This window comes from Lolium perenne, chromosome 2, assembly GCF_019359855.2.
Source record: "Lolium perenne isolate Kyuss_39 chromosome 2, Kyuss_2.0, whole genome shotgun sequence".
Classification (NCBI taxonomy): domain Eukaryota; kingdom Viridiplantae; phylum Streptophyta; class Magnoliopsida; order Poales; family Poaceae; genus Lolium; species Lolium perenne.
Window position 1 is genome coordinate 168,479,926 of NC_067245.2, and position 72,089 is coordinate 168,552,014.

The 72,089-nt window shown below is 47.2% G+C and overlaps 1 protein-coding gene across 1 annotated transcript; it reads left to right on the forward strand.

Annotated features, from left to right (window-relative positions):
• The first annotated feature begins 41,127 nt into the window (after window positions 1-41,127).
• Window positions 41,128-45,926, forward strand: LOC139835657 (uncharacterized). The gene is made up of 2 exons (XM_071825515.1): window positions 41,128-41,244; window positions 45,054-45,926. The coding sequence occupies exons 1-2, from the start codon at window positions 41,128-41,130 to the stop codon at window positions 45,924-45,926; spliced, it is 990 nt and encodes a 329-aa protein (XP_071681616.1).
• Window positions 45,927-72,089: the final 26,163 nt, after the last annotated feature.

Here is a 72,089-nt window from a genome sequence, read left to right on the forward strand (position 1 = left end):
CGGACGCATATAACTACACCACCTACATTATAGGCGGTGGTGTGGGAGCTGTTGCGGCGGACAAGGAATGTGCGTTTCCACAGGCCCCAGTTGGGAGGGGTCCCGAGAAAGCATTCACAGAGGGTGATGAAAATAGAGATGTGAAGGATGTAGTTGGGGGTGAGATGATGGAGTTGCAGACCATAAACAAAGAGTAATCCACGAAGAAATTCGTGGATCGGAGTAGCTAAGCTGCGGATGAGGTGGTCAACAAAGGTTACCCGGTATCCAATGCGCGGCGTGGGGTAGCTCTCCTCGCCGGGGAAGATAAGCGTCTTCTCCTGCTTCATGAACCCGAGCTTCTTGAGCAGGTTCACGTCTTGATTATAGATCCTATATCTCTCCCACTCGGAGACCTGCAGGTCTTCCGTCACCATGGGGGAGGTGTGCTTGGTAAGCCTTGACTGCGGAGGCATTCAGTGGGATTGACTGTGGTAGGGAAGTAAGCACGGGCGCAGGAGCATATTTGGCAATGGGGATTTTGGAGAGAGATAGAAGCTGAGGTGTGGCGTAGTGAAGGGGAGAACGGAGGAAGAAGAAGGTCCTTTATAGCCAACTTGCGAATCGACGCACCGTTGGATGATATGCGAATGGGTTTGATTCATTACACGTGGCTCAAGGAGTAAAAATGTATTTTCACTGTGAAGGAACTGGACAGGCGCTACAGCGCACGTGCCAGAAAAAGCGGAGGACGTGTGTCCCCCACTTGCACAACGTGTCAAAGTGCTGCAGACTTTGGGTCCACGGGTCAGCGACAGGACAGAACTCGCGTTTTCCCGATACAGTGGTCGTGGCTATCGTCAGCACTAATGTCACTTTACAACGGAAAAATCTCGGTTGTGGGTTATGAAGATTGGCGACAGCAAGGGAATAGTGGTAATCTCAAGAGCTTTTGAACAAACACAAATTTTATTCAAATACTCGGGGGCTACTTCATGAATAGTTTTATCAAGAATATCGACAAAGGAAATTTCAGACAACATACAAAAAAGATGAGAGCCTATGATCAAATACAAGCATTTGAGCATATGCTCGGGGGCTACTCTTATCAGAAGCATTGTTTATACTTCTGATAAGAGATAAACATGGACGATAAAATATAAAGTTCTTCAGTAATGCAAGTTGTTGTGGGTATACTTTATGGGTATATCAACGGCATGGCCTAGATCCGGCAAGCCCGGGTGGCCCATAGTTGGTGATGAGGCATGTGGCTCATCGGGCGGCCCAGTTGCTGTAGATCCTGAAGGATGAAGTCCAGCCCAGGAGCAAGAAGCCGGATCCTCAACCGACCTACGAAGGAGGCCGGAATCCGTGACGGCCCATGAAGTATCCGGATCCAGCACGTTCTTAGAGGAAGGTGGATCCTTGACGTACACGGCAAGACATTGTACCGTAGTTAGGCAACTTGTATTCCGGCTAGGACTCTCCATGTAAACCCTAGATCCGTGCGCCTTTATAAGCCGGATCCCGGGAGCCCTAGAGGCACAACCACAACTCATTGTAACAACGCGAAAGCGCCCAGATAATTCCAGACAAGCAGCAGTAGGCCCTACCATCGTGCAGGTGTTCCGAAGCTGGGTAAATCGCGTACCACCGTCCCGAGGACTCTCCGCCCTATGGCCCCTACTTCTTCTCCCCCTCGTGAGGATCCCTCCTCCGAGGTACCATCGAATAGGCAATGACAGTTGGCGCCCACCGTGGGGCCTGCGGCGTCTGGAGGCCGGAACCGGGAGGGTTCTACCTTCAGAGGCATCGGCGACACCATCGCCGTGGGGCGCGTAAAGTACGCCGGAAACTTCCCGATCGTCCCTGAGGATGAGTGCTGGATTCCGGCTAGGACAAACCCCGTCAAGCTCTCCATCATCCCGATTGGCGGGATACACATCTTCATCGGCGAGACCGTCGATTCCGACAGGAACGCACTGGTAAGTAACGCTGACGCGACCGCCACTGAGTAGGACGCAGTCGCGAAGATCCGATCTGAGTCGCAGGAATCTCCTAAGGAAGATTCCGCCTTGGATCTGGAAAAATCAAAGCCCACCCAATCCGCCCCTAAGCAGGAAATAAAGGTGGAAGACCAATGTAGATCCGCCTGGGTCTCCCAGGTGTTAGAGAAGCAAAGGTGTCACTTCGTGCACTTCATAGCCCATACCGCCGGAGCCGCCCCTCAGATAGCCGGAGCTGACCCCGTGTAGGTTGAGGAACCGGAAAATAACGTTGCTCCGGATCAGCAAGAAGCTGTCGGAGAAATTAACGATCCGGGTGAAGAATCGATCCTGGGCAACCTCAGCCCAATTTCCGGGGATACCCCCTCCATGGATACTGACGAGTTCGATCGCAAGGTGAAGGAATTCGGATACGGTGAACAGCCTGAAGTAGATTCCGCCCAGCCAAAGCAGGTTCTCGCAACCTTAGCAGCACTGGATCAGCAGGAATCGGCAGACGAGCACACCACCTCCGACCCACTGCCATCCTACGCAGGTACTCCGCTATCGCGGGAACGACCGCGTCAGGAAATCCTGTCCCCAGAAGAGCTGGTTGCGCAGGCAGGCATCGAGGAAGCTGCAGACCGGGAGGCTCTAGAAGCCAAGAGGCAAGAGATGTTGGCAACAGCCCAGAAAATCGCTCGAACCGCAGCAGCAATTCTGGATGAAAGGAACGAAGCCGCGCAATTCGTGGAAGGTTTCCAACAGCGAGAGCTTGAAGTTGACCAACAACTCGCAAAAGTCAAGGAGCTCCAACAGCACTGGAAAGACAAGGTCACCGAGCTTCAGCGGGAGGTCGATCAAATCAGGCGGGAGGCTATACCCCCTCGCAAGATCACTTTCGCGACCCCCACTGAGCAACAGCCACTTGCAACCCCAAAGGACAACATGAAAAAGGCTGCGGAGATCTTGAAAAAGAAGGATGAGGAGATTGACATCGACTATGTTCGTACGCTCGTTGCCTCAGCAATGAAACAGCAGAGTAAGGTAGATACTTCGCGCAGGTTGGAATCCAATCCGGATCACTGTGTCTCTACCGCGCAGAAGGACGCCCACGTGAATCGCCATCCCGATGATGAATCGCGCACCGGATCCTCGGAGCGCAGAAGAAAAACCAGGGAGCACCCAAATCCGATCCCCGTACCATCAAAGACGCCTCCGTCAGATCCGAAGAAGGGAAAGGATGCAATGTACCCTGGTAGGAACAAGTACCGGAACCCGTCACCTCCGCCTAACGGGTACCCGCGTCCCCCGCCTCCTCGCCACCGCAGTCCAGTCGGAAACACCAGACCCCATGGGGCCGGTGGAATCAACATCCGCGACATGCCGCCACCGAGAACAAGGGAGCATACGCCGGAACCACGTCGGAACCAGAACAACGATCATGAACCCGAGCCCCGAAGGAGCCGAAACAACGATCGTGAGCCTGAGCCCAGGAGGGGCCAGAACACGGAACGTGAGCCTGAGCCCCGCCGAAGCCGGAACGACGGAGGAGACTATCACCAAGGTGAAGGTAGCCACCGGAGCCGGAGTGAGCCGCGGGAAGACCACCGGGAATCCGAGGGCGGAAGCAAAAAATCTCACAGGCCCCCTCGCAGATCCCCTTCACCACCACCAAGTGGCGGAGGCGGAGGCGGAGGCGGTGGCCGGAGATCTCGTTCCCGCTCAAAACCCCCGGGTGGCGGCCCACGCGATGCCCGAGAACGCCTCAACGAGTACAAAACTGATTACATTGGCCCAAAGTGCTTCGGCGGGATGATTCGAGAGGAACCAAAGCCAAGGATGAACCTCAAGCTACCCGGAAACCTGAAGAATTATGATGGCACGGAAAGGCCGGATACCTGGATTGAGGATTACTATAATGCAGTAACCTTTGCTGGAGGAACCCCTAATATTGCCTGCCGCATGCTTCTGCTGTACCTTGTAGGTCCAGCCCGGATCTGGCTCAGTGACCTCGAGAAGAACTCCATCTTTTGCGGGTTTGACCTGAAGAACGCCTTCGAGAAACACTTCAGGGGCACCTACAAGAGACCTGCCACGACAAGCGACCTACAGGCATGTATCCAGAAGAAGGGTGAAACATCAAGAAGCTTCCTCACCCGTTGGTTGCAAACCAGGAACGAGTGCGAAAACGTCGACAACCGCACAGCAATGCACGCCTTTATTGGTGGCTTGCAGCAAGGAGGACTGCTGCGGCACAAGCTAACTTGCTTGGTCAATGCAAACAAACTGACATTGGATGACATGATCACCATCGCCAGCGATCATACTGCCGCCAATGATGACGCAGGCGGAGATCTAGCAGCTACAGCAATTCCCCTGCATCAGCAAAAGAAGAACCGTGATAACGGTAGCAGCAGGGGCACCAAGCGGAAAAATCCCCCTGATGACCAAAGGAGTGGCAGATCCGACTTGATCGCCATGGCCTTCCAGCGCGGAGGCCAAGGAGGCGGAAGAGGCCGCGGAGGCGGAGCTGGAAGGGGCCAGCAGCGTGGCGATGAGGTCACCGCTGCCGGAACCCGCGCCCCCCAAACTTATGAAGTGTACAGAGACATGCCTTGCCTGGCCCATCTGGATCCGGCTACAGGGAAGTCCACTCACACCAACCGCAACTGCAAGTGGGTCAATGATCTCAAATCTGACCCGGAAGCAGGATACAAGCGAGCCCGGAAGCACCGCCCACGCGGCAAAGGAGGCAAGGGCAAGAACAAGGACAAGGAGGAAGACAGTTCCGAGGTGATGGACGAGGATGATGCTTCGCCGGATCCCAAAGCCGGATCCACAGCTAGACCCAACCCCTTCGATAAAAAGAGTGCGGGCGCGTACCATACCTTCCTCGGAACTCCAACAGTCCGTGCAAGCAAATCAGCTCTCCGAATCCTGAACGCCACAGTTCCCGCTGTGCCGCAGTATGTCAGGTGGTCGGAAACTCCATGTGCGTTTGATAGAAAGGATCATCCTACTGTCATTCCGAAATAGTGCTATGCCTTGGTTGTAAGTCCCCGCATCGACGGGTATGATTTCTCCAAGTGCCTCATGGACAGCGGAGCCAGCCTGAACATCATGTACCTGGAAACTTTGGAGCGGATGAACCTTACCAAGGAACAGCTAAAGCACAGCACCACCGAATTCCACGGTGTGGTTCCGGGTAAAAAGGCAAATTCCTTGGGCAGCATCAGACTTCCCGTGGCCTTCGGTGATGCAAATAACTTTCGCCAAGAGATGATCACGTTTGAGGTCGTGCCCTTCAAGAGCTCCTACCACGTCATCTTCGGCAGGCCCACCTACCACAAGTTTCACGCAAGAGCATGCTAGATCTACAACAAGCTCAAGATTCCGGGTCCAAAAGGTATGATTACCGTATCCGGAGACTACAAGAAGGCTCATGAATGTGAGTTAGGCGAAGCCGCTGATATCTACGGGTGCTTCTATTCTTGTAGACAGTGTTGGGCCTCCAAGAGCAGAGGTTTGTAGAACAGCAACAAGTTTTCCCTTAAGTGGATCACCCAAGGTTTATCGAACTCAGGGAGGAAGAGGTCAAAGATATCCTTCTCATGCAACCCTGCAACCACAAAGCAAGAAGTCTCTTGTGTCCCCAACACACCTAATAGGTGCACTAGTTCGGCGAAGAGATAGTGAAATACAAGTGGTATGAATGAATATGAGCAGTAGTAACGGTGCCAGAAAAGTGCTTGCTGGCGTGCAGTTGATGGTAGTAATATTGCAGGAAGTAAACAAGCAGTAAAACAGTAAACAAGCAGCGATAGCAGTATTTAGGAACAAGGCCTAGGGATCATACTTTCACTAGTGGACACTCTCAACGTTGATCACATAACAGAATAAATAGATAGATGCTAGACTCTACACCCTCTTGTTGGATGATGAACACCACTAACTGTGTAGGATTACACGAACCCTCAATGCCGGAGTTAACAAGCTCCACAATATTCAATGTTCATATTTAAATAACCGTAGAGTGCATAACAGATCAACATAACCAAACCAAGTACTAACATAGCATGCACACTGTCACCTTCACACTACGAAAGGAGGAATAGATCACATCAATACTATCATAGCAATAGTTAACTTCATAATCTACAAGAGATCACAATCATAGCCTACGCCAAGTACTACACGATGCACACACTGTCACCATTACACCGTGCAGGAGGAATAAACTACTTTAATAACATCACTAGAGTAGCACGCAGATATATTGTGATACAAAACACATTGCAATCATAAAGAGATATAAATAAGCACTTCACTATGCCATTCATAACAGCGAATAAGTATTCTGTGAAATATAGCCTAAGAGACCCACACGGTGCACACACTGCCACCTTTACACACGTGGGACAAGGAGTCTCCGGAGATCACATAAGTAAAATCCACTTGACTAGCATAATGACATCTAGATTACAAGCATCATCATATGAATCTCAATCATGTAAGGCAGCTCATGAGATTATTGTATTGAAGCACATAGGAGAGGGATGAACCACATAGCTACCGGTATAGCCCCGAGCCTCGATGGAGAACTACTCCCTCCTCATGGGAGATAGCTGCGGTGATGAAGATGGCGGTGGTGTTGATGGAGAAGCCTTCCGGGGGCACTTCCCCGTCCCGGCGGCGTACCGGAACAGAGACTCCTGTCCCCCAGATCTTGGCTTCGCGATGGCGGCGGCTCTAGAAGGTTTTCTCTGGTTTCGTCGAACGTGGTAGGGTTTTCGCGACGGAGACTTTAAGTAGGCGGAAGGGCAAGGTCGGTGGAGTCCTAGTGGGGCCACACACTAGGCCGGCGCGGCCAGGGCTTGGGCCGCGCCGCCCTACTGTGTCCCCACCTCGTGGCCCCACTTTGTTTCCCCTTCGGACTTCTGGAAGCTTCGTGGAAAAATAGGACCCTGGGCGTTGATTTCGTCCGATTCCGAGAATATTTCCTTACTAGGATTTCTGAAACCAAAAACAGCAGAAAACAGCAACTGGCCCTTCGGCATCTCGTCAATAGGTTAGTTCCGGAAAACGCATAATAATGACATAAAGTATGCATAAAACATGTAGATATCATCAATAATGTGGCATGGAACATAAGAAATTATCGATACGTCGGAGACGTATCAGCATCCCCAAGCTTAGTTCCTGCTCGTCCTGAGCAGGTAAACGATAACAAAGATAATTTCTGGAGTGACATGCCATCATAACCTTGATCATACTATTGTAAGCATATGTAATGAATGCAGCAATCAAAAAATGGTAATGACATGAGTAAACAAATGAATCATAAAGCAAAGACTTTTCATGAATAGTACTTCAAGACAAGCATCAATAAGTCTTGCATAAGAGTTAACTCATAAAGCAATAAATCAAAGTAAAGGTATTGAAGCAACACAAAGGAAGATTAAGTTTCAGCGGTTGCTTTCAACTTATAACATGTATATCTCATGGATAGTGTCAATGTAAAGTAATATAACAAGTGCAATATGCAAGTATGTAGGAATCAATGCACAGTTCACACAAGTGTTTGCTTCTTGAGGTGGAGAGAAATAGGTGAACTGACTCAACATAAAAGTAAAAGAAAGGCCCTTCGCAGAGGGAAGCATTGATTGCTATATTTGTGCTAGAGCTTTGGTTTTGAAAACATAAAGAGAGCATAAAAGTAAAATTTTGAGAGGTGTTTGTTGTTGTCAACGAATGGTAGTGGGCACACTAACCCCCTTGCCAGACAAACCTTCAAAGAGTGGCTCCCATGAAGGACGTTATCTCTACCAGCAAGGTAGATCATCCCTCTTCTCTTTTGTTTACACATGTATTTTAGTTTTATTTATGGATGACACTCCTCCCAACCTTTTGCTTACACAAGCCATGGTTAACCGAATCCTCGGGTGCCTTCCAACATTCACGTACCATGAAGGAGTGTCTATTTGCAAAATTAAGTTGCTTACTGATGAATCAGAGCAAAACATGTGAAGAGAATTATTAATGAAGGTTGATTAATTGGGGGCTGGGAACCCCGCGCCAGCTCTTTTTGCAAAATTATTGGATAAGCGGATGAAGCCACTAGTCCATTGGTGAAAGTTGCCCAACAAGAATGAAAGATAAACACCACATACTTCCTCATGAGCTATAAAACATTGACACAAATCAGAGGTGATAAATTTTGAATTATTTAAAGGTAGCACTCAAGCAATTTACTTTGGAATGGCAGAGAAATACCATGTAGTAGGTAGGTATGGTGGACACAAATGGCATAGTGGTTGGCCCAAGGATTTTGGATGCATGAGAAGTATTCCCTCTCGATACAAGGCGTAGGCTAGCAAGGTTATTTGAAACAAACACAAGGATGAACCGATGCAGCAAAACTCACATAAAAGACATATTGTAAACATTATAAAACTCTACACCGTCTTCCTTGTTGTTCAAACTCTTTACTAGAAATTATCTAGACCTTAGAGAGACCAATTATGCAAACCAAATTTTAGCAAGCTCTATGTATTTCTTCATTAATAGGTGCAAAGTATATGATGCAAGAGCTTAAACATGAGCACAACAATTGCCAAGTATCACATTATCCAAGACATTTTACCAATTACTACATGTAGCATTTTTCGTTTCCAACCATATAACAATGAACGAAGCAGTTTCAACCTTCGCCATGAACATTAAAAGCTAAGAACACATGTGTTCATACGAACCAGCGGAGCGTGTCTCTCTCCCACACAAGGATGAACTTATTCAAACATAAACAAAAACAAAAACAAACAGGCGCTCCAAGTAAAGTACATAAGATGTGACCGAATAAAAATATAGTTTCAAGGGAGGAACCTGATAAGTTGTCGATGAAGAAGGGGATGCCTTGGGCATCCCCAAGCTTAGATGCTTGAGTCTTCTTGAAATATGCAGGGATGAACCACGGGTGCATCCCCAAGCTTAGACTCTTCACTCTTCTTGATCATAGTATATCATCCTCCTCTCTTGACCCTTGAAAACTTCCTCCACACCAAACTCGAAACAAACTCATTAGAGGGTTAGTGCATAATAAAAATTCACATGTTCAGAGGTGACACAATCATTCTTAACACTTCTGGACATTGCCCAAAGCTACTGGAAGGTAATGGAACAAAGAAATCCACCCAACACAGCAAAAGAGGCAATGCGAAATAAAAGGCAGAATCTGTCAAAACAGAACAGTCCGTAAAGACGAATTTTAAAGTGGCACCAGACTTGCTCAGATGAAAATGCCCAAATTGAATGAAAGTTGCGTACATATCTGAGGATCACGCACGTAAATTGGCAGATTTTTCTGAGTTACCTACAGATAATTCTGCCCAGATTCGTGACAGACAGAAATCTGTTTCTGCGCAGTAATCCAAATCTAGTATCAACCTTGCTATCAAAGACTTTACTTGGCACAACAATGCAATAAAATAAGATAAGGAGAGGTTGCTACAGTAGTAACAACTTCCAAGACTCAAATATAAAACAAAGCTACTTTAGCAAAATAAACACATGGGTTATCTCCCAAGAAGTTCTTTCTTTATAGCCATTAAGATGGGCTCAGCAATTTTAATGATGCACACATAAGGATGAGAGTTGAAGAAAAAAGAGAGCATCAAGAAGCAAATTCAAAACACATTTAAGTCTAACATGCTTCCTATGCATAGGAATCTTGTACATAAACAAGTTCATGAAGAGCAAATTAACAAGCATAGGAAGATAAAACCAGTGTAACTTCAAAAATTTCAGCATATAGAGAGGTGTTTTAGTAACATGAAAATTTCTACAACCATATTTTCCTCTCTCATAATAACTTTCAGAGGCATCATGAACAAACTCAACAATATAAGTATCACATAAAGCATTCTTATTCACATGCATAAAAGTATCATTACTCTCCACATAAGCATAATCAATTTTGTTAGTTGTAGTGGGAGCAAATTCAACAAAGTAGCTATCATTATTATTCTCATCATCAAATATAGGAGGCATATTGTAATCATAATCAAATTTATCCTCTATAACAGGCGGCACCAAAAGACAAATATCATTATAATCATCATAAATAGGAGGCAAAATATCATCAAAGTAAATTTTCTCCTCAATGCTTGGGGGACTAAAAATATCATGCTCATCAAAGCCAGCTTCCCCAAGCTTAGAATTTTCCATATCATTAGCAACAATGGTGTTCAAAGCGTTCATACTAATATGTTCCATAGGTTTTTTAATTTTCGCATCAAACCATCCATGTCTTAAATCAGGAAATAGAATAAGAAGCTCATTGTTGTCCATTATGCCTAACTAGTGTAAACAAGAAACAAAAAGATGCAATTGCAGGATCTAAAGGAAATAGCTTCGAGCACACACACAACGGCAACAGAAAAGTACTTAGTTACCTGGGACCGAAGTATGAATGCCTTTTACCTTTCCTCCCCGGCAACGGCGCCAGAAAATAGCTTGATGTCTACGGGTGCTTCTATTCTTGTAGACAGTGTTGGGCCTCCAAGAGCAGAGGTTTGTAGAACAGCAGCAAGTTTTCCCTTAAGTGGATCACCCAAGGTTTATCGAACTCAGGGAGGAAGAGGTCAAAGATATCCCTCTCATGCAACCCTGCAACCACAAAGCAAGAAGTCTCTTGTGTCCCCAACACACCTAATAGGTGCACTAGTTCGGCGAAGAGATAGTGAAATACAAGTGGTATGAATGAATATGAGCAGTAGTAACGGTGCCAGAAAAGTGCTTGCTGGCGTGCAGTTGATGGTAGTAATATTGCAGGAAGTAAACAAGCAGTAAAACAGTAAACAAGCAGCGATAGCAGTATTTAGGAACAAGGCCTAGGGATCATACTTTCACTAGTGGACACTCTCAACGTTGATCACATAACAGAATAAATAGATAGATGCTAGACTCTACACCCTCTTGTTGGATGATGAACACCACTAACTGTGTAGGATTACACGAACCCTCAATGCCGGAGTTAACAAGCTCCACAATATTCAATGTTCATATTTAAATAACCTTAGAGTGCATAACAGATCAACATAACCAAACCAAGTACTAACATAGCATGCACATTGTCACCTTCACACTACGAAAGGAGGAATAGATCACATCAATACTATCATAGCAATAGTTAACTTCATAATCTACAAGAGATCACAATCATAGCCTACGCCAAGTACTACACGATGCACACACTGTCACCATTACACCGTGCAGGAGGAATAAACTACTTTAATAACATCACTAGAGTAGCACACAGATATATTGTGATACAAAACACATTGCAATCATAAAGAGATATAAATAAGCACTTCACTATGCCATTCATAACAGCGAATAAGTATTCTGTGAAATATAGCCTAAGAGACCCACACGGTGCACACACTGTCACCTTTACACACGTGGGACAAGGAGTCTCCGGAGATCACATAAGTAAAATCCACTTGACTAGCATAATGACATCCAGATTACAAGCATCATCATATGAATCTCAATCATGTAAGGCAGCTCATGAGATTATTGTATTGAAGCACATAGGAGAGAGATGAACCACATAGCTACCGGTACAGCCCCGAGCCTCGATGGAGAACTACTCCCTCCTCATGGGAGACAGCAGCGGTGATGAAGATGGTGGTGGTGTTGATGGAGAAGCCTTCCGGGGGCACTTCCCCGTCCCGGCGGCGTGCCGGAACAGAGACTCTTGTCCCCCAGATCTTGGCTTCGCGATGGCGGCGGCTCTGGAAGGTTTTCTCTGGTTTCGTCGAACGTGGTAGGGTTTTCGCGACGGAGACTTTAAGTAGGCGGAAGGGCAAGGTCGGTGGAGTCCTGGTGGGGCCACACACTAGGCCGGCGCGGCCAGGGCTTGGGCCGCGCCGCCCTACTGTGTCCCCACCTCGTGGCCCCACTTCGTTTCCCCTTCGGACTTCTGGAAGCTTCGTGGAAAAATAGGACCCTGGGCGTTGATTTCGTCCGATTCCGAGAATATTTCCTTACTAGGATTTCTGAAACCAAAAACAACAGAAAATAGCAACTGGCCCTTCGGCATCTCATCAATAGGTTAGTTCCGGAAAATGCATAATAATGACATAAAGTATGCATAAAACATGTAGATATCATCAATAATGTGGCATGGAACATAAGAAATTATCGATACGTCGGAGATGTATCAGCCGCCTTCGCAGAGTCTGTGATATCTGGAGAGGAGCTGCAAGGCTACAGAGCCGCGGTGGATCCGACTGAGATGCAGACCACTAAGAAGTAGATCTCCGAACAGAAGACCTCGTTCAAGGCCGCGATAGAAACCAAGAAGCACTACCTCATCGTAGGAGATGGCTCCAAGCAGGTTTCAGTCGGAGCCAACATGGACCCCAAATAGGAAGACGCGCTCGTCGAGTTCCTCCGCGCTAACATGGATATCTTCGCATGGCAACCTTCTGACATGTCCGGAGTACCTAGGGAACTCGCCGAGCACTACCTCAACATAAATCCGGGGGATAAACCGGTGAAGCAAGCTATGCGACGCTTTGGAGATAAGAAGCGCCGTGCCATAGGAATGGAACTAGCTAAGTTACTAAAGGCAGGTTTTGTAGTAGAAGTTATCCATACTGATTGGGTCGCAAATCCCGTCCTTGTACCCAAAAAGAACACTGAAATACTAAGAATGTGCATCAATTACTCCGGCTTGAACAAGCATTGTCCGAAGGATCCGTTCCCCTTGCCGCGCATTGACCAAGTCATTGATTCGACGGCAGGGGCGGAACTTCTGTGTTTTCTTGACGCATATTCCGGGTATCATAAGATCCGGATGAAGAAGTCCGACCAAAAGGCGACCTCGTTCATCACCCCCTTTGGCACTTACTGCTATGTCACCATGCCCTTTGGTTTGAAAAATGCAGGTGCCACCTACCAGCGTACGATGCAGCGGTGCCTGAAGGACCAAATTGGCCGGAACGTGCACGCTCACGTCAACGACATCGCGGTCATGACCCGGAAAGGATCCGACTTGATCAGCGACCTCACAGAAACCTTTGAGAATCTCCGTCGGTACAAGATGATGTTGAATCCGCTGAAGTGCGTCTTTGGCGTGCAAGCCGGAAAAGTCCTTGGCTTCATCGTCTCTCACAGAGGCATTGAGGTTAACCCGAAAAAAATCAAGGCAATCCTGTGTATCAAAAGACCAACTTGTCTCAAAGATGTGCAACGACTAACTGTTTGTATCGCAGCAATCAGTAGGTTTGTTAGCCGTCTTGGCGAGAAAGCGCTACCTCTATACAAGCTGCGGAAGAAAACAGACAAATTCGTCTAGGACGACGCAGCAGATACAGCACTTCAGGGATTGAAGGAAATACTCACCTCTCCACCTATCCTAGCAGCTCCAGAAGAGTCAGAGCCCATGCTCCTATACCTGGCAGCTACCAACAGGGTCATTAGTCTCGTCATCGTGGTAGAGCGAAAGGAAGAAGGTCACGAATACGGAGTCCAAAGGCCTGTCTATTATATTAGCGAGGTACTGACGGAATCCAAGCAAAGATATCCTCACTTTCAGAAGCTAGCCTATGGCGTGTTCCTAGGTAGCAGGAAGCTGAGACACTACTTCCAAGAGCACCCAGTAACAGTTGTGAGCAAAGCCCCACTGTCGACGATTCTCAACAACGCTGACGCAACAGGACACACAACAAAATAAGGCATCGAATTATCCGCCTTCGACATCGCTTACAAAGCCAGGACTGCGGTTAAATCCCAAGTCTTGGCAGATTTCGTCGCAGATTGGACAGAGGCTCCGGATGCAAATCTGGAGCCGGAACCAGAAACATGGGTCATGCACTTCGATGGATCCAAGCAGCATCAAGGCTCAGGAGCCAGAGTCACCCTGAAGTCCCCTACCGGAGAAGAACTGCAGTACGTTTTGCAGATTCACTTCGAAGCTACAAACAACATGGCGGAATACGAGGCTCTACTACACGGTCTGCGCATCGCTAAGGAAATTGGGATCAAGCACATAATTTGCTGCGGAGATTCCGACCTGGTGGCACAACAAGTAGCCGGAACCTGGAACGCCAGAAACTCCGTCATGGCGGCCTACAGAGATGAAGTTGACGAGATCGCCAAGTGCTTCCTCGGATACGAAGTCAAGTACGTCAGGCGAGACGATAACGCAGTGGCAGATATGCTATCCAAGCTCGGATCCGGCAGAAAACCAATTCCGCCTGGTATTTTCCTGGAGCATCTACGGATACTCTCAGTCAAGGGCGCTAACCCGGAAAATCTAGAGGTGGCAGTATCTCCGGCAAAGGAAGTGATGGTCATCATTCCGGCCTGGACGCATCCTTTCCTGGACTACCTCATTGATCAGAAGTTGCCAGAGGACGAGGTCCTCGCGCGGCAGATCATCAGACGAGCAAGATCCTATACAATAGTTGACAGACAGCTCTACAAACGAAGTGCAACTGGAGTATTTCTGAAATGCGTCTCCAATCAAGATGGCATTGAAATCCTCAGAGAGATTGATACGTCTCCGACGTATCGATAATTTCTTATGTTCCATGCCACATTATTGATGTTATCTACATGTTTTATGCACACTTTATGTCATATTCGTGCATTTTCTGGAACTAACCTATTAACAAGATGCCGAAGTGCCGATTCTTTGTTTCTGCTGTTTTTGGTTTCAGAAATCCTAGTAACGAAATATTCTCGGAATTGGACGAAATCAACGCCCAGGGTCCTATTTTGCCACGAAGCTTCCAGAAGTCCGAAGAGGAGACGAAGAGGGGCCACGAGGGGGCCACACCCTAGGGCGGCGCGGCCCCCCCCCTTGGCCGCGCGGCCCTGTGGTGTGGGGCCCCCGTGCCGCCTCTTGACCTGCCCTTCCGCCTACAAATAGCCTCCGTCGCGAAACCCCCTGTACCGAGAGCCACGATACGGAAAACCTTCCAGAGACGCCGCCGCTGCCGATCCCATCTCGGGGGATCCAGGAGATCGCCTCTGGCACCCTGCCGGAGAGGGGATTCATCTCCCGGAGGACTCTACGCCACCATGGTCGCCTCCGGTGTGATGTGTGAGTAGTCTACCCCTGGACTATGGGTCCATAGCAGTAGCTAGATGGTTGTCTTCTCCCCATTGTGCTATCATTGTCGGATCTTGTGAGCTGCCTAACATGATCAAGATCATCTATCTGTAATTCTATATGTTGCGTTTGTTGGGATCCGATGAATAGAGAATACTTGTTATGTTGATTATCAAAGTTATATCTATGTGTTGTTTATGATCTTGCATGCTCTCCGTTACTAGTAGATGCTCTGGCCAAGTAGATGCTTGTAACTCCAAGAGGGAGTATTTATGCTCGATAGTGGGTTCATGCCTGCATTGACACAGGACGATGTGAGAAAGTTCTAAGGTTGTGTTGTGTTGTTGCCACTAGGGATAAAACATTGATGCTGTGTCTAAGGATGTAGTTGTTGATTACATTACGCACCATACTTAATGCAATTGTCTGTTGCTTTGCAACTTAATACTGGAGGGGGTTCGGATGATAACCTGAAGGTGGACTTTTTAGGCATAGATGCAGTTGGATGGCGGTCTATGTACTTTGTCGTAATGCCCAATTAAATCTCACTATACTCATCATGATATGTATGTGCATGGTCATGCCCTCTTTATTTGTCAATTGCCCAACTGTAATTTGTTCACCCAACATGCTGTTTATCTTATGGGAGAGACACCTCTAGTGAACTGTGGACCCCGGTCCAATTCTCTTTACTGAAATACAATCTACTGCAATATTGTTCTACTGTTTTCTGCAAACAATCATCTTCCACACAATACGGTTAATCCTTTGTTACAGCAAGCCGGTGAGATTGACAACCTCACTGTTTCGTTGGGGCAAAGTACTTTGGTTGTGTTGTGCAGGTTACACGTTGGCGCCGGAATCCCTGGTGTTGCGCCGCACTACATCCCGCCGCCATCAACCTTCAACGTGCTTCTTGGCTCCTACTGGTTCGATAACCTTGGTTTCATACTGAGGGAAACTTACCGCTGTACGCATCACACCTTCCTCTTGGGGTTCCCAACGGACGCGTGTTGAACGCGTATCAAGCAGCTTTTTCTGGCGCCGTTGCCGGGGAGATCAAGACACGCTGCAAGGGGAGTCTCCACTTCTCAATCTCTTTACTTTGTTTTTGTCTTGCTTAGTTTTATTTACTACTTTGTTTGCTGCACTAAATCAAAATACAAAAAAATTAGTTGCTAGTTTTACTTTATTTGCTATCTTGTTTGCTATATCAAAAACACAAAAAAATTAGTTACTTGCATTTACTTTACTTGATTCATCATGTTTCCTTTTAATTTTACCACAAAAGACATACCGGTAGGACGTGGGTCTATAGTTGGGAGAAATAATATAGAAGAATTCTTCAATCATGTTAGTACCATTGAAAATTTTGAAGATAGACACTTGGTAGACCTTGCGCCTACTTATGAAATTGCTGCCGTGCATTTAGTTCGCCTGTTGGAAACTAAATTTGTTAATCTTAATCCTATAATCCAACACATGTTTCTCACACTTGGTGATATGGAAGAAGGGGAAAAGAAAGATTTTGTTTTAGAAACCCTTCTTAGAGAATTTGGTGGTCTAGCAAGAGAAGCTAGAAAGGTCTTTGCTAAATTTAATATGCTTGGTTCGCATACTAATTTTGTTAGTCTCCTTGAAAAGATGGACATGGATAGAATAATATACACTAATAATATTGATGATGGTGGGGAGATCAAAGCACCAATACCATGTAAGCTCCTAGCTATAAATGATGCACTAGAAAATAACTATGTTTGGCTTGTTCCTGAAAATCTGTTTGATGAGAGTAGCACGCCTAAGACTAATGAAAAGGGAGATGCTAAAACTTATGTATCTAATATACTATGCCTAGTTGAGAAAACTCCGCACCCCGCTGAGAATGCACCACCCTTCGATAATACTTGATATACACTTTCTGCGCCTAGCTGAAAGGCGTTAAAGAAAAGCGCTTATGGGAGACAACCCATGTTTTTACCTACAGTACTTTGTTTTTATTTTGTGTCTTGGAAGTTGTTTACTACTGTAGCAACCTCTCCTTATCTTAGTTTAGTGTCTTGTTGTGCCAAGTAAAGTCTTTGATAGAAAAGTAAGTACTAGATTTGGATTACTGCGCAGTTCCAGATTTCTTTGCTGTCACGAATCTGGGTCCACCTCCCTGTAGGTAGCTCAGAAAATTAAGCCAATTTACGTGCATGATCCTCAGATATGTACGCAACTTTCATTCAATTTGGGCATTTTCATTTGAGCAAGTCTGATGCCATTTTAAAATTCGTCAATACGAACTGTTCTGTTTTGACAGATTCTGCCTTTTATTTCGCATTGCCTCTTTTGCTATGTTGGATGAATTTCTTTGATCCATTAATGTCCAGTAGCTTTATGCAATGACCAGAAGTGTTAAGAATGATTGTGTCACCTCTGAATATGTTAATTTTTATTGTGCACTAACCCTCTAATGAGTTGTTTCGAGTTTGGTGTGGAGGAAGTTTTCAAGGATCAAGAGAGGAGTATGATGCAACATGATCAAGGAGAGTGAAAGCTCTAAGCTTGGGGATGCCCCGGTGGTTCACCCCTGCATATTCTAAGAAGGCTCAAGCGTCTAAGCTTGGGGATGCCTTGGGCATCCCCTTCTTCATCGACAACATTATCAGGTTCCTCCCCTGAAACTATATTTTTATTCCATCACATCTTATGTGCTTTGGAGCGTCGGTTTGTTTTTGTTTTTGTTTTGTTTGAATAAAATGGATCCTAGCATTCACTTTATGGGAGAGAGACACGCTCCGCTGTAGCATATGGACAAGTATGTCCTTGGTTTCTACTCATAGTATTCATGGCGAAGTTTCTCCTTCGTTAAATTGTTATATGGTTGGAATTGGAAAATGATACATGTAGTAATTGCTATTAATGTCTTGGGTAATGTGATACTTGGCAATTGTTGTGCTCATGATTAAGCTCTTGCATCATATGCTTTGCACCCATTAATGAAGAAATACATAGAGCATGCTAAAATTTGGTTTGCATATTTGGTTTCTCTAAGGTCTAGATAATTTCTAGTATTGAGTTTGAACAACAAGGAAGACGGTGTAGAGTCTTATAATGTTTACAATATGTCTTTTATGTGAGTTTTGCTGCACCGGTTCATCCTTGTGTTTGTTTCAAATAAGCCTTTCTAGCCTAAACCTTGTATCGAGAGGGAATACTTCTCATGCATCCAAATACTTGAGCCAACCACTATGCCATTTGTGTCCACCATACCTACCTACTACATGGTATTTTCCGCCATTCCAAAGTAAATTGCTTGAGTGCTACCTTTAAAATTCCATCATTCACCTTTGCAATATATAGCTCATGGGACAAATAGCTTAAAAACTATTGTGGTATTGAATATGTAATTATGCACTTTATCTCTTATTAAGTTGCTTGTTGTGCGATAACCATGTTCACTGGGGACGCCATCAACTACTCTTTGTTGAATTTCATGTGAGTTGCTATGCATGTCCGTCTTGTCTGAAGTAAGAGAGATCTACCACCTTATGGTTAAGCATGCATATTGTTAGAGAAGAACATTGGGCCGCTAACTAAAGCCATGATCGATGGTGGAAGTTTCAGTTTTGGACATATATCCTCAATCTCAAATGAGAAAATTATTAATTGTTGTTACATGCTTATGCATAAAAGAGGAGTCTATTATCTGTTGTCTATGTTGTCCCGGTATGGATGTCTAAGTTGAAGAATAATCAATAGCGAGAAATCCAATGCGAGCTTTCTCCTTAGACCTTTGTACAGGCGGCATAGAGGTACCCCTTTGTGACACTTGGTAAAAACATGTGCATTGTGATGATCCGGTAGTCCAAGCTAATTAGGACAAGGTGCGGGCACTATTAGTATACTATGCATGAGGCTTGCAACTTATAAGATATAATTTACATGATACATATGCTTTATTACTACCGTTGACAAAATTGTTTCATGTTTTCAAAATCAAAGCTCTAGCACAAATATAGCAATCGATGCTTTTCCTCTATGGAGGACCATTCTTTTACTTTCATGTTGAGTCAGTTCACCTATTTCTCTCCACCTCAAGAAGCAAACACTTGTGTGAACTGTGCATTGATTCCTACATATTTGCTTATTGCACTTATTATATTACTCTATGTTGACAATATCCATGAGATATACATGTTATGAGTTGAAAGCAACCGCTGAAACTTAATCTTCTTTTGTGTTGCTTCAATGCTTTTACTATGAATTATTGCTTTATGAGTTAACTCTTATGCAAGACTTATTGATGCTTGTCTTGAAGTGCTATTCATGAAAAGTCTTTGCTTTATGATTCACTTGTTTACTCATGTCATATACATTGTTTTGATCGCTGCATTCACTACATATGCTTTACAAATAGTATGATCAAGATTATGATGGCATGTCACTCCAGAAATTATCTGTGTTATCGTTTTACCTGCTCGGGACGAGCAGAACTAAGCTTGGGGATGCTGATACGTCTCCAACGTATCGATAATTTCTTATGTTCCATGCCACATTATTGATGTTATCTACATGTTTTATGCACACTTTATGTCATATTCGTGCATTTTCTGGAACTAACCTATTAACAAGATGCCGAAGTGCCGATTCTTTGTTTTCTGCTGTTTTTGGTTTCAGAAATCCTAGTAACGAAATATTCTCGGAATTGGACGAAATCAACGCCCAGGGTCCTATTTTGCCACGAAGCTTCCAGAAGTCCGAAGAGGAGACGAAGAGGGGCCACGAGGGGGCCACACCCTAGGGCGGCGCGGCCCCCCCTTGGCCCTGTGGTGTGGGGCCCCCGTGCCGCCTCTTGACCTGCCCTTCCGCCTACAAATAGCCTCCGTCGCGAAACCCCCTGTACCGAGAGCCACGATACGGAAAACCTTCCAGAGACGCCGCCGCCGCCGATCCCATCTCGGGGATCCAGAGATCGCCTCCGGCACCCTGCCGGAGAGGGGATTCATCTCCGGAGGACTCTACGCCGCCATGGTCGCCTCCGGTGTGATGTGTGAGTAGTCTACCCCTGGACTATGGGTCCATAGCAGTAGCTAGATGGTTGTCTTCTCCCCATTGTGCTATCATTGTCGGATCTTGTGAGCTGCCTAACATGATCAAGATCATCTATCTGTAATTCTATATGTTGCGTTTGTTGGGATCCGATGAATAGAGAATACTTGTTATGTTGATTATCAAAGTTATATCTATGTGTTGTTTATGATCTTGCATGCTCTCCGTTACTAGTAGATGCTCTGGCCAAGTAGATGCTTGTAACTCCAAGAGGGAGTATTTATGCTCGATAGTGGGTTCATGCCTGCATTGACACCGGGACAAGTGATGAGAAAGTTCTAAGGTTGTGTTGTGCTGTTGCCACTAGGGATAAAACATTGATGCTATGTCTAAGGATGTAGTTGTTGATTACATTACGCACCATACTTAATGCAATTGTCTGTTGCTTTGCAACTTAATACTGGAGGGGGTTCGGATGATAACCTGAAGGTGGACTTTTTAGGCATAGATGCAGTTGGATGGCGGTCTATGTACTTTGTCGTAATGCCCAATTAAATCTCACTATACTCATCATGATATGTATGTGCATGGTCATGCCCTCTTTATTTGTCAATTGCCCAACTGTAATTTGTTCACCCAACATGCTGTTTATCTTATGGGAGAGACACCTCTAGTGAACTGTGGACCCCGGTCCAATTCTCTTTACTGAAATACAATCTACTGCAATATTGTTCTACTGTTTTCTGCAAACAATCATCTTCCACACAATACGGTTAATCCTTTGTTACAGCAAGCCGGTGAGATTGACAACCTCACTGTTTCGTTGGGGCAAAGTACTTTGGTTGTGTTGTGCAGGTTCCACGTTGGCGCCGGAATCCCTGGTGTTGCGCCGCACTACATCCCGCCGCCATCAACCTTCAACGTGCTTCTTGGCTCCTACTGGTTCGATAACCTTGGTTTCATACTGAGGGAAACTTGCCGTTGTACGCATCACACCTTCCTCTTGGGGTTCCCAACGGACGCGTGTTGAACGCGTATCAGAGATCCACGCAGGGGATTGCGGGCATCACGCCGCTCCCAGGTCCCTCGTTGCCGAAGCTTTCCGGCTTGGATTTTACTGGCTCACAGCTAAATAAGATGCTGACAAGTTGGTAAAAACTTGCCGAGGTTGCCAGTACTACGCTACTCAACCAAACGCTCCAGCCCAAGAGCTGAAGACCATCCCTATCACCTGGCCGTTCGCGGTCTGGGGGCTTGATATGGTTGGTAAGTTAAAGAAATCATCTCCTGGCGGTTTTGAGTACCTCCTGGTCGCTATTGATAAGTTCAGTAAATGGATCGAGGCAAAGCCAGTGAGAAAAGCCGATGGTGCTATGGCACTCAAGTTTGTCTGCAGCCTCGTGACGAGATTCGGCATCCCGCACAGCATAATCACAGATAATGGCACAAACTTCGCCCAAGGAGAATTGAAGGATTATTGCCATGACGTTGGGATCCGGCTAGACCTGGCATCAGTGGCTCATCCACAGTCCAACGGTCAGGTCGAAAGAGCCAACGGACTCCTCACTAGTAGGAAAAGCCTCATCAGTGGCGCACTAAAAATGGATTCTGTGGCGCATGGGGGGTGCGCCACAGAAACGTCGCCACAAAAATAAGGTTTATGTGGCGCACCGACCCATGCGCCACAGAATTAAGGTTTTTGTGGCGCACGGGTGCTTTGGTGCGCCACAGAAAAGCGTGCGCCACAGAATTGATTTTCAGTGCGCCACAGAACTTGCTTGTATTATACACGATTTTGTGATGCCTGCTATACACATGCACTTTATAGACAGCAATATACAGGTTATATACAACAACATATAGAAATATGCAGATATAATATAAATAGCATGTACATTGCACATATATAATGTAGACATCATCATCACAGTACTTAGAGCCCGATCGAGATACATATATAGTGGCAAGTGTCAAATGTTTTGCATACAACTCTTAATTCATACAAAATTCACAATTTCGAGATACAAAGTAGTCTTCATCCGGTTCCTCCTTTGCTCCCTCCTCTCTACCCACCAGGCTCGCTTGCATCGGGGTCTTCATCCAGTTCCTACTATGATTAAAATGGAAGAAAGTGAGACCAACAAGTCCGATGCACAAGAGAAATGGAATAAATGCCTCATACATTGTTGGTCAACACAAGTCTTAACATTTAGAGATGGCGTAAGTGAGACCAAGTCCGATGCACAAGAGATTGATATTTGTGCTATCTTACCAGGCTCACTTACGCCACCCCCAAGTGTATGGTGACCAAACATTTTAATCATCGGCATTTTGAAAATACCAAAGCAAATGGAATGACAAAATGGAATAAATACCTCATACATTGTTGGTCAACACAAGTCTTAACATTTAGGGATGGCGTAAGTGAGACCAAGTCCGATGCACAAGAGATTGATATTTGTGCTATCTTACCAGGCTCACTTACGCCACCCCCAAGTGTACGGTGACCAAACATTTTAATCATCGGCATTTTGAAAATACCAAAGTAAATGGAATGACAAAATGGAATAAGTGCCTCATACATTGTTGGTCAACACAAATATTAACATTCCGGGATGGCGTAAGCGAGACCAAGTCCGATGCACAAGAGATTGATATTTGTGCTATCTTACCAGGCTCACTTACGCCACCCCAGAGTGTACGGGGACCAAACATTTTAATCATCGGCATTTTGGAAATACCAAAGCAAATGGAATGACAAAATGGAATAAGTGCCTCATACATTGTTGGTCAACACAAATACTATGGTCAGAAACCATAGTTGCAGTATACGCCGCAGTATACTTTGCAGAAGGGCCCCCTTTCCCCGGCCGCCGTTCCGTGAACGGGTCCTTGACGAGACAACAACGCCGATCTGCCTCTCCGGCGCAGAACCATGGCAGTCCCAGCCGCCTCCCTTGTGGCCGTGTGTCCCGCGTCCTGCACTGTTCGCCTTCTTGTCCGGTGAACCAATAGACTGATCGTTGGAATAAGGAAACCGATGACGGCCGGTCGCAAGATTAGATTGCGATCGGCCGTCATCGGCTTCCTTATTCCAACGATCAGTCTATTGTTCACCGGGCAAGAAGGCGAAGAGTGCATGGCGCAGGAGACGCGGCCACAAGAGAGGCGGCTGGGACTGGCGTGGTTCTGCGCCGGAGAGGCATGTCGGCGTTGTTGTCTCGTCAAAGACTCGTTCACGGAACGGCGGCCGGGGAAAGGGGGGCCCGTCTACAAAGTATATTGCGGCGTATAGGTGACCAAACATTCTAATCATCGGCACTAAAATGGAAGAAAGAGCCAAGTGGTATCTCAACTAGATATCATATGCCCCATACTTTGTTGGTCGAAAGAAATATTAACATTCAGGGATGGGGTCAGCGAGGCCAGGTAGGATGCACAAGAGATTGATATTTGTGCCATCGCACCAGGCTCACTAGCGACACCCCGGAGTGTACAGTTGACCGAACATTCTAATCATCGGCACTAAAATGGAAGAAAGAGCCAAGTGGTATCAACTAAATAGCATATGCCTCATACTTTGTTGGTCGAAACAAATATTAACATCCAGGGATGGAGTAAGTGAGGCCAGGTAGGATGCACAAGATATTGATATTTGTGCCATCACACCAGGCTCACTTGCTCCACCCCCGAGTGTACGAGTGATATCGACCAACCATCTAATCATCGGCAAGTACAAAAACACCACCAAACCAGCAACCATGGTGACATAAGTCAAGATGCTCAAACACACATAGCATGCATGGAGCAGATGCTCCAAAGGGATTATTCATCACTTGGTATATAGACCAAGTGATGCTGGCAAAAGAGAGGCCAATCAAGAACCAGTAAATCCAGTAAGTGATAGATATGCCTAAACAAGCAACAACACATAGCATATCCCAGCTAACCAGATGAGACAAGTCTTGGTAGCCAACTTAATCACCTAGCACCACCTAGCCTTTTAAAACCATCAGAAACAGTCCTTTTTCTTCAAAGGATACCACAGTGGCATTCATTTACATGATCCCCTACTGTGGATATCTCTATTTTCATCAAAGCCAACAAGAAATAGAAATTTATCATTACTCAGTTGAGTTTAAAACAAAGCTGGGGTACCATAAGGTATTACTCATCACTTGGTAGTAACCAAGTGATGCTGGCAAGAGAGAGGCCAAGCCTGAGCTAGTCAATCCAGTAGAGATGGATATGCATAAGTAAGCAAGAACACATAGCCTATCCAAGTTAACCAGATAAAACCAACCTTGACAGCCAACTTAATAACCTAGCATCACCTAGTCTTTTAAACCATCAGAAACTTCCCATTTTCTTCAAAGGATAACACAGTGGCATTCATTTACATGATCCCCTACTGTGTATATCTCTATTTTCATCAAAGCCAACAAGAAATAGAAATTTATCATTACTCAGTTGAGTTCAAAACAAAGCTGGGGTACCATAAGGGATTATTCATCACTTGGTAGTAACCAAGTGATGCTGGCAAGAGAGAGGCCAAGCCTGAGCTAGTCAATCCAGTAGAGATGGATATGCATAAGTAAGCAAGAACACATAGCCTATCCAACTTAACCAGATAAAACCAACCTTGACAGCCAACTTAATAACCTAGCATCACCTAGTATTTTAAACCATCAGAAACATCCCATTTTCTTCAAAGGATACCACAGTGGCATTCATTTACATGATTCCCTAATGTGAATATCTCTATTTTCACCAATTATCCAACTATGAGATGCAACCAGTGGCAGTAGCAAGAGCTAATGAGGTCACAGCATAGCACAAGCAATCACACCAGTGAACCACTACTGAGTTGAGTTCAAAACAAAGCTAGGGTACCCAACTCTAGTTGGCTTCCATCCAAGCTTCAATAACACATCATAAGCAACAGCAACATCAGCACAATGAGCCAACAGCAAGCACAGCACAGCAACAGCAGCACAACAGCAGCTGGAGCTTCATGCTGCAAGGGTTACAAGCACAGCAACAGCACAGCAACATCATTTCGTCGAGCACAGCAACAACACAGCAATAGCATTTCATCGAGCACCTTGTGCTCGCGAGGGAGAGGAATTAAGAGGGATGGGAGGGGAGGGGAGGGGAGAGAGATCACCGACGACAGGGGTGGATCATATATGTTCCCTTGTGTTGTCTATGTGGGTTAGGTATCTTTCCATGGGCATGCATCAAAAGTGAGATCTCATATAGCCCATGAGAGGATGACATCAAGTGGTGATCGTCATCAAGGTTGAGTTGGGAAAGTTCAAGATTGAGCATCTCAAGAGGATCATATGCTTGAATCTTGCCGTCCATTTTGGTGATAATGGACATGTGAAGATGTGCATCAATGGAGCTTTCCCATCATGGTGTATGGGGGAGCATTTGTGAATCTTCACGAAGCAACAATGATCAAGTGAGGCATTCCGGCTTGAGTGGAGCTTGAAGAGCTATCATCGAGATCAAGCGGGATGCGCAAGGCAAAGGTATGACCTTGCTAGGTTTTCCTTTTACCGGTCTCAAGGTGGTTGTTGGGAGACTGGGTTATAGGATACATAGCCGCTCTATCAAGAGGGGATTTCGGTTGGGTAACTTGATCACATCGTCTTAGGGAGCTCAACCCTTTGCATGCTTTGCATTCCATCAATCTTATTGCTTCTTGGTGTTTCTCTGTGTGAGTTTCTTGAGCTTGTTACTAGCTTTACAACAAGCCCAAGTTCATCGAAAACGGAATCCATATGCATCTTCTATTGCGTTTTCAAGCTTGGAGGTTTTACCGGTGTCTCTTTTATAGATAGGTCAAACATTCATCTTATGATTTTTACTCCATGGGTGGACAGTGATGTTTATATGCATAAAGTTGTAGGTCTTGTTGTTCTCATTCCAACAAGCCCAAGATCATCGAAATCGGAGTCCGGACGCAAAAGTTATCATGGTTTTTGTAAACCATGTTTTCATGTTTGGCCCGGTGGCACCGGCTGTCTCACCGGCTCGTCCGGCACAGACCGGCTCCCACACCGGTGCCAACCGGACGGTTTCCAGGGGGCTTTCAGGGGCGCCCGGTCCCTGGCCCGGTCTGACCGGCTCTCCCGCCAGGCGGCCCGGTCCCTGGCCCGGTCGACCTGCTCTCACGCCAGGCTGCACGAATAACTCCCAGATCTGCCCCAAACGGTCATATTTTGTTTCGCTATAAAAGGGGCTTCTTCCCCAACAGTTTTCTAGGGTTCCAGAGCACGTTTTTGACCACCATTGTTGAACCTCTTGAGCTTGCTTCCTCCCCCTTCCCTCCCATGATTCTTGCTCATTCTTGAGGGATCTAAGAGAGGAGATCTAGATCTACAACCTCCACCAATCCATTTCTCATCTAAGTGAGGGGAACTCTTGGGATCTAGATCTTGGAGTCATTTGTTTATTTCCTCCATTGTTCTTCCTCTCTAATCTCATCCTAGCATTTGTTGCTTGGATGGGATTTGAGTGTGAAGGATTTGAACACCTCTAGTGTTCTTGCTTTGCATCATTGCATAGTGTTGAGCTCTCCACCACGATTAGTTCGAGTGAGAGACCGTGAGCTTGTTACTCTTGGAGGGAGACCTCCTAGTTGGCTTGGCGGTTGGTGCTCCGTTCAAGGAAGATTGTGAAGAGGCCCGGGCTTCTCCTTCGTGGAGCTTGTGAAGTGGTTGTGGAGCTTGCCATCTCCGGAGTGGAGGAAAAGCTAACCATAAGGAAATGGCCATTATCCTTCGTGGGTGTGGCTCGGAGAATAGGGTGAGCCTTCGTGGCGTTGGGGAATCCTTCGTGGGACCTCCACTCCTCCAAACGTGACGTACCTTCTTGCAAAGGAAGAGAACACGGGAATACATCCTCTTCTCCGCGTGCCTCGGTTATTTCTATACCCGAGCTTACTTTCCTTGTGATAGCCATCGTGCTTGAAGTACATATATCTTGCTATCACTTGTGCTTCATATATCTTGTGCCTATCTTGCTTAGCTCTAGTTGTTATTGTTGCACTTAGTTGAGCCTAGCATATTTAGGAGTTGTGCTTGTAAACTAAACGTTAGTTTAATTCCGCATTCTTACAAGCCAAATCCGCAAGAGTTTTCAAACTCCTATTCACCCCCCCCCCCCCCTCTAGGCGACATCTCGTCCTTTCAATTGGTATCAGAGCAAGGTCTCTCCTTGTTTAAGGCTTCACCGCCTTGAGAGTAAAGATGTCGGCTAGTAATATAGTGCACATTGACACAATTATCTTTGATGGCACAAATTATCCTTTGTGGAGAAATCGCTTGCTTTATAATCTTCGGACCTTGTGTCCAAATATAGAGCGATTTCTAGATGTAGGTTTTTCTCCTTCGATGGATCCTCAAAATATATCTTTAGAGGATGAGAAAAACTTACATCTTGAAGCTCAAGTATCTAATGAGCTCTTATTCTCCTTGAGACCAGATTTTCGTAGGTTCTTGATATATATAAAGCGAAAGTCATCTCATGAGATGTGGATCAAGCTTAAGGAAATGTTTGGTGGATCCATTTCTCATTTGGTCGGTGGTGTCTCCGAGGAGCTCTCTTCCTCTTCACATCATGAAGAGCTCCAAGTTGCTTCCACCTCCGGCCGTGATGAGTTCTCATCTTCTTCCACTTCACCAACGTGTAGCAAGACACGAGGTAATGATATGGTGAGTGGTGAGGAAAATTGCAATGTTAATATTGTGCTCAATAGTGATGATTCTTCATCTCTATCCCATTGCAATGCTTCCTCTTTGGACTTAAACACATCTAGCATTGAAAATAATCTACATGCTTGTGTTGATAGTCCTTGCATATCATGTGTGGATTGCTTACATAGATCTCATGATGATATGCTTGCCTTGTCTTGTTCCCATAATCAAAATGCTTCTATTCCCTCTAGTTGGTTGTTGACTAACAATGTATAGGAAACCGAACACTCTATGGATCAAGACACAATTTCAAATGAGGATTCAAGAATATCTTCATCTTCATTCTCCGGTATGCACATGTGCCTTATGGAAAATGGATCAAAGGTATCTCCTACTTTGACTCCTAACACATCCTCTAACGATGAGAGTGATGATGATGATAATGATGAAGAATATAATACCTTGTTGCATGATATGGGAATGGTATATGCTTCTCTTCATGGTAATAAAGAAGCTCGTGCTAATCTCGAACACTCTATGGAAACCTCTAATAAATACAAGGAAACCATAGTGGAGTTGGAGTCCCATGTTGAAAATGGGAGAATGAGATTCAATGTCCTCAAGCAAGAGCTAAAAGATGAGAAGCATACTAATTTTATGCTTACACAAAAAATTGAATCCTATGAGCTTGGAAATGAAAAATCTATTGTTGATGCTTGTGCTACTAACTCTACTTATTGTGAAGCATCTATCTTAAAGGAGAATGTTGAGCTAAGGGCTCAACTTGAGTTGCTAACTAGCAATTATAGGGAATTGGAAGAAAGTCATAAAAGGCTCTCGGGCTCTCATGATGATCTTCTAATTTCCTATGATGGGCTAAAGTTAGCTCATGAGGCAAGTATCACTAAGGTAACATCTTGTGAGCCTCATGTGGACATTAGCACAATCTCTACTACAAATGCTATACTTCCATGTGCTAGTCCTTGTAATCCATCTAGTCAAACTATTGATACACTGATATGTCTCCAACGTACCTATAATTTCTGATGCTCCATGCTTGTTTCATGACAATACTTACATGTTTTTCTTGCACTTTATAATGTTTTTATGCATTTTCCGGAACTAACCTATTAACAAGATGCTGAAGTGCCAGTTCCTGTTTTCTGCTGCTTTTGGTTCCAGAAAGGCTGTTCGGGCAATATTCTCGGAATTCGACGAAACGAAGACCCAACATCTTATTTTTCCCGGAAGCATCCAGAACACCGAAGGAGAGTCGGAGAGGGGCCAGGGGGCCACCACACAACATGGCGGCGCGGCCCTAGGCCTGGCCACGCCGGCCTACTGTGAGGGGGGACCAGGCACCCTCCGACTCCGTCTCTTCGCCTATATAAGCCCTTTCGACCTAAAAACGCAGGACCAATTGACGAAACTCCAGAAAGACTCCAGGGGCGCCGCCACCATCGCGAAACTCCAATTCGGGGGACAGAAGTCTCTGTTCCGGCACCCTGCCGGGACGGGGAAGTGCCCCCGGAAGCCATCTCCATCAACGCCACCGCCTCCAGCATGCTCCGTGAGTAGTTCCCCCATGGACTACGGGTTCTAGCTGTAGCTAGTTGGTATCATCTCTCCCATGTACTTCAATACAATGATCTCATGAGCTGCCTTACATGATTGAGATTCATCTGATGTAATCGGTGTTGTGTTTGTTGGGATCCGATGGATTGTTACATTATGATTAGTCTATCTATATAAGTTTGTGAAGTTATTGTTGCTGCAATCTTGTTGTGTTTAATGCTTGTCACTAGGGCCCGAGTGGCATGATCTTAGATTTAAGCTCTATACTTATTGCTTAGATTGTATCTACAAGTTGTATGCACATGTCTATGTCCGGAACCAAAGGCCCCAAAGTGACAGAAATTGGGACAACTGGAGGGGAAGGCTTAGATATGAGGATCACATGTTTTCACGGAGTGTTAATGCTTTGCTCCGGTGCTCTATTAAAAGGAGTGCCTTAATTTCCAGTAGATTCCCTAGAGGCCCGGCTGCCACCGGCTGGTAGGACAAAAGATGTTATGCAAGTTTCTCATTGCGAGCACGTATGACTATATATGGAAAACATGCCTACATGATTAATAATCTTGATGTTCTGTCTTAATGCTATTTCAATCCTATCAATTGCCCAACTGTAATTTGTTCACCCAACACTTGTTATTGGAGAGTTGCCACTAGTGTAGATAGCTGGGAACCCCGGTCCATCTTTCATCATCATATACTCGTTCTACATGACATTGGAAGTAGTATCAACTATTTTCTGGTGCCATTGCTCTCATATTATCGCTTTGCTCTTGTGTTCTTGTTACTCTTTGCTCTCATATTACTACTGCTTTTACATCACCCCTGTTACTAGTGCTTTTCCAGGTGCAGCTGAATTGACAACTCAGTTGTTAAGGCTTATAAGTATTCTTTACCTCCCCTTGTGTCGAATCAATAAATTTGGGTTTTACTTCCCTCGAAGACTGTTGCGATCCCCTATACTTGTGGGTCATCAAGACTGTTTTCTGGCGCCGTTGCCAGGGAGGCATAGCTTTACTCATAAGTTCACCTGGGGAGTACACTCCACCTCTCTCTCTGTTTTATTTTATTTTGTTTTACTTAGTTTACTTTTCTCTAGTTTATTTGTGCTTAGTTTATTTCTGTCTAGTATTGTTTTGCTTAGTTTACTTTTGTCTAGTTTCTTTTTGTTTTGTTTTATTTTCCCTATATACCCGAAAATCCATAAAATTTTGAAAAACCGAAAAATTAAAAACAGTTGTTATGGAAGAACCCACAACCTATTTGGAGCTTATAGAATTATATAATAATTATAGAGAATCAAGAACGGGAAAAGTTATGAGTGCTGTGATAGAAAAATTGAATACAATTGCTAAAATCTTGCTTAAACGCCATGATATAAACTGTTGCTCTAAACAGGATACTAAACATCTTAAATTTCAATGTGGCTTTAGTGAGGAAGTTTTAATTAAGAACTATAATTGGAATAACTATATTCATTTTGGGTTCGAAGAGGTAGAACAATTTGTCTTATTTATGGGAGCTTCTGAGATAGAATCCTTCATGGCTAAAAATGATGAAACTTGTGTTGTTTGTAAGGACCTTAAGGATTATGTCTCTTCTATCCTTAATTTTTGCATAGAAAGTTACAGTGATAATCCTTATATCATTGATTATAAAGAGAGACTCATTAATGCACAAGAATGCACTCACAATTTGCAGGAACCTGTGAAAGAAGAAATTGATGAACCTGAAAGCTCATTGGATGAAAAAGAGGAGGAAATTGATGAACCTGAAAGCTCATTGGATGAAAAAGAAGAGGAGAGTGATGAACAAAAAGAGGAAAAATGGATTAGCTACCCATGCCAACCTTCTAATGAGAGTAACTCTTTATCTCTTACACTATTTGATTGTCCTCCATGCTTACCAAAGAAGGATGAATGTTATGTTCCTGTGGATTCTCTTGAAATATTCCCTATGAGTAAAACTTGTGAGAATAATTATGCTACTGTTATCTATGATAATCCATGCTATTTTGATAAATCTTATGATAATGCTTTGTTTGTGCCTGATGTTGAGATGCATGGTACTAAAGAGTTTTGCTTAGCAAATGTTTATGATAAATCTCTAGATGATGGTCATATGTTACTTGATAATATTAATTGTACTACTAATGAAAATGGGATTGGAGAAGTCTTGACTTTATCTAGGAGTCCCATATCTTTTGAGATTGATCAATCATCTTGTTATATTATTGATAAAAGTGGGTTTGAAAGTTCTGATCCTATTATTTTTGAGCTTGATAAAAATTATGTGTTTGTAGATCATGAAAAGTATGCTGCATGTGATAGTTATATTGTTGAGTTTATCCATGAAGCTACTGGAAATTATTATGAGAGAGGAAAATATGGTTGTAGAAATTTGCATGGTACTAAAACACCTCTTTATATGCTGAAAATTTTGAAGTTACTCTTGTTTTATCTTCTTATGCTTGTCACTTTATTCTTCATGAATTTATTTGTGTACAAGATTCCTATGCATAGGAAGTGGGTGAGACTTAAATTTGTTTCATACTTGCTTTTTGATGCTCTCTTTGCTTCAACTCTCATCCTTATATGAGCATCATTAAAATTGCTGAGCCCATCTTAATGGCTATAAAGAAAGAACTTCTTGGGAGATAACCCATGTCTTTATTTTGGTACTGTTTTGTTGTGTCTTGGAAGTTGTTACTACTGTAGAAACATCTCCTTATCTTTATTTTATTGCAATGTTGTGCCAAGTAAAGTCTCTAATAGAAGGTTGATGCTAGATTTGGATTTCTGTGCAGAAACAGATTTCTATCTGTCACGAATTTGGGCAGGGCTCTCTGTTGGTAACTCATAAAAATCTGCCAATTTACGTGCGTGTTCCTCAGATATGTACGCAGCTTTCATTGGTTTTGAGTTTTCTGATTTAAGCAACGGAAGTACCTCTTAAAAATTCGTGTTTACTGGCTGTTCTGTTTTGACAGATTCTGTCTCTGTTTTTTGCATTGTCTCTTGTGGACTTTAAGTGAGGCTTTCTAGACGTGGAGAGCTATAGCTAATGTTTTATTGAGTTCTTGCAATGTGTCACTACAGGACCAAGGTGGATTCAAGTTTTTTTTTGAGTACTAACCCCTCTAATGAAGTTTATGAGAAGTTTGGTGTGAAGGAAGTTTTCAAGGGTCAAGAGAGGAGGATGATATATGATCAAGAAGAGTGAAAAGTCTAAGCTTGGGGATGCCCCCGTGGTTCATCCCTGCATATTTCAAGAAGACTCAAGCGTCTAAGCTTGGGGATGCCTTGGGCATCCCCTTCTTCATCAACTTATCAGGTTTCTTCTATTGAAACTATATTTTTATTCGGTCACATCATATGTGCTTTACTTGGAGCGTCTATGTGCTTTTATTTTTGTTTTTGTTTGAATAAGATCGGATCCTAGCAATCCTTGTTTGGGAGAGAGACACGCTCCGCTTTTTCATATGAACACTTGTTCTTCGTTTTACTTTTAATGTTCAATGATAAAAGTTGGAAGCTACATCACTTATGGTTATTTGGTTGGAAACAGAAAATGCCTCATATTGTCTTGAATAATTTGACACTTGGCAATTGTTTTGAGCTCTCAAGTAGATCATGATTAAGTTTTTTTTCATGTAGTTTAAACCTATTAGTGGAGAACTACTGTAGAGCTTGTTGAAATTGGTTTGCATGATTGGTCTCTCTTAAGGTCTAGATATTTTCTGGTAAAAGTGTTTGAGCTACAAGGAAGACAGTGTAGAGTATTATAATTCTTGCAATATGTTCTTATGTAAGTTTTGCTGTACCGGTTCATACTTGTGTTTGCTTCAAATAACCTTGCTAGCCCAAAGCCTTGTACTGAGAGGGAATACTTCTCGTGCATCCAAAACCTTGAGCCAACAACTATGCCATTTGTGTCCACCATACCTACCTACTACATGGTATTTCTCCGCCATTCCAAAGTAAATTGCTTGAGTGCTACCTTTAAACAATTCAAAATTTATCACCTCTGATTTGTGTCAATGTTTAATAGCTCATGAGGAAGTATGTGGTGTTTATCTTTCAATCTTGTTGGGCAACTTTCACCAATGGACTAGTGGCTTCATCCGCTTATCCAATAACTTTGCAAAAAGAGTTGGCAATGGGATTCCCAGTCCCAAATTAATTAACAAAAATAGACACTCCTCCATGGTATGTGATTGTTGGACGGCACCCGAAGGATTCGGTTAGCCATGGCTTGAGAAAGCAAAGGTGGGGAGGAGTGTCATCATAATAAAACTAAAATAAAAAGGCACTCCTTCATGGTATGAGATTGTTGGCAGGCACCCGAGGATTTGGTTAGCCGTGGTTTGTGAAAGAAAGGTTGGAAGGAGTGCCACACAAAAATAAAAATAAAATGGGAGCCGCTCTTTGAAGGTTTGTCTGGCAAGGGGGGTTAGAGTGCCCACTACCATTCGTTGACAACAACAAACACCTCTCAAAACTTTACTTTTATGCTCTCTTTATGTTTTCAAAACCAAAGCTCTAGCACAAATATAGCAATCAATGCTTCCCTCTGCGAAGGGCCATTCTTTTACTTTATGTTGAGTCAGTTTACCTACTTCCTTCCATCTTAGAAGCAAACACTTGTGTTAACTGTGCATTGATTCTTACATACTTGCTTATTTGCATTCATCATATTACTTTTTGTTGACAATTATCCATGAGATATGCATGTTGAAAGTTGAAAGCAACTGCTGAAACTTAAATCTTCCTTTGTGTTGCTTCGATGCCTTTACTTTGAATCTATTGCTTTATGAGTTAACTCTTGTGCAAGGCTTTTGATGCTTGTCTTGAAAGTACTCTTCATGAAAAGTTTTGCTATATGTTATCTATTTGTTAGCAACTATAGATCATTGCCTTGAGTCACTTCATTCATCTCATATGCTTTGTAATAGTATGATCAAGGTTATGTAAGTAGCATGTCACTACAGAAATTACTCTTCTTATCGTTTACCTACTCGAGGGCGAGCAGGAACTAAGCTTGGGGATGCTGATACGTCTCCAACGTACCTATAATTTCTGATGCTCCATGCTTGTTTTATGACAATACTTACATGTTTTGCTTGCACTTTATAATGTTTTTATGCATTTTCCGGAACTAACCTATTAACAAGATGCCGAAGTGCCAGTTCCTGTTTTCTGCTGTTTTTGGTTCCAGAAAGGCTGTTCGGGCAATATTCTCGGAATTCGACGAAACGAAGACCCAACATCTTATTTTTCCCGGAAGCATCCAGAACACCGAAGGAGAGTCGGAGAGGGGCCAGGGGGCCACCACACAACATGGCGGCGCGGCCCCAGGCCTGGCCGCGCCGGCCTACTGTGAGGGGGGCCCAGGCACCCTCCGACTCTGTCTCTTCGCCTATATAAGCCCTTTCGACCTAAAAACGCGGGACCAATTGACGAAACTCCAGAAAGACTCCAGGGGCGCCGCCACCATCTCGAAACTCCAATTCGGGGGACAGAAGTCTCTGTTCCGGCACCCTGCCGGGACGGGGAAGTGCCCCCGGAAGCCATCTCCATCAACGCCACCGCCTCCAGCATGCTCCGTGAGTAGTTCCCCCATGGACTACGGGTTCTAGCTGTAGCTAGTTGGTATCATCTCTCCCATGTACTTCAATACAATGATCTCATGAGCTGCCTTACATGATTGAGATTCATCTGATGTAATCGGTGTTGTGTTTGTTGGGATCCGATGGATTGTTACATTATGATTAGTCTATCTATATAAGTTTGTGAAGTTATTGTTGCTGCAATCTTGTTGTGTTTAATGCTTGTCACTAGGGCCCGAGTGGCATGATCTTAGATTTAAGCTCTATACTTATTGCTTAGATTGTATCTACAAGTTGTATGCACATGTCTATGTCCGGAACCAAAGGCCCCAAAGTGACAGAAATTGGGACAACTGGAGGGGAAGGCTTAGATATGAGGATCACATGTTTTCACGGAGTGTTAATGCTTTGCTCCGGTGCTCTATTAAAAGGAGTGCCTTAATTTCCAGTAGATTCCCTAGAGGCCCGGCTGCCACCGGCTGGTAGGACAAAAGATGTTATGCAAGTTTCTCATTGCGAGCACGTATGACTATATATGGAAAACATGCCTACATGATTAATAATCTTGATGTTCTGTCTTAATGCTATTTCAATCCTATCAATTGCCCAACTGTAATTTGTTCACCCAACACTTGTTATTGGAGAGTTGCCACTAGTGTAGATAGCTGGGAACCCCGGTCCATCTTTCATCATCATATACTCGTTCTACATGACATTGGAAGTAGTATCAACTATTTTCTGGTGCCATTGCTCTCATATTACTGCTACTGCTACTGTGTTACTGTTACTACTGCTCTCATATTACTGCTGCTTTCACATCACCCCTGTTACTAGTGCTTTTCCAGGTGCAGCTGAATTGACAACTCAGTTGTTAAGGCTTATAAGTATTCTTTACCTCCCCTTGTGTCGAATCAATAAATTTGGGTTTTACTTCCCTCGAAGACTGTTGCGATCCCCTATACTTGTGGGTCATCATACACCTTGTGTTGGATTACTTGCCTTGCCTTGTTGCTCTAACAATGAAGCTTCTACTTCCTCTAGTACTTGTATTTCTACTAACCATGTAGAGGAAATCAAAGAGCTAGAGGCCCAAGTCCTTTATTTGAAGAAAGACTTGGAAAAGCGTCATGAAGGGAAATCCGCACTTGACAAAGGGACAAGACAAAGTCAAGGATCCGGCCAAGTTGGTTTGCTTCAAGTGCAAGATTGAAGGGCATCATGTTAGATCATTCCCATTGAAGAAGAAGAAGCACTTGAGTGAGAAACAACAAGGGAAACGGCCACAAGCTCATGCTCGACCTCAAGTTGAAGATAGGCCACTTCCCAAGAAGAATCAAGATAAAGTTCCCCAAGAGAAGAAATCAATAAAGAAGAGAAAGGGGAACACTTGCTGCTTATGCCGTGAGAAGGGGAACTTTGCTTCTTCATGTTTAAGTGGTACCTTATCCAACCCTATCATTGTTGATAATGATTATTCTCTTGGTAAGGATAAGGATGGCAATGTGTTTGCCAAGTTTGTTGGAAATCAAAGTGGCTTCAAGAAAAGAACCATTTGGGTTGCCAAGCCTATTGTGACTAACCTCTTGGGACCCAACTTGGTTGGGGACCAACAAGCTCAAACTTGATCAATAGGTGCATGTGGAGGGCATTGGAGACTTGGCTACTTCATGAAGAATTAAGGGATCTTCATATATTATATTTTTATCAAGCCAAGTCATAAGGATTATCATCTATATCTTATATCCAATGTTCCTCTTTGCGGTAACTTACACTTCAACTCATCATATTTATTGTAAGTTACTTCCCCCTTTGCATGATTGGTTTTGTACCAAATATGTGTTTGTATGTGTTATGTCTTACTTACCTATCTTGTATATTCAAGTATGTTTGTTTGACTCATCATATACTTGTGTATTGTTGTGAGCCTATTGCATCTTGATGACATCTTATTTGGCTCTCTTTGAGTGATTAACGGAACATCCCATTTTGGGGGAGTGATATGCATTGTGCATCTCTCTTTCTCTAAAATGTGTGTACATGGGTATCACCACTTAGTATTGATATTGCAAGATTATCTAGTCACTATGTGGTGTGTCATACTCATGATAAATTCAAATTATAATGTTCATTTAATCATCTCTAATCGAATTTTAATTGCCTCTTAACTAGAAGAAATGTTTTCTCACATTATGGGGGAGTAATATGTTTTGTACATATCACAAGCCTAAAAAATGTAAACATTTGAGGTTATGCCACTTAGAGTTGATACTCTTAATTACCTTGATCCTAGGTGGCATGTTTGCTCAAACAAGCTCTACTTGTATTAAAAAGCTTTTATTGCTCATCTTATGGTTCTTGTTTGAGTAAGAAATTCTTGGTACGGTTTTCCTCAAATACATATCTCTATATCTTATTTGAGACACCGTTTGCTTCAAGTTATCCCAATCATTGCCGTGCGTGATTGTTTGACTAGTTGAAGCTATCAAGAATCTTCTTCTGGGCATAGTGCTTAATTCTATATACTTACCCTATGCCTTTTATTATGAAGTTGATCCTTTCTATCCTTGTTGAAATATACCACCGGAAGTTAATTCCAATATTCTCATTGTCTTTGACAATTGATAACCTTGTATGTGGTTGAATTTGTGGATCATCTTCATCTTGGATTGCTTCTTATTTCCTTACTTTATTTCCAAAAAATCCTTGTTGCTCCCATGTTTCTTCCTTGTCCCTTTGAAAAATCTTTTGATAAATTATTTTGATTCATATCAAGTATTTGTTTTGGAAGACAAACCTTTTCTTTACGGTACATTGTGCCATTGTGAAAAGTGTAGAGGGTTTGGTTTATTTGTTCGAACCTTGCTCTTTTGGGAGTTTGCTATCTCATTCCTTCTTACATGTTTTATTTGCTTGAATGAGATAAATCTTTGAGCATGTGTGGCTTTATTCATCTTTTATGCTCAATGATCTTTACTTAGTTCATTTGTCGAAATTTCTTGAACAAATCTTTTGTGATTTGCTTCTTTGACATAATTTGGACAACAAATTTGTTTGGTCACACCTTTATGCCTTCTTGAATTTATTTGGTGTTTTGTCCAAAGTATATCTTCATTGGATCTTTAAAGTCTTTGTGCGTGCCTATATGTAATTTATTTATATTTATAGCATGCTTTCTTTCTTTGATCCATTATATAGGGTATACTCCATCAAATCCTAAATGGCTAAGATGTGCCTGAAATTCAAATTTCATATAAATATGCACATATTTATATGGAGTGTGTCCTATATATTGTGGTTAGTCTAACCATGTTGGACCCAATGAGTTTGGGGGCCAAGATGTACTTGAATGCCGTTTTAGGTACATTGGAGATGCAATGGAGGCTTGTATCATCTATAAGGAAGGTGTTGTCACCATATGAGAATTGGAGACAAGATAGGATGATCGAGGAACTCTTATCTACTACATCATGCCATTGCTATCTCGGTAACAAGTATCTTATTCATGCATACTCATATAGCATCCAACCTCTTGTAGGTTGCATCTTGGCATGAAGTTCTTTATTTTGAAATTTTTGTGGTTATTAAAAAGTCCTTTTAAATAAAACTTCTTATTGTATATTTGAGTAATTTGAGAAGATTTATATGTTGGGAATATATAAAAATCATGTTTATGATTCACCTACCCAAATATGCCCTCTAGCAATTTATTGTATATCAATTCCTCAAAGAACTCTTATGTGCAATTTTGATAAAAATTGCGAAATAAATCCCTATTTGTGATACTTGTTGCCTCTCGCATAACATTCCAACTAGCTTTACTTCCCTTATTGTTAGTTGTGATGTTTTTGAGATTTTCCTGGTTAAAGCTCATTCATATACCATAAGTGAAAATTGGAGACATAGGCTATATATGCTTCTTAAGCAAACATCCTTTGGTATATTTTATGACTTCATCTTGGATATCTTGTCTTATTTATTTTGTTAACCTCTTGTGTGTGCATGTTTCTTTATGGATCACTTTGTCCACTTAGAAACTTATATACATAAGAGCGTTAATCCATCAACTTGATATCCTTGTTCTTTGCCGACCATCTTTTATCCTTTTGTTTCTTAGTGGTGTTGATAAAGAAGATTTATGACTGCTTGGTTTATTTGTTTTTCTTCATGCACTCATATCTCGTAATTGGTGGACTCAAGTTATTCTTGATAAGCATATTATCTTTATCTTGGTTGTGTTCTAAATGATATAGATGGAGTAAGGATTCCATGTTTGTGCATATTGTATTCAAATGCAAACACTATAAATTATGCACGAACCTTGAGGAGCTTCCTTATTTTATTTAAAGCACTATATCTCTCTTATCATGATATCTTTGTTTGTCCATTTGTGTCGGGGGGAAGACCCCGGATAGGGCAATGGACGCAGAGCAGCCGGCTGGCCACTGGCCGGCTCGCGGCAAAGGCCGGCTGAGGAGCAGCCGGCTGGCGCCGTGGCCGGCTGGTCCGGAAGCCGGTTGGCTCTAGGTCCTAGTCGGCCTGGCTGCGGCCACCAATGCTGTAGCTGGGCCGGCTTCTACAAGCCATATCCGACTGGGGTTTGTACCTCAGACCGACTCGAGGCTGGCGAGTCTTGCACTGGAAGGAACCGGGTTGGTGATCCGGGTTCCCAAAGTCCACGCTGACTCCATCTTCCGTAAAGCGCGGGGCACTGTGGAGCAATAGTGCCACGCGCCGGACAGGCCGTCAGAGCTTACGACGATCCGTACTGGCTACAGTGGCTGACGGCGACAGGGACACCTCCTCCATACCGCTGACCGTGGCAGCCGGATGGGACAGGCCACGATGCTCAACCACTCCTGACGTCACCACCTCGGGAAGGAGCGGAAGCCGAAGCCGGCCAAGCCGGCCAGTAGACTATAGGGTCTTATGTGTAAAGTGCCGGTGCCTATATAAGCCGCACTACCCCTCTAGTGCGGGGAGGATCGATCATTTATTGCTTTCACCTACCTGCAGAGCTGCCCTGTGAGAGAGACCATCGTCTCCCTTAGCCTCTCAGGGCCAGCCGGACACAGCTCTAGGAGCACCACTGTACTGTGTGATCATCATATACACTCATAGCAGGAGTAGAGGTTTTACCTCCATCGGAGGGCCTCGAACCTGGGTACGTCGCCGTGTCGCTCGTGCCCATACCCGCTTCCGGATACCGCCGTGAGATCCCTCAGGAACCACTTCGATTAGCCACCCTATGGCATATGCCGTGACGATACCACGACATTTGGCGCCCACCGTGGGGCCTTCAGCATCCTCGGCCGGTGTCTTCATCCGGACGGGCCTCACCATCACCACCGGCGAGCGAGTCGCTTCAGGCTTGATCTGGAGATTCGGCTCCCTCAACTGCGTCAGCGACAACGCTGGCTGCTTCGCTGACCGGCCCTTCCCAGCCGGCGGCAGCGTCATCTCCTTCGGCGGCTTCGACGTTTACGTCGCCACCGTCGCACCGCCGCGCTACCCGCGGCAGGTGCTGCGCTGCGCTAGCCCTCCTCCGCGAGCCGGCAGCAGCGCTCCCGCCAGCCCCGCCGTCGTGCAAGTCATGATGGCTGGCGAGGAGCTCCCCGAGAAGAACCCGCGCACCCGCGGCCCCGGCTTGGAGCGCAACATCGACCCCAACGCCTCCGGCTCGGGCCCGAAAGCGCCACCACCACCGTCCCGGCTGGATGCAGTCCGGCAAAATCGAGCACCCCGCTCACGCCCTGGCGGAGATCCCACCGCCGTCGAGGCGGACTTGGAGGCGCACCGCCAGCTCCTCCTCAAGCAAACCGAAGAATCGGCTGCTGCTAAGCGCCGGATGGAGATCACCCAGCGCGAGTACAACCGCGCCCACGGCCTCACCTGTGCGGCGACGAGCCAAGCCGAGCCGGCCATATCCGCCGCAGGGGCCGCGACCTTGGCGCTGAGATCGCCCGCGACGGCGCTCCTTCGCCGGCTCCGTCCATGGAGCTCCCCGTCTACAACACGCCCGACAAGAACGTGCGCGCGGCGTGGCCGCCGCGGAAGAGCTGAACCGCCTTGAAGGCGAAGAGTTACGCCGCCGCACCAGGCGGGTGACCGAGCCGCTTAATGCAGCCAACGAGGCGCATCGCCGACCCCGGGTATGTCAACGCCCCCGAGCTTCTCACGCTCGTGGAGCTGCAGCAACGACAGGAAGGCGCCGGGGACACGGCCGAGTCCGCCTCCGCAGGACGAAGCCTACGCCACGACTCCCGGGCCACGCACCGCTCGGGCCGGCTGCCACCAGCCGAGCGGCAGCGGCCGCAGCCGGCCCTCCAAGCCGGAACCAGGAGCAAGACTCCGGGCCCCGCCGTCATCACCGGCCGGCTCCAGAAACAAGCGGCGCGCGCCAGCCGGCACACTCCCGGCTGGGCCCGCGCATCGAGCCCGCCGACGCCCGAGATCGCCTCGACCGGCTGGTCGAATCCCGCATTGCGGAAGAAGAAGCTCCAGCCGGCCCAAAGTGCTTCGGGCCCCGCATCGCCAACGAGCCCACACTCGAAGGCTTCACGCTCCCCCGCGACACCCCCAAGTACGACGGCACCGCTAAGCCGGAGGACTGGCTGCAGGACTACTCCACCGCAGTCGGCATCGCCAAAGGCAACAAGCGCTGGGCCGTGCGCTACTCCCCCCTGATGCTGGTCGGCTCCGCCCGCACATGGCTCAACAACCTGCCAGCCGGCAGCATAAACGGCTGGCTCGACTTCAAGCGGCCTTCATCAGCAACTTCACCGGCACCTATCGCCGGCCGGGTCGCCCCCAGCAGCTCGAGATGTGCAAGCAGGGCCCCGACGAGACGGATCGCGCGTACCTGACGCGTTGGTGCGAGATGCGCAACTCCTGCGAGGGCGTGCACGAGATCCAGGCCATCAGCTTCTTCATGGGAGGCTGTCGGCCCAACACCATGCTGTGGCACAAGTTGCGCCGCAGTGACCCCAAGTCGATGGCCGCCTTGATGGCCATCGCCGACAAGTACGCGCTGGCAGAGGAAGCCGGCAAGGCGCCGGCTGATATTTCACCGGCTCCAGCAAGGCGGGACAACAACAGGCCGGCTGAGCACAAGCCGGCCGAGGGCGGCTCGCATGGCAGCCGGCGGGACAACTACCGCGGCAAGCGTCACAGCGACCAGCCGGACCGCCGCACGGCTCCGCCCACGTAGCCGCCGTGGCGGAACAACGCGCGGCAGGCGGCAGCCGCCGCCGAAGCAAGACCGGCGGTGGAAGCCGAAGTACACCTTTGAGCAAATGCTCGACTCGCCGTGCAAGTACCACAGCGGCAAGAACCCTCCAACCACCCCACCCGCGACTGCCACTTCATGAAGCGGCTGACAAGCGGTGAACCTCTACCGCCTCCACCCCCGCCTCCACCAGCCGGCGGGCCGGGTGGCCAAGCCGGCGCAGAGAACGCCAACCTCGAGCACCACGAGGCTAACCAAGTGCACCATGGCGGCCGATATCTGGCCGAAGACGCCACCTACATCATCTTCACCTCCGAGCCCGAGGACAGACGAGCCAAGAGCGCCGTTCCTCGAGGTCAACGCGGTCATACCGCCGGTCCCCCGATACCTAAACCGGTCGAGCAGGCCATCACTTTTGATCGCCGCGACACACCGGCTGTCCCGCCGAAGCCGGGCAGCTACGCCATGGTCCTCGACCCCACCATCGGCACAACCCGGCGCAGCGTGCTTTTCGCGCGTCCTCATCGACGGCGGCAGCAGCATCAACATCCTCTACCGCGACACCGCCCGCAAGCTGGGCATCCAGGAGGCCGAGTTGCGCCCCACCCCCACCGTCTTCCATGGCATCGTGCCAGGCCATTGCTACCAGCCGATCGGCCGGATCACGCTGGAGGTGATGTTCGGGAAGCCGGATCACTTCCGCACCGAAAGAATCGAGTTCGAGGTGGTGGACCTCGTGAGTCCCTACCACGCGCTCCTGGGCAGGCCGGCCCGACCAAGTTCATGGCGGTGCCCCACTATGGGTACCCGAAGATGAAGCTGCCTGGCCCCAAGGGGGTCATCACCGTAGCCGGCGACTATCGCCGCTCCATGGACTGCGCCACGCAGAGCTCCAAGATGGCCCGTACGCTGGTCATCGCCACCGAGAAGCAGCTCATCCACGACGCCGTTGCCCTCGCCAAAGCCGCGCAGACGGACATGCCGGCTGCAGCAACCCGGCTGGGACGACTCACTTCCAGCCGGCCGACCACACCAAGAAGATCCTGCTGGACCCGGCGCAGCCGGACAAGTTCGTCACCATCGGTGCCGGCTTGAACAAGAAATAGGAAAGCGAGCTCACCAGCTTCCTCCGTGAGAATCGGGACATCTTCGCATGGACTCCAAGAGACATGCCGGGTGTGCCGAGGGAGTTGGCTGAGCACCACCTCCACGTCCGCCCGAAGCCAAGCCGGTGAAGCAGCCTCTCAGGCGCTTCGCCGAAGAACGAAGGAAGGCCATCGGTGAAGAAATCGCCCGGCTCCTAGCTGCCGGCTTCATCATGGAAGTGCTGCACCCGGACTGGTTGGCGAACCCGGTCCTGGTGTTGAAGAAGAACGGCTCCTGGCGCATGTGTATCGACTACACCAGCCTGAACAAGGCGTGCCCAAAGGATCCCTTTCCCCTGCCGCGCATAGATCAAGTTATAGACTCGATCGTCGGCTGTGAATTGTTGTCTTTTCTAGATGCCTATTCAGGCTACCACCAGATTCCTTTGAATCCGGCTGATCAAATAAAGACTTCGTTCATTACCCCGTACGGGGCTTATCACTACACGACTATGCCATTCGGCTTGAAAATGCAGCGCCACCTACCAAAGGTGCATGCAAAAGTGTTTGCAGGATCAAATCGGCGAAATGTCCACGCATATGTGGATGATGTCGTTGTAAAAACCAAGGAGATGCCTACCCTCCTTGACGACCTGAGAGAAACCTTCACCAATCTGAGAAAATTCCGGATGAAGCTCAACCCGGCCAAGTGCACATTCGGCGTGCCGTCTGGCCAGCTCCTCGGCTACCTCGTCTCTCAGCGAGGGATTGAAGCCAACCCGGACAAGATCGTGCCCTGGAGAAGATGGCACTGCCGCAGCGCCTCAAGGACGTCCGAAGTTGGCTGGCTGCCTGGCCTCCTTGAGTCGCTTCGTCAGCCGGCTGGGAGAGAAGGCACTGCCCCTGTATCAACTAATGAAGAAGGCGGACAAGTTCGTCTGGTCACCGCAGGCGGACGAAGCCTTCCGTGACTTAAAGCGCGTGCTCTCAACCGCGCCAATCCTTGCAACGCCGGCTTCAATGGAGCCGATGCTGTTGTACATCGCAGCCACCAACCGAGTGGTTAGCGTTGTCCTGGTGGTGGAGCGCAAAGAAGCCGAAACAGAGAGAAGCTGGTCCAGCGCCGCCTATTACCTCAGCGAAGTGCTCTCCCGATCAAGCAAAACTACCCCCACTACCAGAAGGTCACCTACGGCGTCTACATGGCGGCCAAGAAGCTCAAGCATTACTTTCAAGAACATCCCATCAGGGTGGTTGCCATAGCGCCTTTGGCGGAAATCATCGGCAGCAAGGATGCCAACGGCCGGGTTGCCAAGTGGGCCCTGGAGCTAGCCGCCCACACTATCCTCTACGAGCCACGCACAGCCATCAAGTCGCAGATCCTCGCGGACTTCTTCGTCGACTGGGCTGAGATGCGCACTGCGCCCGTGCCGGATTCCACACATTGGAAGATGCACTTCGACGGCTCGAAGATGCGCAACGGCTTGGGAGCCGGCATCGTCATCACCTCTCCCAAGGGAGACCGGCTGGACTACGTCCTGCAGATCCACTTCGCCGCATCCAACAATGTGGCGGAATATGAAGCGCTCATTCATGGGCTGAAGCTGGCCAAGGAGATTGGCGTGCGTCGCATACTTTGCTTCGGCGACTCCGACTTGGTCATACAGCAAGCATCTGGCGACTGGGACGCGAAGGACGCCAATATGGCCTCGTACCGCTTCCATGTCCAGCAGCTATCCGGCTTCTTCGATGGCTGCGAATTCCACCATGTGCCACGAGCAAACAACGAAGCGGCTGATACCTTATCCAAGATTGGCTCAACCCGGCAAGCCATTCCGCCGGGTGTCGCCTTGGCGGTTCTCAAGAAGCCGTCCATCATACCGTCACCGGACTCGGATTCAATATTCGTGCCGGCTGACCCGGGGGCTGCTCAGCCGAACCCAGGGGCTTCATCGCCCAAGTCGGGGGCTAACAAGCCAAACCCGCCGGCTAGCATGCCGAACCCGGCGACTTCTCAGTCCAACCCGGGGGCTTCATCGCCAAACTCGGGGGCTAGCAAGCCGAACCCGCCGGCTAGCAAGCCGGACCCGGCGACCATGCAGTCGAATCCGGAAGCTCCCACGCAGGAGGCCCTGTTAGTCAGCGTATTCGAAATAAGATGCGTACCTTCATGGGCACAAGAATTCCTCTCCTACCTCACCGACGGTGTGCTGCCTGATGATAGAGTCCAGGCCAGGCAGATTGAGAGAAGGGCCAAGGCCTATACCATCATCAACCACCAGCTGTACAAACGCAGCGTAAGTGGGGTGTTCCAGCGGTGCGTCGAGCCGGCTGAAGGGATTGAACTCCTACGGGAAATCCATCAAGGAGAGTGCGGACATCACGCCTCATCCCGAGCCATAGTGGCCAAAGCCTTCCGCACGGCTTTTCGCCGATCACGCTCGAGAGACGCAGAAGATTTGGTGAAGAAGTGCAACGGCTGTCAGCGCTTCGCAAAGCAAAGACACCAGCCGGCTTCCGCCTTGAAAACCATCCCCATCACGTGGCCATTTGCCGTATGGGGCTTGGATATGGTGGGCCCATTCAGTAACAGCGCGGCGGCATGACACATCTCTTGGTGATGATTGATAAATTCACCAAGTGGATCGAAGCCAAGCCAATCAAGAAACTGGACGGGTCCACAGCCGTCACATTCCTTAAGGAAATCATTGTGAGATTCGGCTACCCCCACACCATCATCACCGACAACGGCACCAACTTCTCCCAAGGCATCTTCTCTCGCTATTGCGGGGAAATGGGGATCCGGATGGCCCTATCTTCTGTGGCACACCCAGAGTCCAACGGACAAGTGGAAAAGGCTAACGGCTTAGTCCTAGCCGGCATCCGGCCCCGGCTGGTGGAGCCGCTCGAGCGAGCAGCCAGCTGCTGGATTGAAGAATTGCCCAATGTGCTGTGGAGCCTGCGCACAACGACAAATCGCTCAGTCGGCTTCACACCATTTTTCCTCGTATACGGGGCCGAAGCCGTCCTGCCGACTGATATCGAGCACGACGCGCCAAGGATCAAGCTCTACACAGAAGCCGAAGCCAAAGAAGCTCGCGAAGATGGAGTTGACCTGGTCGAAGAGGCCCGGCTGCTGGCCGAGTCTAGATCTACCATCTACCAGCAAAGCCTCCGACGCTATCACAGCCGGAAGGTCCAGCCCTTAGCATTCCGAGAAGGAGACCTAGTGCTCCAGCTGATCCAGCGGACAGCCGGACAGCATAAACTGTCATCCCCATGGGAGGGTCCCTTCATCGTGAGCAAGGCAGTAGGCAATGATTCCTACTATCTCATAGATGCCCAAGAGGCTAAGAAAAACAAGCCGGACAAGGCTGACGAGGAGACTAAACGTCCCTGGAATGTCAGGTTACTCCGCCCATTTTACACATGAGAGCAGGAATGTATGTATCCCTTGTATCCCTTTTGTGAGTTATGAAAAAGCTTGCGCCAAGAGCGCCGTTTCCGACAAGTTTTTCGCGTATTTTACCTTGTTTCGCCGGCTCAGTAACGTGATCCGGTTTCCGACAGCCGGCTTCCGATCCAGCTACAGACCGCAACCCGGCTGTCCGGCTGGCGGGAGTAAGGCCTAGGGAGCCGGCACGCGAAAAACGACTAAGAGAAAGAGTAAAAGCGAGTTGACTTGCAACTTTTCACAAAAGTGCCGGATTGCCGAATTCAGCTCGTTCGACTGAAATACTGTCGGCCTCACCCAGCGGCCCGCTCTTGATCCGGCGACGGACCGCAAGTCGGACGTACGACCGGCAAGGGCACAGCCAAAGAGTGGGGCGGATGGGAAAAAGCGAACGAGTCGAAAGAAAGCAACTCGGCACATAATTGGTTAACAAATACATTAAAGTGTGGCATAATTAAAAGGCGATAATATTGTCTTACATCTGCACCCGGCATCCCGGGGATTTAATAAATTGTCTTGCAAAGGAACAACTGAAAAGCAGGAAATCTAAGCCGGAGGGGCATCAGTGGAGCCGGCGGCCGGGTCGTCCTCAGGCACATCTTCCGCCTCCTCATCATCCATGTATTCTCCATCGGATGGAGGAGGGTTCGGGTCCGCGACGAAGAGCGTCTTGTCGACGAAGTCGGCGATGGTGCTGGCTCGAGCAAGGCGGGCGGCCTTGAAGTCGGCTGGGAGCTTGTCCTCCACGCCGGCTCGCCGAAACTCAAGCTGCCCCAGGTCCACCTCGTTGTACCAGGAGAGGACGAAGGACAGCGCCATATCGGCACCGGCGCGCGTGGCCGACTCCTTCCAGTCGAGGAAGCGGTCCGGCGCCTGCTCCATCGAGGAGATGAGGCCGGAGATGTCTTGCGGCGCCGCCTCCCCAGGCCACAGCATGGGCACCAGCTCTTCGGCCACCTTCCGCAGCTCCCAGCCGAGCTTGGTGACGGGCTCGATGCGGGCAGCCATGGACGCCAGATGGTCCTCCATGGAGAAGTACTCCGAGCTGCCCTCGCCGGTTTCCCGCCTCCTGGAATCGCGCGCGACGCCAACGGCTGCCAAAGCCGCCTCCTGCGTCTCCAGGAAGGCCGCTGCAAGAAGAAGAAGCAAGTCAGAAACCATCAAAGCCGAAATAAGCTGAAAAATGCAAATTTTCGAAGTCCTAAACCAAAAGGAAAAGCCTGGCGGCAGCCGGCAAGAACCGACTGCCACCAGCCCAAAGATGAGGATAACGAAGAAATCAGAAGTTTCTGCTGCCGGCTGCCAACAAAAGCCGGCAGTCGACAGCCGAAAGCCGGCAAAGGGAAGGAACATAAAGATGCACTCACCCGCCAAGCCGCGATCAAGCGCGCTAAAATCGTCGGTCCAACGCTTGGCGGTAGCCGTCAGCTCTGTGGACTTGGCAGTGACCTCCTCTGCCGGCGCAAGCCGCTGCTTCTCCACCTCCGACAGCCGCCGGCTCAGATCATCCACCTTCTCCTTCTCCACCGTCCTGAGGGAGTTGAGCTCGGTGATGTGGTTCTTCTCTAGCAGGCGCAGCCGTGTCAGCTCCTGCTCAGCAAGCTTGAGCTTGCCGGCGGCGGATCGGCCCGCCTCCTCGCTCTCGGCGCACTGCGCGCGAGCGGCTCGGAGATCCGACTCCAGCTGCGGGACTTTGGCGGCTTCAGCTGCGGGGCGGCCGGAAAGAAATATCAGCCAACCAAGATTAAAAAGAAAATAAGACATCAAGTCGAAAGAAGCGTAGAGCTCACCCTTGACGACCTCCAGCTCACGAGCCAAGGCGGCCCGCTCGATCTTGGCCCGGTGGTAGCTGGTCACCACCTGGTTGTACAAGAGGGTGCGCCGCTCCTCAACCGTCTGAAAGAATCAGTTGTTTAGACGAAACCTGAGCCGGCTTCAGGCAGCCGGCCCACGTCTCGGAGGGCTACCAGGACAAGAAAATCGCAGAAGAAAAGAAAACACACCTTCTCAGCATCCTCCAGCGTCGCCAGCTGGGCAAGGGTCTCGGCGGCCTTGGTCTTGAGGCTGGCGCGATAGCCGGAGAAAAGCATCTTCATGGGCGCCGTGCCAGGCTGCCCCTCCCGGCTGAGTACCTCGCAGAGTTCGCCCGATGCCATGCCCTCTCCATGGTTCTGCCCGAGCCGGCGGAGTCGGAGGCGGACGGCACAGCCACCAGCCGGGCACCCTTGGCCACATGAAGGCCCTCGGACGGGCCCGCTGCGCCCTCCGTCCTCACCGGCGCGCGAGTCGGCGCCTCCGTGCGCGCCGGCTCGTCCCTAGCCGGCTCCTGCCTGGTCGGCTCGTCCCTCGTCGGCTGCGGCGGCGGCGTCGCTCCGGCGCAGCGGATGGCCCAGCCGGCCAGGTTGTCTCCGGCGCACAGGCGCCCTCGGACTCTCGTCCAACTCCACCACGGTGGGCCTGCTGCCGGCTCCGGCCGCAGCGGCGCGGCCCTGCCGGCGCCGGTCCTAGGAGCAGCCCCGCCGGCTCCGGCCCCGGCTGAAGGCGGCATGCCCCGCCCGGCCCCGGCGGCTGGGTCCGTAAGAGGTGTCCGGCGCGCGGGAACATGTCGTCCAGCGTCGGCTGCCGCGTTGGCTCGACCCGCATGCCGCGATCGGGCGCGGAGGCCGGCGGCACGGCAAAGGAAGAAGCCCCTGTCGCAGGCGGCGGCGGCGTGGGTGCGCGCGAGGAAGGCTGCGGCGTCTGCTCCCTCCTCTGGCGCGGAAGCGGCGACACAACGCGCGGAGCTTGCCGGGAGCCGCCGCCCTAGGCAAACTTGATAGGGGCCCTAGCCGGATAAACAGAAGGACGGTAAGCACAAAAGTAAGGAAAGAAAAGGAATCAAACAAGAAAAAGAGAGAGAGAACTCACCCGGCTTGCTCCGGGACCTTCTTCGGCTGATGCCGGCGCTGTTTCTTCGCCCTCGACTCCGCGGCGGCGGTGGAGCCGGCTCTCTTCGTGCCCTTGGGCGCCGAAGTCGCCGTGGTGCTTGGCGGCCTCGTGCGCAGAGGCACGGCGGGGATTGGCCCCGTGCCGGACGTCGCCGGCTCCTCCTCCTCCTGGTGCTCTGGTGAAGGGGGCGGATTGTGCTCCCCCTGGCCGCCTAGATCAGGCGCCTGCGGCAGGTCGTCGTCGCCGGCATGGTCGCCGGCTTGGTCAGCCGGATCGACGAGATCCGGCGTCCACCTCTTCGTCGCCGTGTCGCCGTCCTCGGCGTTTCGGCGCTCAAAAACCTAGAAAGACAGAAAAAACATGAGCATATGACAAGCCGGAAGTCGGCAGGAGAAAAAGGGAAGTCGGCCTCGCAGCCGCAAGCCGGAAAATGGCAAAGACACGAAGCTTACCCGCGCCGGTGGATGGTTCCTGTCGCAGGGCACCAGCCCGTAGCTCCAGTCCTCCGCCAGGTTCGCCTTGGTGATGTGGTTCACCCGGCTGGCCACCTGGGCCTTGGTGAGCGGCACCTTGGACGTCCGGTTCGGATCGAACCGGCCGGACATGTGCCCGATCTTGTGGGTGCGCATCTGGAGCGGCAGCACCCGGCGCTCGGCGATGGTGCAGAGGAGATCTTCGGCAGTCAGCCCGCCTTTGGTGGCTGTCCCCAGGAAGTCCCAGAGAAGGTTCACCTCCGCGTCCGGGTCCGTCGAGCGGGCGTTGTGGCTCCAGTTGATCCGGCCGACTGGAGGAGCCGGATTGAACTCCGGCAGGTTGATCCGGTCGACAAGCTCCCCCTCGTTGCGCACGTAGAAGAATGACATTTGCCAGTTCTTCACCGAGTCGACGGTGGGGATCTTGGGGAAAGGCGTACCAGGCCGGGTGTAGATCGAGGCGGCGCCGCAGCTCGCAGCGGCCGTCGTTGGTCTGCGCCTTCAAGAAGAAGAGCCGGCTCCAGAAGTCGATGTCGGGCCACAAGCCGGCGTAAGCCTCCATGAACGCTACGAAGCAGCTCAGGAGGACGCACGCGTTGGCCGGCAGGTGGTGCGGCTGGAGGCCGAAGTGGTCGAGGAATTGCCGGAAGAACGGTGAAGCCGGCAGACCCAGCCCGCGATCAAGATGCGCGCCGAAGACGACGCGCTCGCCGGGCTCCGGATTGGGCTCCACCTCCTCGGCGGGCACCCGCGTGATGACCGACTGCGGGATCCACCGGAGGCGCACCAGGCGTTCGATGTCGTCCTCCCGCATGTAGGAGCCCCTCCACGATCCGCTGGGGGACGCCATTGACGAGGACGAGGAAGAAGATGACCAGGAGAGGCTGAACGGCGAGGAAGAACCTTGCGACCGCGGCGGCGACAACGGCGGCTGAGGACGCTCCGTCGAGATGCGCGGCCCCGTGGCGCCGGATTGACGGAGTGGCGGCGGTGGATCGGTGAAGATTTACCCGCCGGAGTTCGCCAGCGGAAGAAGTTCGCCGGAGCAACAGCAAGCTCGAGCGCGCAGAAGAGGGAAGCAGGAGCGCGAGGAGGAAGAAATGGCAAGTGGCCGCCTCGAGGCGCTCCCCCGCGGCATTTATAGCCACCCGACGCGGGCGGTTGGCCTCCAAGTGGCGGTCGTGGGCCGTAACTCCTCCCACGTCGCCGGATTTACTGCGCCGTAACTGCGCCGTAACTCCTCCCACGTCCACGACGGTTACCGAAAACGGCCACACCACGTCGCCCACTACCGCACCGGATCCGGGGGAACATTGATGTGACCAGACGAACCGACCGACGGGCCAGGCGTCAGACCCGTCAAGTCGGGCGCAGGACCCGAGGCGGCGGAGGCTCCGGCGCGCCGCAAGCCGGAGCCGGACCAAAAGTTCCACTCGAACCAAAATTAATCCGCAAGGCGGAGGCGCCGTCGAATCTTGCAAGAAAGCAAAAACTGTACAAGTGTAAAAAGCGGCCGGCTGGGAAGCAGCCGGCAGAACGAGCCGGATGAGGGCGCAGCCGGCTGAATGGAAATTCTCAGTCGGCCCCTCCAAGTGCCGTCTAATATATTCGAGAAGCCGGGAAAACCTGCCTAGGTCCTTCTAAACGCAGGACCTTGCCAGCTTCGGGGCTAATGTCGGGGAAGACCCGGATAGGGCAATGGACGCGGAGCAGCCGGCTGGCCACCGGCCGGCTCGCGGCAAAGGCCGGGCGAGCAGCCGGCTGGCGCCGTGGCCGGCTGGTCCGGAAGCCGGTTGGCTCTAGGTCCTAGTCGGCCTGGCAGCGGCCACCAATGCTGTAGCTGGGCCGGCTTCTACAAGCCATATCCGACTGGGGTTTGTACCTCAGACCGACTCGAGGCTGGCGAGTCTTGCACTGGAAGGAACCGGGTTGGTGATCCGGGTTCCCAAAGTCCACGCTGACTCCATCTTCCGTAAAGCGCGGGGCACTGTGGAGCAATAGTGCCACGCGCCGGACAGGCCGTCAGAGCTTACGACGATCCGTACTGGCTACAGTGGCTGACGGCGACAGGGACACCTCCTCCATACCGCTGACCGTGGCAGCCGGATGGGACAGGCCACGATGCTCAACCACTCCTGACGTCACCACCTCGGGAAGGAGCGGAAGCCGAAGCCGGCCAAGCCGGCCAGTAGACTATAGGGTCTTATGTGTAAAGTGCCGGTGCCTATATAAGCCGCACTACCCCTCTAGTGCGGGGAGGATCGATCATTTATTGCTTTCACCTACCTGCAGAGCTGCCCTGTGAGAGAGACCATCGTCTCCCTTAGCCTCTCAGGGCCAGCCGGACACAGCTCTAGGAGCACCACTGTACTGTGTGATCATCATATACACTCATAGCAGGAGTAGAGGTTTTACCTCCATCGGAGGGCCTCGAACCTGGGTACGTCGCCGTGTCGCTCGTGCCCATACCCGCTTCCGGATACCGCCGTGAGATCCCTCAGGAACCACTTCGATTAGCCACCCTATGGCATATGCCGTGACGATACCACGACAATTTGGATCTTTGATTGCTTGCTGATGTCTACGCACGCTTCTATTCCTGTAGACAGTGTTGGGCCTCCAAGAGCAGAGGTTTGTAGAACAGCAGCAAGTTTGATGGGATTCGTAGCATAGAAAACAAAAAATTTCCTACCGCAAGAACGAAAACCAAGCCAAGATCTAATCTAGTAGACGGTAGCAACGAGGAGATGAAGAGACTAACCCTCGAAGATTCGCAAAGCTTAACGAGATTAGATCTCGGGGTGGATGTAGACGATCACTTGCCGCTTGCAAAAGCGCGTGGAAGATCTTGATCTCGACGGTGCCACAATCGGGCAGCACCTCCGTACTCGGTCACACGTTCGGTGTTGATGAAGACGACGTCCTTCTCCCCGTTCCAGCGGGCAGCGGAAATAGTAGATCCTCCTCGGAATCCCGGCAGCACAACGGCGTGGTGGCGGTGGTGTTGGAGAACTCCGGCAGGGCTTCGCCTAAGCGTATGCAGGAGTTGTGGTGGAGGAGGAGGCGGCTAGGGTTGGGGAGGCGGCTAGGGTTTGGGCGCCGGCCTGGGGTGCGGCCAACTGTGGTGCTTGGGCTGGCCGGCCCCCTCCCCTTGCCCCTCATTATATAGGTGGAAGCCCCAAGAGTTGTATCCCAAGTCTTCGAATAAGACCCCAAAAGAAAACCTACCTTTGGTGGGAAACCTACTCAAGGAGGGAGTCCTACTCAAGGTGGGACTCCCACCTTTCCTTGGTGGGGGGGTGGCCGGCCACCACAGGTGGAGTCCACCTGGGACTCCTCCCTCTAGGGTTGGCCGGCCATGGTTGTGGAGTCCCTCCGGGACTCCACCTTCCATAGTGCCTTTCTTCCAGACTTTTCTAGAACCTTCTAGAACCTTCCATAAATGCACCGAATCATTTCCAAACTTGGAATATGACTTCCTATATATGAATCTTATTCTCCGGACCATTCCGGAACTCCTCGTGATGTCCTGGATCCCATCCGAGACTCCGAACAAAACTTCGAACTCCATTCCATATTCCATATCTACTCAAACGACATCAAACCTTAAGTGTGTCACCCTACGGTTCGCGAACTATGCGGACATGGTTGAGACTTCTCTCCGACCAATAACCAATAGCGGTATCTGGAGATCCATAATGGCTCCCACATATTCAACGATGACTTAGTGATCGAATGAACCATTTACATATGATACCGATTCCCTTTGTCACGCGATATTTAACTTGTCCGAGGTTTGATCATCGGTATCACGATACCTTGTTCAACCTCGTCTCTGACAAGTACTCTTTACTCGTACCGTGGTATGTAGTCTCTTATGAACCATTCATATGTTTGCAAACTAATTAGACGACATTCCACCGAGAGGGCCCAGAGTATATCTATCCATCATCGGGATGGACAAATCCCACTGTTGATCCATATGCCTCAACTCATACTTTCCGGATACCTAATCCCACCTTTATAACCACCCATTTACGCAGTGGCGTTTGATGTAATCAAAGTACCCTTCTCGCATAAGTGATTTACATGATCTCATGGTCGAAAGGACTAGGTAACTATGTATCGAAAGCTTATAACAAATGAACTTAATGATGTGATCTCATGCTACGCTTATTTGGGTGTGTCCATTACATCATTCACATAATGACATAACCTTGTTATTAATAACATCCAATGTTCATGATCATGAAACGATGATCATCTATTAATCAACAAGCTAGTTATACAAGAGGCTTACTAGGGACTTCTTGTTGTTTACATAACACACATGTATCAATGTTTTGGTTAATACAATTATAGCATGGTATATAAACATTTATCATAAACACAAAGATATATAATAACCAATTTATTATTGCCTCTTGGGCATATCTCCAACAGTCTCCCACTTGCACTAGAGTCAATAATCTAGATTACATTGTAAGGTACCTAACACCCATGGCATTCTGGTGTTGGTCATGCTTTGCCCTAGGGAGAGCTTTAGTCAACGGATCTGCTACATTCAGATCAGTGTGTACTTTGAAAATCTTTACTTCTCCATCTTCGATGTACTCGCAAATCGAATGAAAACGCAGCTTGATATGCTTCAGCTTCTTGTGTGACCTTGGTTCTTGTGCATTGGCGATGGCACCCATGTTGTCACAATAAATGACTAGTGGATCCAATGCACTAGGAACCACACCAAGCTCAACAATGAACCTCTTCATCCATACCGCTTCCGATGAAGTAGTCCATCGGAATGGAGTTTCTTCATGCGTTTCACTCCAATATGACCAAGACGACAGTGCCACATATAAGTAGAGTTATCATTCAATTTAATTCGATTAGCATCAATGTTATGAACATGTGTATCACTACTATCGAGACTTAATAGAAATAAACCATTCTTCTCAGGTGCATGACCATAAAAGATATTATTCATAAAAATAGAACAACCATTATTCTCAGACTTGAATGAATAACCGTCTTGCATTGAACAAGATCCAGATATAATGTTCATGCTCAACGCAGGCACTAAATAACAATTATTGAGGTTTAAAACTAATCCCGAAGGTAGATGTAGAGGGAGCGTGCCGACAGCGATCACATCGACCTTGGATCCATTTCCAACGCGCATCGTCACTTCATCCCTTGATAGGCTTCGTTTATTCCGTAGTTCCTGTTTCGAGTTACAAATGTGAGCAACCGAACCAGTATCAAATACCCAGGCACTAGTACGAGAACCAGTGAGATAAACATCTATAACATGTATATCAGATATACCTTTCTTCTTCTTGACAAGGCCGCTCTTCAGATCATCCAAGTACTTGGGGCAATTACGCTTCCAGTGCCCCTTCCCATTGCAGTAATAGCAGTCAGTATCAGGTTTAGGGCCACCCTTAGGCTTCTCAGGAGGAGGCGCGGCAGCTTTCTTGCCGCCCTTCTTGAGGTCCTTCTTAGGTTTGCCCTGCTTCTTGAACTTGGTGGTCTTGTTGACCATCAACACTTGGTGCTCTTTCTGTATCTCAACCTCAGCAGATTTTAGCATGGAGAAGAGTTCAGGTAACTCCTTGTTCATGTTCTGCATATTGTAGTTCATCACTAAGTTCTTGTAACTTGGTGGCAGTGATTGGAGAACACGATGAATACCCAGCTTGTTAGGGATGATAATCCCCAAGTCACTGAGCTTCTTCGCGTGTCCGGACATAGCAAACACGTGCTCACTAACAGAGCTGCCCTCTTCCATCATACAACCAAAGAACTGTTTCGAGGCCTCATAGCTCTCCACAGCCGCATGAGTTTCAAAGATAACTTTGAGCTCATTGATCATATCACAAGGGTCATGGAGCTCAAAATGTTTTTGGAGCTCTGCCTCTAGGCTGCACAGGATGGCACACTGAACTTGAGAGTACACTTTAGTCCGATTCTCGAAAGCATTCCTTTCTTCCTCGGATACTGCAGGGGGTGGTGGGGAACCTAGCGGTGCATCAAGCACATATTGCAGATTTCCGCCATTGAGGAAGATCCTCACATGACGGAACCAGTCGGTGAAGTTGCTACCATTGCTTTTAAGCTTTTCTTTCTCTAGGAACTGGTTAAAATTGATTGATGGGGACGCCATGATCTACAACATATATTTGCAATAGTTTAGACTAAGTTTATGATAAATTGAGTTCAAATTTTAATTCAACAAAATTAAAAACTAGATGAACTCCCACTCAAAACAATATCCCTCGCATTGCTTTAGTGATCACACGAACCAAATCCACCACACCAAGTCCGATCATCACGAGACAAGATGTAATTTCAATGGCGAACACTCCAAGTTCATCATATCAATCATATGATTCATGCTCTACCTTTCGGTATCCCGTGTTCCGAGACCATGTCTGTACATGCTAGGCTCGTCAAGGCAACTTTAGTATCCGCGTGTGCAAATCTGGCTTGCACCCGTTGTATGCACATGTAGAATCTATCACACCCGATCATCACGTGATGCTTCGAAACGACAAGTCTTAGCAACGGTGCTACTAAGGATGAACACTTTATTATCTTGATATTTAGTGAGAGGGATCATCTTATAATGCTACCGTCGCGATCTAAGCAAAATAAGATGCATAAAAGGATTAACATCACATGCAATTCATATGTGATATGATATGGCCCTTTTGTCTTTGCGCCTTTGATCTTCATCTCCAAAGCACGGACATGATCTCCATCATCAACGGGCATGATCTCCATCATCGTCGGCGTAGCACCAAGGTCAATGGCGCCATCTTCATGATTGTCCTCCATGTAGCAACTATTACAACTACTTTGAAATACTACTCAACATGAAATTTAAAGACAACCATAAGGCTCCTGCCGGTTGCCACAATACAATAATGATCATCTCATACATATTCATCATTACATTATGGCCATATCACATCACCAAACCCTGCAAAAACAAGTTAGATGGTTCTAATTTGGTTTGAATATTTTACGTGGTTTAGGGTTTTCGCATAAGATCCAATCTACCTACGAACATGAACCACAACGGTGATACTAGTGTTGTCAATAGAAAGAGTAAGTTGGATCTTTACTATAGTAGGAGAGACAGACACCCGCAAAGCCACTTATGAAATACAAGTTGCATGTCGAGCGTGGAGCAAATCTCATGAACGCGGTCATGTAAAGTTAGCCCGAGCCGCTTCATCCCACTATGCCACAAAGATGCAAAGTACTCGAACTAAAGACAACAAAGCATCAACGCCCACAAACAATTGTGTTCTACTCGTGCAACAAATCTATGCATAGACACGGCTCTGATACCACTGATGGGATTCATAGCATAGAAAACAAAAAATTTCCTACCGCAAGAACGAAAACCAAGCCAAGATCTAATCTAGTAGACGGTAGCAACGAGGAGATGAAGAGACTAACCCTCGAAGATTCGCAAAGCTTAACGAGATTAGATCTCGGGGTGGATGTAGACGATCACTTGCCACTTGCAAAAGCGCGTAGAAGATCTTGATCTCGATGGTGCCACAATCGGGCAGCACCTCCGTACTCGGTCACACGTTCGGTGTTGATGAAGACGACGTCCTTCTCCCCGTTCCAGCAGGCAGCGGAAGTAGTAGATCCTCCTCGGAATCCCAGCAGCACAATGGCGTGGTGGCGGTGGTGGCGGTGGTGGTGGAGAACTCCGGCAGGGCTTCGCCTAAGCGTATGCGGGAGTTGTGGTGGAGGAGGAGGTGGCTAGGGTTGGGGAGGCGGCTAGGGTTTGGGCGCCGGCCTGGGGTGCGGCCAACTGTGGTGCTTGGGGTGGCCGGCCCCCTCCCCTTGCCCCTCATTATATAGGTGGAAGCCCCAAGAGTTGTATCCCAAGTCTTCGAATAAGACCCCAAAAGAAAACCTACCTTTGGTGGGAAACCTACTCAAGGAGGGAGTCCTACTCAAGGTGGGACTCCCACCTTTCCTTGGTGGGGGGGTGGCCGGCCACCATAGGTGGAGTCCACCTGGGACTCCTCCCTCTAGGGTTGGCCGGCCATGGTTGTGGAGTCCCTCCGGGACTCCACCTTCCATAGTGCCTTTCTTCCGGACTTTTCTAGAACCTTCTAGAACCTTCCATAAATGCACCGGATCATTTCCAAACTTGGAATATGACTTCCTATATATGAATCTTATTCTCCGAACCATTCCGGAACTCCTCGTGATGTCCTGGATCCCATCCGAGACTCCGAACAAAACTTCGAACTCCATTCCATATTCCATATCTACTCAAACGACATCAAACCTTAAGTGTGTCACCCTACGGTTCGCGAACTATGCGGACATGGTTGAGACTTCTCTCCGACCAATAACCAATAGCGGGATCTGGAGATCCATAATGGCTCCCACATATTCAACGATGACTTAGTGATCGAATGAACCATTTACATACGATACCGATTCCCTTTGTCACGTGATATTTTACTTGTCCGAGGTTTGATCATCGGTATCACGATACCTTGTTCAACCTCGTCTCTGACAAGTACTCTTTACTCGTACCGTGGTATGTAGTCTCTTATGAACCATTCATATGTTTGCAAACTAATTAGACGACATTCCACCGAGAGGGCCCAGAGTATATCTATCCGTCATCGGGATGGACAAATCCCACTGTTGATCCATATGCCTCAGCTCATACTTTCCGGATACCTAATCCCACCTTTATAACCACCCATTTACGCAGTGGCGTTTGATGTAATCAAAGTACCCTTCCCGCATAAGTGATTTACATGATCTCATGGTCGAAAGGATTAGGTAACTATGTATCGAAAGCTTATAGCAAATGAACTTAATGACGTGATCTCATGCTACGCTTATTTGGGTGTGTCCATTACATCATTCACATAATGACATAACCTTGTTATTAATAACATCCAATGTTCATGATCATGAAACGATGATCATCTATTAATCAACAAGCTAGTTATACAAGAGGCTTACTAGGGACTTCTTGTTGTTTACATAACACACATGTATCAATGTTTCGGTTAATACAATTATAGCATGGTATATAAACATTTATCATAAACACAAAGATATATAATAACCAATTTATTATTGCCTCTTGGGCATATCTCCAACAGTCTCCCACTTGCACTAGAGTCAATAATCTAGATTACATTGTAAGGTACCTAACACCCATGGCATTCTGGTGTTGGTCATGCTTTGCCCTAGGGAGAGCTTTAGTCAACGGATCTGCTACATTCAGATCAGTGTGTACTTTGAAAATATTTACTTCTCCATCTTCGATGTACTCGCGAATCGAATGAAAACGCAGCTTGATATGCTTCAGCTTCTTGTGTGACCTTGGTTCTTGTGCATTGGCGATGGCACCCATGTTGTCACAATAAATGACTAGTGGATCCAATGCACTAGGAACCACACCAAGCTCAACAATGAACCTCTTCATCCATACCGCTTCCGATGAAGTAGTCCATCGGAATGGAGTTTCTTCATGCGTTTCACTCCAATATGACCAAGACGACAGTGCCACATATAAGTAGAGTTATCATTCAATTTAATTCGCTTAGCATCAATGTTATGAACATGTGTATCACTACTATCGAGACTTAATAGAAATAAACCATTCTTCTCAGGTGCATGACCATAAAAGATATTATTCATAAAAATAGAACAACCATTATTCTCAGACTTGAATGAATAACCGTCTTGCATTAAACAAGATCCAGATATAATGTTCATGCTCAACGCAGGCACTAAATAACAATTATTGAGGTTTAAAACTAATCCCGAAGGTAGATGTAGAGGGAGCGTGCCGACAGCGATCACATCGACCTTGGATCCATTTCCAACGCGCATCGTCACTTCATCCCTTGATAGGCTTCGTTTATTCCGTAGTTCCTGTTTTGAGTTACAAATGTGAGCAACCGAACCAGTATCAAATACCCAGGCACTAGTACGAGAACCAGTGAGATAAACATCTATAACATGTATATCAGATATACCTTTCTTCTTCTTGACAAGGCCGCTCTTCAGATCATCCAAGTACTTGGGGCAATTACGCTTCCAGTGCCCCTTCCCATTGCAGTAATAGCAACAAGATCAGGTTTAGGGCCACCCTTAGGCTTCTCAGGAGGAGGCGCGGCAGCTTTCTTGCCGCCCTTCTTGAGGTCCTTCTTAGGTTTGCCCTGCTTCTTGAACTTGGTGGTCTTGTTGACCATCAACACTTGGTGCTCTTTCTGTATCTCAACCTCAGCAGATTTTAGCATGGAGAAGAGTTCAGGTAACTCCTTGTTCATGTTCTGCATATTGTAGTTCATCACGAAGTTCTTGTAACTTGGTGGCAGTGATTGGAGAACACGATGAATACCTAGCTTGTTAGGGATGATAATCCCCAAGTCACTGAGCTTCTTCGCGTGTCCGGACATAGCGAACACGTGCTCACTAACGGAACTGCCCTCTTCCATCATACAAACAAAGAACTGTTTCGAGGCCTCATAGCTCTCCACAACCGCATGAGTTTCAAAGATAACATTGAGCTCATTGATCATATCACAAGGGTCATGGAGCTCAAAACGTTTTTGGAGCTCTGCCTCTAGGCTGCACAGGATGGCACACTGAACTTGAGAGTACACTTTAGTCCGATTCTCGAAAGCATTCCTTTCTTCCTCGGATACTGCAGGGGGTGGTGGGGAACCTAGCGGTGCATCAAGCACATATTGCAGATTTCCGCCATTGAGGAAGATCCTCACATGACGGAACCAGTCGGTGAAGTTGCTACCATTGCTTTTAAGCTTTTCTTTCTCTAGGAACTGGTTAAAATTGATTGATGGGGACGCCATGATCTACAACATATATTTGCAATAGTTTAGACTAAGTTTATGATAAATTGAGTTCAAATTTTAATTCAACAAAATTAAAAACTAGATGAACTCCCACTCAAAACAATATCCCTCGCATTGGTTTAGTGATCACATGAACCAAATCCACCACACCAAGTCCGATCATCACGAGACAAGATGTAATTTCAATGGCGAACACTCCAAGTTCATCATATCAATCATATGATTCATGCTCTACTTTTCGGTATCCCGTGTTCCGAGACCATGTCTGTACATGCTAGGCTCGTCAAGGCAACCTTAGTATCCGCGTGTGCAAATCTGGCTTGCACCCGTTGTATGCACATGTAGAATCTATCACACCCGATCATCACGTGATGCTTCGAAACGACAAGTCTTAGCAACAGTGCTACTAAGGATGAACACTTTATTATCTTGATATTTAGTGAGAGGGATCATCTTATAATGCTACCGTCGCGATCTAAGCAAAATAAGATGCATAAAAGGATTAACATCACATGCAATTCATATGTGATATGATATGGCCCTTTTGTCTTTGCGCCTTTGATCTTCATCTCCAAAGCACGGACATGATCTCCATCATCAACGGGCATGATCTCCATCATCGTCAGCGTAGCACCAAGGTCAATGGCGCCGTCTTCATGATTGTCCTCCACGTAGCAACTATTACAACTACTTTGAAATACTACTCAACATGAAATTTAAAGACAACCATAAGGCTCCTGCCGGTTGCCACAATACAATAATGATCATCTCATACATATTCATCATTATTATGGCCATATCACATCACCAAACCCTGCAAAAACAAGTTAGACGGTTCTAATTTGGTTTGAATATTTTACGTGGTTTAGGGTTTTCACATAAGATCCAATCTACCTACGAACATGAACCACAACGGTGATACTAGTGTTGTCAATAGAAAGAGTAAGTTGGATCTTTACTATAGTAGGAGAGACAGACACCCGCAAAGCCACTTATGAAATACAAGTTGCATGTCGAGCGTGGAGCAAATCTCATGAACGCGGTCATGTAAAGTTAGCCCGAGCCGCTTCATCCCACTATGCCACAAAGATGCAAAGTACTCGAACTAAAGACAACAAAGCATCAACGCCCACAAACAATTGTGTTCTACTCGTGCAACCAATCTATGCATAGACACGGCTCTGATACCACTGATGGGATTCGTAGCATAGAAAACAAAAAAATTCCTACCGCAAGAACGAAAACCAAGCCATGATCTAATCTAGTAGACGGTAGCAACAAGGAGATGAAGAGACTAACCCTCGAAGATTCGCAAAGCTTAACGAGATTAGATCTCGGGGTGGATGTAGATGATCACTTGCCACTTGCAAAAGCCCGTAGAAGATCTTGATCTCGACGGTGCCACAATCGGGGAGCACCTCCGTACTCGGTCACACGTTCGGTGTTGATGAAGACGACGTCCTTCTCCCCGTTCCAGCGGGCAACGGAAGTAGTAGATCCTCCTCGGAATCCCGGCAGCACAATGGCGTGGTGGCGGTGGTGGTGGAGAACTCCGGCAGGGCTTCGCCTAAGCGTATGCGGGAGTTGTGGTGGAGGAGGAGGCGGCTAGTGTTGGGGAGGCGGCTAGGGTTTGGGCGCCGGCCTGGGGTGCGGCCAACTGTGGTGCTTGGGGTGACCGGCCCCCTCCCCTTGCCCCTCATTATATAGGTGGAAGCCCCAAGAGTTGTATCCCAAGTCTTCGAATAAGACCCCAAAAGAAAACCTACCTTTGGTGGGAAACCTACTCAAGGAGGGAGTCCTACTCAAGGTGGGACTCCCACCTTTCCTTGGTGGGGGGTGGCCGGCCACCACAGGTGGAGTCCACCTGGGACTCCTCCCTCTAGGCTTGGCCGGCCATGGTTGTGGAGTCCCTCCGGGACTCCACCTTCCATAGTGCCTTTCTTCCGGACTTTTCTAGAACCTTCTAGAACCTTCCATAAATGCACCGGATCATTTCCAAACTTGGAATATGACTTCCTATATATGAATCTTATTCTCCGGACCATTCCGGAACTCCTCGTGATGTCCTGGATCCCATCCGAGACTCCGAACAAAACTTTGAACTCCATTCCATATTCCATATCTACTCAAACGACATCAAACCTTAAGTGTGTCACCCTACGGTTCGCGAACTATGCGGACATGGTTGAGACTTCTCTCCGACCAATAACCAATAGCGGGATCTGGAGATCCATAATGGCTCCCACATATTCAATGATGACTTAGTGATCGAATGAACCATTTACATACGATACCGATTCCCTTTGTCACGTGATATTTTACTTGTCCGAGGTTTGATCATCGGTATCACGATACCTTGTTCAACCTCGTCTCTGACAAGTACTCTTTACTCGTACCGTGGTATGTAGTCTCTTATGAACCATTCATATGTTTGCAAACTAATTAGACGACATTCCACCGAGAGGGCCTAGAGTATATCTATCCGTCATCGGGATGGACAAATCCCACTGTTGATCCATATGCCTCAACTCATACTTTCCGGATACCTAATCCCACCTTTATAACCACCCATTTACGCAGTGGCGTTTGATGTAATCAAAGTACCCTTCCCGCATAAGTGATTTACATGATCTCATGGTCGAAAGGACTAGGTAACTATGTATCGAAAGCTTATAGCAAATGAACTTAATGACGTGATCTCATGCTACGCTTATTTGGGTGTGTCCATTACATCATTCACATAATGACATAACCTTGTTATTAATAACATCCAATGTTCATGATCATGAAATGATGATCATCTATTAATCAACAAGCTAGTTATACAAGAGGCTTACTAGGGACTTCTTGTTGTTTACATAACACACATGTATCAATGTTTCGGTTAATACAATTATAGCATGGTATATAAACATTTATCATAAACACAAAGATATATAATAACCAATTTATTATTGCCTCTTGTTGGGCATATCTCCAACAGTCTCCCACTTGCACTAGAGTCAATAATCTAGATTACATTGTAAGGTACCTAACACCCATGGCATTCTGGTGTTGGTCATGCTTTGCCCTAGGGAGAGCTTTAGTCAACGGATCTGCTACATTCAGATCAGTGTGTATTTTGCAAATCTTTACTTCTCCATCTTTGATGTACTCGCGAATCGAATGAAAACGCAGCTTGATATGCTTCAGCTTCTTGTGTGACCTTGGTTCTTGTGCATTGGCGATGGCACCCATGTTGTCACAATAAATGACTAGTGGATCCAATGCACTAGGAACCACACCAAGCTCAACAATGAACCTCTTCATCCATACCGCTTCCGATGAAGCCTCCGAAGCCGCTATGTATTCTGATTCTGTTGAAGACTTCGCCACCGTGCACTGCTTGGAGCTGCACCAGCTTACCGCAGCACCAATCAATATAAACACATAACCAGACTGAGACTTAGAGTCATCAGGATCAGTGTTCCAACTTGCATCGGTGTAACTAGTTACAACGAGCTCTTTGTCACCTCCATAACAAAGAAACATATCCTTAGTTCTTTTCAAGTACTTCAGGATATTCTTGACCGCTGTCCAGTGTTCCATTCCTGGATCACTTTGATATCTGCTAGTCAAACTAACAGCATGTGCTATATCCGGTCTAGTACACAGCATGGCATACATGATAGAGCTTACTGCCGAGGCATAGGGGATCTGATTCATCCTCTCTCTTTCTTCTGCCATAGCCGGACCTTGAGTCTTACTCAAGACCTTACCTGGCAACATCGGTAAGAATCCTTTCTTACTTTCATCCATTCTAAACTTCTTTAGAATCTTGTCCAGGTATGTACTCTGTGAAAGCCCTATTAGGCGTCTTGATCTATCTCTATAAATCTTGATGCCTAAAATGTACGCTGCTTCACCAAGGTCCTTCATTGAAAAACATTTATTCAAATAACCTTTTACACTGCTTAATAGTTCTATATCATTCCCAATCAATAATATGTCATCTACATATAATATCAGGAATGCTACAGAGCTCCCACTCACTTTCTTGTAAATACAGGCCTCTCCATGGCACTGTATAAACCCGAAGTTTTTGATCACCTTATCAAAGTGTCGGTTCCAACTCCTGGATGCTTGCTTCAGTCCATATATGGAACGCTGAAGTTTGCATACCTTGTCAGCATTTTTAGGATCGACAAAACCTTTGGGTTGTACCATATACAACTCTTCCTCAATGTCACCATTAAGGAACGCCGTTTTGACATCCATCTGCCAAATCTCATAATCGAAAAATGCAGCTATTGCTAACAAAATCCTCACAGATTTTAGCTTCGCTACAGGTGAGAAAGTCTCATCGCATTCAACACCTTGAATTTGTCGGAAACCCTTTGCGACAAGTCGAGCTTTATAGACAGTAACATTACCTTCAGCATCTGTTTTTCTCTTGAAGATCCATTTATTCTCAACAGCCTTGCGACTATCAGGTAGATCTACCAAATTCCACACTTTGTTATCATACATGGATCCCATTTCGGATTTCATGGCTTCTTGCCATTTGTTGGAATCTGGGATCATCATCGCTTCTTCATATGTCGCAGGGTCCTCATCATTGTTCTCCACAATCATGACATTTAGACAAGGATCATACCAGTCTGGAGTGGTACGTTCCCTTGTCGATCTGCGAGGTTCAGTAGCTACTTCGTTCGAAGTTTCATGATCATTATCATTAGCTTCCTCTGTTACCGGTGCGGGCGGCACAGGAACATCTTCCGGTACTGCGCTACTCTGATCAATGAGAGAAGGTTCAGTAACCTCATCGAGTTCTACTTTTCTTCCAGTCACTTCTTTAGTGAGAAATTCTTTCTCAAGAAAGGTTCCGTTCTTGGCAACAAAGATTTTCCTTAGGGTATCCTATGAAGACGCATTTCTCCGCTTTGGGTTCTAGCATGTCCGGTTGTAACTTTTTTACATAGGCTTCGCAACCCCAAACTTTAAGGAACGACAGCTTAGGTTTCTTATTAAACCATAATTCATACGGTGTCGTTGCAACGGATTTAGATGGTGCCCTATTTAACTCCAATATGACCAAGACGACAGTGCCACATATAAGTAGAATTATCATTCAATTTAATTCGCTTAGCAGCAATGTTATGAACATGTGTATCACTACTATCGAGACTTAATAGAAATAAACCATTCTTCTCAGGTGCATGACCATAAAAGATATTATTCATAAAAATAGAACAACCATTATTCTCAGACTTGAATGAATAACCGTCTTGCATTAAACAAGATCCAGATATAATGTTCATGCTCAACGCAGGCACTAAATAACAATTATTGAGGTTTAAAACTAATCCCGAAGGTAGATGTAGAGGGAGCGTGCCGACAGCGATCACATCGACCTTGGATCCATTTCCAACGCGCATCATCACTTCATCCCTTGATAGGCTTCGTTTATTCCGTAGTTCCTGTTTCGAGTTACAAATGTGAGCAACCGAACCAGTATCAAATACCCAGGCACTAGTACGAGAACCAGTGAGATAAACATCTATAACATGTATATCAGATATACCTTTCTTCTTCTTGACAAGGCCGCTCTTCAGATCATTCAAGTACTTGGGGCAATTACGCTTCCAGTGCCCCTTCCCATTGCAGTAATAGCAGTCAGTATCAGGTTTAGGGCCACCCTTAGGCTTCTCAGGAGGAGGCGCGACAGCTTTCTTGCCGCCCTTCTTGAGGTCCTTCTTAGGTTTGCCCTGCTTTTTGAACTTGGTGGTCTTGTTGACCATCAACACTTGGTGCTCTTTCTGTATCTCAACCTCAGCAGATTTTAGCATGGAGAAGAGTTCAGGTAACTCCTTGTTCATGTTCTGCATATTGTAGTTCATCACGAAGTTCTTGTAACTTGGTGGTAGTGATTGGAGAACACGATGAATACCCAGCTTGTTAGGGATGATAATCCCCAAGTCACTGAGCTTCTTCGCGTGTCCGGACATAGCGAACACGTGCTCACTAACGGAGCTGCCCTCTTCCATCATACAACCAAAGAACTGTTTTTAGGCCTCATAGCTCTCCACAGCCGCATGAGTTTCAAAGATAACTTTGAGCTCATTGATCATATCACAAGGGTCATGGAGCTCAAAACGTTTTTGGAGCTCTGCCTCTAGGCTGCACAGGATGGCACACTAAACTTGAGAGTACACTTTAGTCCGATTCTCGAAAGCATTCCTTTCTTCCTCGGATACTGCAGGGGGTGGTGGGGAACCTAGCGGTGCATCAAGCACATATTGCAGATTTCCGCCATTGAGGAAGATCCTCACATGACGGAACCAGTCGGTGAAGTTGCTACCATTGCTTTTAAGCTTTTCTTTCTCTAGGAACTGGTTAAAATTGATTGATGGGGACGCCATGATCTACAACATATATTTGCAATAGTTTAGACTAAGTTTATGATAAATTGAGTTCAAATTTTAATTCAACAAAATTAAAAACTAGATGAACTCCCACTCAAAACAATATCCCTCGCATTGCTTTAGTGATCACACGAACCAAATCCACCACACCAAGTCCGATCATCACGAGACAAGATGTAATTTCAATGGCGAACACTCCAAGTTCATCATATCAATCATATGATTCATGCTCTACCTTTCGGTATCCCGTGTTCCGAGACCATGTATGTACATGCTAGGCTCGTCAAGGCAACCTTAGTATCCGCGTGTGCAAATCTGGCTTGCACCCGTTGTATGCACATGTAGAATCTATCACACCCGATCATCACGTGATGCTTCGAAACGACAAGTCTTAGCAACGGTGCTACTAAGGATGAACACTTTATTATCTTGATATTTAGTGAGAGGGATCATCTTATAATGCTACCGTCGCGATCTAAGCAAAATAAGATGCATAAAAGGATTAACATCACATGCAATTCATATGTGATATGATATGGCCCTTTTGTCTTTGCGCCTTTGATCTTCATCTCCAAAGCACGGACATGATCTCCATCATCAACGGGCATGATCTCCATCATCGTCGGCATAGCACCAAGGTCAATGGCGCCATCTTCATGATTGTCCTCCATGTAGCAACTATTACAACTACTTTCAAATACTACTCAACATGAAATTTAAAGACAACCATAAGGCTCCTGCCGGTTGCCACAATACAATAATGATCATCTCATACATATTCATCATTACATTATGGCCATATCACATCACCAAACCCTGAAAAAAAAAGTTAGACGGTTCTAATTTGGTTTGAATATTTTACGTGGTTTAGGGTTTTCGCATAAGATCCAATCTACCTACGAACATGAACCACAACGGTGATACTAGTGTTGTCAATAGAAAGAGTAAGTTGGATCTTTACTATAGTAGGAGAGACAGACACCCGCAAAGCCACTTATGAAATACAAGTTGCATGTCGAGCGTGGAGCAAATCTCATGAACGCGGTCATGTAAAGTTAGCCTGAGCCGCTTCATCCCACTATGCCACAAAGATACAAAGTACTCGAACTAAAGACAACAAAGCATCAACGCCCACAAACAATTGTGTTCTACTCGTGCAACCAATCTATGCATAGACACGGCTCTGATACCACTGATGGGATTCGTAGCATAGAAAACAAAAAATTTCCTACCGCAAGAACGAAATCCAAGCCAAGATCTAATCTAGTAGACGGTAGCAACGAGGAGATGAAGAGACTAACCCTCGAAGATTCGCAAAGCTTAACGAGATTAGATCTTGGGGTGGATGTAGACGGTCACTTGCCACTTGCAAAAGCGCGTAGAAGATCTTGATCTCGACGGTGCCACAATCGGGCAGCACCTCCGTACTCGGTCACATGTTCGGTGTTGATGAAGACGACGTCCTTCTCCCCGTTCCAGCGGGCAGCGGAAGTAGTAGATCCTCCTCGGAATCCCGGCAGCACAACGGCGTGGTGGCGGTGGTGGTGGAGAACTCTGGCAGGGCTTCGCCTAAGCGTATGCGGGAGTTGTGGTGGAGGAGGAGGCGGCTAGGGTTTGGGCGCCGACCTGGGGTGCGGCCAACTGTGGTGCTTGGGGTGGCCGGCCCCCTCCCCTTGCCCCTCATTATATAGGTGGAAGCCCCAAGAGTTGTATCCCAAGTCTTCGAATAAGACCCCAAAAGAAAACCTACCTTTGGTGGGAAACCTACTCAAGGAGGGAGTCCTACTCAAGGTGGGACTCCCACCTTTCCATGGTGGGGGGGGGTGGCCGGCCACCACAGGTGGAGTCCACCTGGGACTCCTCCCTCTAGGGTTGGCCGGCCATGGTTGTGGAGTCCCTCCGGGACTCCACCTTCCATAGTGCTTTTCTTCCGGACTTTTCTAGAACCTTCTAGAACCTTCCATAAATGCACCGGATCATTTCCAAACTTGGAATATGACTTCCTATGTATGAATCTTATTCTCTGAACCATTCCGGAACTCCTCGTGATGTCCTGGATCCCATCCGAGACTCCGAACAAAACTTCGAACTCCGTTCCATATTCCATATCTACTCAAACGACATCAAACCTTAAGTGTGTCACCCTACGGTTCGCGAACTATGCGGACATGGTTGAGACTTCTCTCCGACCAATAACCAATAGCGGGATCTGGAGATCCATAATGGCTCCCACATATTCAACGATGACTTAGTGATCGAATGAACCATTTACATACGATACCGATTCCCTTTGTCACGCGATATTTTACTTGTCCGAGGTTTGATCATCGGTATCACGATACCTTGTTCAACCTCGTCTCTGACAAGTACTCTTTACTCGTACCGTGGTATGTAGTCTCTTATGAACCATTCATATGTTTGCAAACTAATTAGACGACATTCCACCGAGAGGGCCCAGAGTATATCTATCTGTCATCGGGGTGGACAAACCCCACTGTTGATCCATATGCCTCAACTCATACTTTCCGGATACCTAATCCCACCTTTATAACCACCCATTTACGCAGTGGCGTTTGATGTAATCAAAGTACCCTTCCCGCATAAGTGATTTACATGATCTCATGGTCGAAAGGACTAGGTAACTATGTATCGAAAGCTTATAGCAAATGAACTTAATGACGTGATCTCATGCTAGGCTTATTTGGGTGTGTCCATTACATCATTCACATAATGACATAACCTTGTTATTAATAACATCCAATGTTCATGATCATGAAACGATGATCATCTATTAATCAACAAGCTAGTTATACAAGAGGCTTACTAGGGACTTCTTGTTGTTTACATAACACACATGTATCAATGTTTCGGTTAATACAATTATAGCATGGAATATAAACATTTATCATAAACACAAAGATATATAATAACCAATTTATTATTGCCTCTTGGGCATATTTCCAACAAAGTTTCCCTTAAGCGAATCACCCAAGGTTTATCGAACTCAGGGAGGTAGAGGTCAAAGATATTCCTCTCAAGCAACCCTGCAATTACGATACAAGAAGTCTCTTGTGTCCCCAACACACCTAATACACTTGTCAGATGTATAGGTGCACTAGTTCGGCGAAGAGATAGTAAGATGCAAGTGATATGGATGAATATGAGTGGTAATAACAATCTGAAATAAATATGGCAGCAAGTAAACATGCAGTAGAACAGTAAATAAACGGAGTTTCGATATTCGGAAACAAGGCCTAGGGATCATACTTTCACTAGTGGACACTCTCAACATTGATCACATAACTGAATAAATAAATGCTACACTCTCTTGTTGGATAACAAACACCATTCATTGTGTAGGGCTACAAAAGCACACCCCAAGCCGGAGTTAACAAGCTCCACAACTTCATAAAGGAAACACACACGATGCGCACACTGTGGAGTGTGAATCCGGAGTTCATATTAAAGTAACCTCTAGAGTGTATAATAGTGCTACTCTGGATAACTCTCCTAATGGAAACACTAATCGTGTAGTGGCTACAAAAGCTCCGCTCAGAGTTCATCAAGTACTTGACAAACACCACTCATAGGGATATCCACGTCAAATCATAAATCCAAGATAATATATTTATCATAGTGATAGTTAACTTCATAATCTACAAGAGATCACAATCATAACCTACGCCAAGTACTACATGATGCACACACTGTCCACTTTACATCATGAAGGAGGAATAGACTACTTTAATAACATCACTAGAGTAGCACATAGATGATATTCAACTAGATCACAAAGCTCATGATCACATAAAGATCACATGGGAGAGAGAGATGAACCACATAGCTACCGGTACAACCCTTAGCCTCGAGGGAGAACTACTCCTCCTCATCATGGGAGACAGCAATGGCGATGAAGATGGCGGTGGTGTCGATGGAGATGCCTTTCGGGGGCAATTCCCCGTCCCGGCGGCGTGCCGGAACAGAGACTTCTATCCCCCGAACTTGGCTTCGCGATGGCGGCGGCTGCATAACTTTTCTCGTCATGTGGCTTATGTTTTTAGGGTTTTCGCATCTGGGAGACTTTATAGGCGGAAGGGCGGCGTCGGTGGGGCACCAGGGTGCCCTCACCACCAGGTGGCGTGGCCAGGAGTGGGCCCGCGCCCAGGTGTGGTGTGGGGCCCCCCTGGCCCATCTCTGGCCCCTCTTCGGTGCTCTGGAACCTTCCGTGAAATATAAGATCGTGGGCATTAATTTCGTCCAATTCCGAGAATATTTCCTGTGTAAGATTTCTGAAACCAAAAACAGCAGAAAACAGGAACTGGCACTTCGGCATCTTGTTAATAGGTTAGTTCCGGAAAATGCTTCAAAACGATATAAAGTATGAATAAAACATGTAGGTATTGTCATAAAACTAGCATGGAACATAAGAAATTATAGATATGTTGGAGACGTATCACTTGCTTTATTTGTTGAAGCCTTCGTCACCTGTTATCTTTATGCAATCCTTGATCCTCAATATGGTTTGACTTCCTTCAAGTATTCATCATTGGATATGTGCATTTGACTCTACTCAAATTATGAGAAGTGCACACTTGGGGAGGAACTCACATTATATTGGCTTTCTAAATTT

Excerpts from the sequence above, each read along its gene's own strand:
- LOC139835657 (XM_071825515.1), top strand. The coding sequence starts at position 41,128 with ATGCAGCCAACGAGGCGCATCGCCGACCCCGGGTATGTCAACGCCCCC. Across the intron at positions 41,245-45,053 it reads ACACGGCCGAGTCCGCCTCC|CTATCCGGCTTCTTCGATGG; the intron begins GCAGGACGAAGC and ends CATGTCCAGCAG.